We start from the raw sequence: 70849 nt of genomic DNA, 5'->3' as shown, positions 1-70849 counted from the left end.
TCAGTCCAGTCCATTGTCTCACCATCTGTACGGTTTTATTGTTCATCTCAGAAAGAAATTTGCGAGGAATATGTACATTTGAGAATAGGTGCTGAACTTTGACCAGGGCTATCTGTCTGACTGATTCAAGTTTCATGATGAGTGGCAGGGGCGATGAATCAATTAAATCTAATCTGGTTGAGTAATCAGAGATACACACACACACACACAGCCCTGTATTCACTCTGCGGTGTTTTGGACATAGAGCATTGTTGCCAGACAGGTTCAGGTCCTGGTTCAGTCCTGGTTCAGTGTCCTGGTGGATCCTGGTGAGAAGCATCTTTCAAAAACACCAATCTATCCGTTCAGATTTAATATGATCAAATGACCGTATACGCACATTTGTTCATATTTCTTGACCAGATTATACACACATAGCTGTGATATATATAGAAGGGAGTTGCCTAGGTCCTTTACTCTTCTCCCGGTACATGTTACCGCTGGGTGATATCATCAGAGAACATAATGTAGGTTTCCACAGCTATGCAGATGATACACAACTGTACATATCTGCTGAACCAAATGATACAGCTATTAACTCCATCACAGACTGCTTATTGGCAATAAATAAATGGATGAGTATTAACTTCCTGAAACTAAACGAGAACAAAACTGAAATTCTAATTATCGGCCCCAAAACAAAAAGAGAACTGTTAATAAAGAACCTGGGAGGACTAACCCCTTGGATTAAATCTGAGGTCACAAGTCTCTGGGTTATGATAGACTCCGAATTTTACCTCAACTGCCATATAAACAAATTGACCAAAACATTGTTCTTTAAATTTTACATACATTTAGTAATTTTATCCAAAGGGTACAACTCTATCAGCTGAGTAACAATGTTCATCAAAGTGTTGAAATTTGAGTGCTGCAGTGTTGAGTGCATATTAGTATAGTAGGAAGAGTGCATGATAGTAGTCAAGTCAAGAGTTTTATTTGTCACGGCATACAAGCATACAGTGAAATGCGGGTGGTCATGCCCGCAGCGATTATGCAATAATACAAGTAATAGGAATAAGACATAACAGGTATAATGTACATACGTTTACAAAAAGCATGGTAAAAGACATGCTAAGGTCCTGCAATAGTGCAATACAGTGTTAGCTACGGATGAGGCACTGGGTCTTATGTACACTACTATACAATACTATACTATACAATCTACAGTTATACTTTATACAACCACTTTTTATACTCCAAAAAAGGGCCATAAGGATAGTTATATATCATCTGGCTGAGCGTCTCGCTCTGCCTACGGAGATATATCATTATCTCCAGCACCTAGTGTGCCCGTGGAAACAAAGCAAATGCACCCACTTGCACATGACCACGCCACTCCCATGCGTGCCTCTATATTAGGCAGGAAGTGGTCATGCCTCACCCTTCCTCATTCTTTTCCAAACGCGGAAGCAGCTCACATGCACTTTCAAACAGGAACTTTATTATGAAATGTAGGGAGAAATTACCCAATGTTGGGTTTCACCAGAAGTACGCCAGCCCCCGGATCCTTCTCGGCACGTCCAGACAGCACGGCGGTCCTATCCTGTGTTTTTCCCTCGTCGCTTGACAGCGGACCGATGGACTTCGCACGACGGTTGGCAGTCGAGCTACGTCGCGCTCAGGTAGGACCTGCGCTGGCAGGCGTTGGTACTGGCATGTTTAATACTGCTTGTTGTAGGGCGGTCAGGTGGCGTAGCAGAGATTGCGTTCGTCACCAACGCCGGAGACGCTGGATTCGCCTGTTCGAATCCAGCTCCCGGCGTTGTCACCAGCTTGGCTGGCCGTTCATACTAATACAATTGGCAGTATTAGAGGGTGGGAGAAGCTGGCGGGGTGGGTCCGGGTCGTTGTAAACAGCGACTCCTACAGTTCGGTCGGGGCGCCTGCTCAGCGCGGATAGGATCTAAGGGGGGTAGTGTGATCCTTCCACACGTTACACCCTCTCAGTGAGAGTCCACGCTGCCAGGTGAAAAGAAGCAGTTGATTGGCTAGACGTGTGTCGGAGGAAGCACGTGATAGCCTCCACTCTCCCAGACCGACTGTGGGGGGTAAGTGCGCAGCGACCAGGAAGGGGATTGGGAATTGGCATAACGACTAACATTGGGATGGGAGAAAATCGGAGGAAAAAGGAGGGAAAAAAAATAAATAAAAAATGCTTGTTGTCTTGTGAGACGACCGGGCGATGTATTGGCGCGGGGGGGCGAGATATTTGGATAAACGTGGTCATCATGACTAACTGTTGGATGTTTCTCCAAGTATCCTAGCGTGCAGCTAATGCTAATGCTACAATGTTGCGGCGCCGTTTCCCATGTACCCCGCCGAGGCTGTCTTTACTCTTCCCTCCTCTTAACCATTCATGCTGACGGTCAATCGGTGTCTAATGTTGGGGGTTTAGCGGAGGCTTGTTTACCCTTTACATGGGTGGATGGGCTGACGACAGGGCTCAGGGCAGGTGTGCATTTTGTGAATCTATTCATTGAAAATGGGGGACCCTGATGTAGACAGGACTAACGTTTTCTCTTGTCTGCATCCCCTTAACAATTGTGTGTATTGGGCTAGCCCATTCTGCAATATGTTAATAGAGTTTTCGTTCGGGGCGGTTAGGTGGTCGAGCGGAGATTGCGTTCGTCACCAGCCCCGGAGCTGTGAGCTTGGTTCGCCTGTTCGAATCCAGCTCACAGCTCCGGGGTTGTCACCAGCTTGGCTGGCCGTCTGCACTGATACAATTGGCTGTATCAGAGGGTGGGAGAAGCTGGCGGGGTGGGTCCGGGTCGTTGTAAACAGCGACTCCTACAGTTCGGTCGGGGCGCCTGCTAAGCGCGGATTGGACGTGAGGGGGATAGTGTGGTCCTCCCACACGCTACGCCCTCTCAATGAGAATCCGCGCTGCCAGGTGAAAAGAAGCGGTGATTGGCTGGACGTGTGTCGGAGGAAGCACGTGGTAGCCTCCACTCTCCCAAATGATCTGACTGTGGGGGGTAAAGCGCAGCGACCAGGAAGGGACTGGGAATTGGCATACGACTAACATTGGGATGGGAGAAAATCGGAGGAAAATGGAGGGGGAAAAAGAAAAAAAAAAGAAAAAAAAAATAGAGTTTTCGTTCATTCATTCATTTATCCCTTCACGGGTGCACACCGCAGTGGAGGTTGTTGCATGACTACTAGTGGAGCAGTGCTTCACTAGTAATAGACTTTGGTCAGCAGCCGCCACTGGTGTTCCGTGCTTAGTGGTGCAGGTGGCATCAGTCCTTTGCCCTGACATGGTGGAACGGTATCCCGCCCGGCCGACGCCAAGAGGCGAGTCGGCCCGGCAGGTGGCTGGTAAGGCTGAGCCCAAACGTTCGAACGTTCGTTCGTTAAGCTGACATTCGGACTTTAATTAATGGGTTCGAACGTTCGGTGAAAAAAAATAAAGCAGGCGCAACGACGGTGAGGCGATGTGAAGCGGCGCGTCCCCCGAGTCGCTCGGCTCAACCAGTATGGTCTCTGCCGGGCTGTTGCTGGATACTCAACCAGAGCTCTAGTCTCAACCAATGCAATAGAACAATTTTGATTGAATGACAGGCGATTCTGCCAATTACGTCACACCGCTTGCACCCGCCTCTGCTGTTACCACCAATCGGCAAGCGGTTATTATTTTTTTACTTCCGGCAATGCCGCCATTGATCTGCTTGCGAGAAGCATTAACGTAGCGTTAGCTCCCCGCCGAGGAAGTAAAAGTCGTAACAAGGTTTCCATAGGTGAACCTGCGGAAGGATCATTAATGAATACCAGCCTTTTTCGGCCACGGAGCGCGAGCTTCATGGCGGGAGGTGGTTGCGTTGGAAACAACTCTGGCCGAGGCGGCAGGCGTGTTGGGAGCCCGGCGGGACCCCCGCGCCGGTGTCTCTCTGTCTCTCTGCCGTCCCCCGTTCCGAGGTAGACGGTGGAAGGAGCCGAGGCGCGCGCCTCTCTCCTTCCCGTCGACCAAGAGTGAATACCTGTTATTGAACGTGTAACACTAACTATATAACGTTAATGCCACAAAACGAATGCCTTTGTTTATCTAGCCCCTTACGTGACTGCGGTGTGCAAGGGCTATTGTTTATCATAAGTAGGAACTTTGATGCAGTACTCAGTAGCTTGTTTATTTTCTTCTGAGTGCTTTGTTTAATTACATGTTTACATGAACAGCCACTACTGTAAACAACATGTTTTTTCACCAATAGATTATGCAATGCCGCCCTCCGTAGGATCTATAATACAAAAAAAAATAAAAAATAATATAAAAAAATAATAATGTAAAATGTAATAAAAGATTTCTTTTATTAAAAAATTTACAAAAAACGAACGTTCGAACGTTCGTTCGATAAACCCTGGCAAATGTTCGAACCCTAAAAACAGGGTTCGGGCTCAGCCTTAGTGGCTGGTGGGCTGATGAAGCTTATACCGCCGCGGTACAGAATTTAGCAGCAACTAACAACATTGCTCAATTGGCTGCTTTTCTGTAAAAAATGGTGTCGGGTGGTGGGGCCTTAGGGCCAGCTGACGTCAAAACCATCGCGCAAGGTTTTGAGGTTATTCAGCTTTTGACCTAGCCGCAAGCTATAACCGCAGGGAGGGCTAGGATGCTGTCAACGGTTGTTCACAGGCATCTTGGTTGGAGCAATCTCCCCTTGAGGAGGGGAGGGGTCTCCTCCTCAGGGCTCCCCTCTCCGCGGGTGGACCTTGGTCTGTCCACGGAGGCGCGGGCGGTATTTGACCTGGGCTCCACGCCGCCCCACACCGCGCAGCCAGAGGTGAGAGCACGGCCTCGCCAGCGGCTGCGGCGAGGCCCCCGGCCAGCGGCCATGTTTCCCCCGCCTGAGGTACCCTGGACACAAAGAAAACAGGTGATCACAAGGCCGACAGCCTCGGCGGCCCGAGGGATTGGCTATATTAGATGGGCACGCCCTAAAAAACCGTTGCCATCTAGCTGTGTCTAGCACGCTCTCCGGTTACTCCCCCCCGCTACGCTACGGGACTCAGGGCTCTGATTTGTCCCCCAAGCGGCTCCACATTTCGCTTCTCATGGAGACAGGGGCTGACACCCAGTTGCTAGCTAGGCCTGGGTCTGTCTATGAGAATGCTGTGGTGTCAAGCGGCTCCCACACCACAAGTCCTGCGTCTGTGTTTGGTGAGCCTGGTGTTGTATCTGTCGACGGAGCAGGGTTCCCTGTATCTAAAAATGTTTGTCAGAGGGGGAACTCTAGGCCCAGGAGGTCGCAGCATGGGTTCCCCCCAGCCCCGCCCTCGCGAGGCCGGGTATTACGTTAGTGCCTCCCCCGTCTGGACTTCCGATCCCGCGGTGGTCAGCAGGCACACGTCATTTGGGTGGTAGTAATATCACTACAGGGCTATGGTGTGTAGAGACCCACCCTATCTGGCAGTGTGAGGACCACACACTATGCATGTCCAGCTGCAGAGCAGGCTGTCCTCAGCAAGCTAAGCCGGGAAGATGCTCAGCAGGGGAGCCTATGTCACCAGGGGTGATGGCCGCTCCCCCGTATCTACGGGGGGTGTCAGACCCATACTGGACCTGTCCCATGGAAGGTTCAGAATGTTGACCGTCACCCACCTGTTAAGCGCTGTCAGGTGGGGGACTGGTTCACCTCCATAGACCTGAAGGATGAATTTCACATCCCGATCTTCCCTCCTAGGACATACGTACGCTTCCTTTTTCAGGGCTTAGCGTACGAGTACCAGAGGCTGCCATTTGGCTACTCTCTGGCTCCTCGCATTTTCACCAAGTGCGTGGAGACCACGCTGGGGCCTCTGCGTTGTCAGGGGATACGAATTTTATTCGACCCTGGACGACGTTCTGGTCCTCGGCCGGTCAGAGAAGATCGCCAGGTCTCATACCAGGCAGGTGGTGGAATTCCTCACCAGCCTGGGTTTTGCTGTAGACTGGAACAAGAGTGCTCCTCTTCCCAGTCAACGGGTGGAGTACTTGGGCTTATTTCTAAGCTCAAAGTCTATGTGGGCATCCCTCTCAGAGCGGCAGCGAGAGGATATTCTCGGCGCGCTCGGGAGGTTCCGTCCTAGGACGGTTACGGCGTTGACCGTGATACGCCTGCGTGGTATTATGGCATCTGCTCAAGTTGTGGTCCCTCTTGGCCTCCTCTTCATGAGGAGGATACAGAGGTGGGTTTTTCAGTGTGAAAATAGACCCTGTGAGAGGCAAGTGGAAGCAGCTGAAGGTTCCCATGTCAATACTGGGGGACCTCGCCCTCTGGGGGGGGCCTGGGGCCCTCACCAGCGGGGTCCCCATGGGCAGCAGGCTGTCACACGTCACGGTCTTCACCGACGCCTCCCTCGCGGGATGGGGGGGACGTGTCGGACCGATGCAGTAGGGGGCAGCTGGCAAGGACCATGCTGCCCGGTCTGCACTACATATCAATGTGTTGGGATTGAAGGCAGTGCTTCTAGTCCTCGGACAGCTCGGCCATCATGTGATGTGAGAGCATGTTCTGATCAGGACGGACAGCACGACGTCGGCGTCGTATGTCAACGGACAGGGAGGAGTACACTCCCCCCGTCTCCACCGGGCGGCGGCCGATACACGTTCCCCCCCATACACCTGATAGCTCAGCTGTTGGGGCGGGTACGTCAGGAGCGCAGGACTTTGATCCTGGTCACGCCGGACCGGGGCACAGCTGTGTGGTTCCCGGCCCTGATTCAGCTCTTGGTGGCCCTGCCGTGGCCTGTTCCGTGGTCACCTCTCTCAGGCACGCGGAACTCTGTTCTGCCTCCTGTTCTGGGGCGGCCTCTAGTCTTGGCTGCTGAAAGGGTGAATCTGGTGGGGATGCGTCTTAACTCTTCTGTGGTTAACGCCATCCGGAACGCGCGCGCTCCGTCCACTACCGCGGCTTACGCTGGGAAGTGGCGTATGGTTGAGAGTGGTGTGAGGTTGGGGGCCTGGACCCGGTGTCATGCCCCCTGGACTCGGTTCTGTCCTTCTCTAGTCTATCCTGGATGGGCAGTCGGCCTCGACAGTGAAGGTATATGCCGCAGCTATATCTTCTTGTTATGTGGGTTTTTGAGGGCAGAACACTTGGTGCACGGCGTCTCAAGCCTGTGGAACGTTCTTTGTCTCCGAGTCGGGACCTCCAACTGTTCTGGAAAGGCTGTTGGAGGTGAGCAGGCGCCATTGGATCGTCTGTCTTACGACTGCGTTCCTTTTTTGGGCCATCACCTCCGCTAAATGTGTGGGTGAGCCATGTGCTCTCTCGGTGCGGTCGGAGTACCTGTCTATTCAGGCCGATAGCAGGCGACTCTGTGGCCTGATCCGGCCTTCGTGCCAAAAAATATCCGGAGCTCTTGTCGCTCCTGGGATATTGTGCTTCAGGCGTTTCGCCCTCCTCCTCACACTAGTGGGTTGGAGGTGAGCCTTCACCTGTCATGTCTTGTCCGTGCACTGAAGGTTTACCTGTCCAAGCAGCGCCTGTCACATTGGTTGCGCGAGGGCATTGCCTTTTGCTACACGTTGGCTGTACAGGTTCCCCCCGGGGGCGTCAGGGCGCACTCCACTCGTGGTGTGGCGGCCTCTGCTGCCCTGTTGGGCGGGGCCTCATGGAGGACGTCTGTGCTGCGGCCTTCTGGTCCTCCCCGGGTCCTTTCATTAGGTTTTGCCTCATGGACATGACTGGGGGTTCTGTCTCCCAGGCAGTCCTGAGGTCCGGGACCTCTCCTGCATCCCGCCATCAGGTGGGCTAGCGGGAGTGTGTGGGTGTGGACCACAAGACATGGTCCCGCTTGCGCTGTGCGTTCGGGGGTGGCTGGTTCCTTATTTTTTTCGCACTTTGGTTGTAGTTGACTGCCTCCCCCCCTTCGTTAGGACGGGCGGGTGGACGGGACTCCCCTCCTCCCTGGCTGGGGCTTACGGGCCCTCAGGGGGTGCATTTGACGTGGCCACGCGTCCGCTCTGCCCTTTATCTCAGTAGGCAGAGCGAGACACGAAGCCAGATGATATATAACGTAAGGTTATCCTATAACCCTAGTTATATGATACTGGCTGAGCGTCTCGCTCTTTAGCGCCCTGAGGTCCCTTGGATGTTTTCCGCGTATGGAATTCGAACTTGGAAGGGTGAGGCGTGACCACTTCCTGCCTAATATAGAGGCACGCATGGGAGTGGCGTGGTCACGTGCAAGTGGGTGCATTTGTTTTGTTTCCCCGGGCACACTAGGTGCTGGAGATAATGATATATCTCCGTAGGCAGAGCGAGATGCTCAGCCAGTATTCATATAACTAGGGTTATAGGATAACCTTACGTTCACATTGCAGGTTATCGTGATCACACTGTTATGGTTTGTAATGCGACCCCAATTGCACGACACAGACAGGTAATCAGAGTTAGCCAAAACAAGGGCATGATTTATTATATACAAAAAAGCGGCACTCAGCCTTTGAGGGGGAAAAAACACCAAAGGCCATGAACACAAAAAACGCGGCACTGTGCCTTTAAGGGGCGCACAGGCAGGAATCCTCTAGCACACAGGCAAAGAGGTACACGGGAAATCTTCCAGAAACACGGGCAAAAATACACAGGACTCTTCATTGAACACGGGCATCCTCCCGACCAGAATGCTGCCGACGGGCAGCGCAGCAACCAGGGGGTCCGAGGGGAGTGGGGTGAGAACACGGGCATCCTCCCGTGGAGTAATAGAGAGCGATGGCGAGCCTCACCCCAGGAACGGGTCCATGTAGAGGGAGTTGGGAAGTAGCCGGCAGGACATCTGGAGTGGGAACACTGGGATCCTCCCGTGGAGTAATAGAGAGCGAAGACGGTGTCCCACTCCAGGAAACGGCGACAGGTGGTGATGTACAGGGGTGGCACGACGTCTCACGCCGGAGACGCGGCAGTAGATGGTAGTAACAAGTCCTCTCAGGTGCGTGAAGCAGAAAAACGGCACGCCCCCTCGTTGGGCTGCATGCAGAATTCCTCCAGCCCTCACACACACAAACATATTCTTAAAGTCAAAAACATTAAAGTTAACTGATCTAAATCATTTTAAAACGGCACAATTAATGTATAGAGCAAAAGGTCATGTACTTCCAGGAAACATTCAAGAACTGTTCTTTGATAGGGAGGGGGTTAAAAGTTCTTAGTGTACGCACTACCATGAGAAGACACTGCATCTCAATATGTGGAGTGAAACTGTGGAACAGTCTGAATGTGGTGCTAAAGCAATGTCCAAACATGAGACAATTCAAACTGATTAATAAGGAAATGATGTTCACGAGGTACAGGGATGAGGGATATACAGGGATATATTTGTTTTGTAAGGTTTTAAATTAGTACACTCATTTGAGTAGTGGAAAAGGGGTAGGATTAAATAAGTGTATACTGGGGCGCCCAAGTGGCGAACCATGTAACGCGCTGCGTCGCGGCACGGCCGACCCGGGTTTGATTCCCGGACCCGGCATCATTTGCCGAATGTCTTCCCCCCCACTCTGTCTCCCGCTCTTCCTCTCTCTCTCTCTCTCTCTCTCTACTGGACTTCCCAGTAGCAAAAAGCGATAAACGCTAAAAAATAAATCTTTAAAAAAATAATAAGTGTATACTTCTTCCTACTCCTTTTCGAACATGTAAATTGAGTTATGTTTTGCTTTTGTTTAGTTATTTATTTTGTTTGAGTTAAGTTTTGATTTTGTTTAGTTATTTATTTTGTTTGTATTCATTTACATGTTCGAAATCAAATACTATATATCCTTATGCTATCTTGCTATATCCATCTATTTACTATACAAGAACCACTCCCGTTCTTTTTTTTTTACCTTTCCATTGTGTAAAGTGACCGTTGAGTGTGAGCGTGTGCAGCATGTGTGTGTGTGTGTGTTCGTGCTAAAGTGACTGTTAGTGTGTGAGCGTATACAGTATGTGTCTTGTGTGTGTGCTCATGTGTGCTTGTGTGTGGAGAGTTCAGTGTTCAAGACTCTGATGGCCTGGGGGAAGAAGCTGAGCCGAAGTCTCTCTGTCCTAGTTGCTGGTGTTCGCAGGCGCTTGCCTGACTGCAGCAGCTTGAACAGGCTGTTGTTGGGGTGGTGAGGGTCTTTCATTATTCTGCAGGCTCTGGATTTGCACCTCTTGTTATATAAGACCTGCAGGGGTGGTAGTGCAATACCCGTAGTACGCTCAGCTGAGCGCACCACTCTCTGTATGGCCTTCTTGTCCTGTGCCGTGCTGTTTCCATACCAGGCAGTGATGTTTCCAGTCAAGATGCTCTCTACAACTCCGGAGTAGAAGGACTGGAGTATCTTCCCAGATACTCTGAACTTCCTTAACTGTCTCAGGTGGTAGAGGCGCTGCTTCGCCTTTTTTACGACTGAGTCTATGTGTGTTGTCCATGTCAGGTCCTCTGAGATGTGGACCCCCAGGTACTTAAAGCTGCTCACCCTGTCCACGGTAGCCCCGTTTATCCTCAGTGGTGTGTGTGTCCCCTGCTGTGTTCTCCTAAAATCCACGATCAGCTCCTTGATTTTACCAATGTCCAGGAGCAGGCTGTTGTCCTGACACCAGCATTCCAGTGCATCAACCTCCTCCCGGTAGGCCTTCTCGTCGTTGTCAGAGATCAGCCCCACCACCACTGTGTCGTCCGCAAACTTCACTATGGAGTTGGAGCTGAACCTGGCCACACAGTCATGTGAGTATAGTGAATACAGCAGGGGGCTCAGAACACAGCCCTGGGGGGACCCAATGCTCAGGGTGATAGTGTTGGAGGTCTGACCCCCCACCCTGACCGCCTGGGGCCTTTCACTCAGAAAGTCCAGTATCCAGGCGCTCAGAGCGGAGCTCAGACCCAGCTCAATCAGCTTGTCCACCAGTCTGGTGGGGACTATGGTGTTGAACGCTGAGCTGTAGTCAATGAACAACAGTCTCACATAGCCCCCCTTCTGGCTGTCTAGGTGAGAGAGGGTGTTGTGTAGTACCTGAGAGACCGCATTGTCAGTGGACCTGAAGAAGGGGCAAGAGATGGACCTTCCAGGATCGGGCTACCGGTATGCAACGTCAACTGGACTACATACTAGTAAGACGAAGGTGGAGGAACTCCATCCTGAATGCTGAACCTTACAGCACGTTCAACTCTGTGGGCTCTGATCATCGAGTGGTCTCCATGAGGGTGCGACTGAGCCTCAGGGTCCCCAAACCAAGCCTGAAGACCCGGTATGACTGGAAGGCGTTCTCAGTCAACCCTGGCCTTCAAACTAGGTACGCAGTGGAAGTGAGGAATCGCTTTCAGCTGCTAGGTGAGGAGGAGGAGCCTAATACCAAATACAGGCGGTTCGTTGCTGCGAATGAAGAGGCGGCCAGGATGTGTGTTCCAGTGGTGGAGAGGAATGGGGTCTCCCGGAGGTCCAAACACCCAGAAGTCATGGTGGCGCGTGAGGGCGTGGAGGAGGCACGACGAGGCTACGGGCATGAGCAGATTGCAGAGAATCGCAAGGTACTGAAAAAGGCGAAACAGCTTTTGTTCGATACCTACGACAAGATAAGGGGGGAGGAGTTGATGGAGAAGGTGCAGAGAGTGGAGGCAGCGCATGGTGAACAGCAGTACGGGGAGGCATGGAGGGTCATCAATGAGATGAGTGGGAGGAAAAGGTCGAAGCAGGGACAGGTAGAAGGCAACAGCCCAGAGGAGAGGGTGACCTCCTGGTTCACTCACTTTCTAAATCTACTGGGAACACACTTGACAGTGGATGAAGATGAGGAGACGATACCTGCCGTCCTCACGAATCTCACCATTGACGATGGTCCCTTCACAGCCAGGGAGTTTACCAAAGTGAAATCCACACTGAAGCAGGGAAAAAGTTCTGGGCCGGACGGCATTCCCCCAGAGGTCTATAAGAACTGTGACCTTGACAACATCATCCTGGAGTTCTGCAACCATGCCCTGATGAAAAACAACCAGCCTGATATGTGGTCTCTCTCTAACATCATCCCAGTGCCTAAGTCCGGAGATCTCTTGAAGCCAGACAACTACCGTGGCATAAGTCTGACATGTGTCATTGCAAAGATGTACAATCGCATGATACTAAACCGGATAAGGAATGCCATCGACCCCCACCTCAGGGAGAACCAAAATTGTTTCCGAGAGAAGAGGACCACTGTGGCCCAGATCTTGGCCTTGAGAAGAATCATCGAGGAGGTGAAGAAGAACAACCTGACAGCGGTACTGTGCTTTATGGACTTCAAAAAGGCTTTTGACTCGATACACAGAGCCGTGATGATGAGGATACTCAAGGCCTACGGAGTCCCTCCCAATCTACTCCGGGCCATAGGGACCATGCACACGGGTACAAGGGCCAAGGTGGTAACCCCAGACGGCAACAGTGAAGAATTTGACATCCTGGCTGGAGTGATGCAAGGGGACACCCTTGCCCCCTTCCTTTTTGTCATAGTCCTCGACTATGCGCTCAGGAAGGCCATCAATGGACGGGAGCAGGAACTTGGTCTCACAATAACCCCAAGGAGATTGAGACGACACCCCGCCATAGTCCTAACAGACCTTGACTACGCGGACGACATCAGCCTGCTCTCTGACCAGGTGGAGCAGGCACAGGAACTCCTGTGCAGAGTGGAGACGGAGTGCGCCAAGGTTGGCTTTAGGCTAAATGCCAAGAAAACCGAGGTCATAATGTATAACATCCTCCCGGATCATCCACCTCTAAGGACAACAGGAGGCTCTGCTCTAAAGGAAGTCGTGATTTCAAATACCTGGGCTCGTGGGTCAACTCGTCCGAGCAAGACCTTAAAGTGAGGAAGGCGCTTGCGTGGAGGGCTCTGAACGGCATGACCAGTGTGTGGAAATCCAACCTCCCGTCAAATCAAGCTCAACTTCTTTCATGCAACAGTTGAGTCTGTCCTTTTGTATGGCAGTGAATGCTGGACCTTGAAGCCCACCCTGCAGAAGTCCTTGGATGGGTGCTACACCAGAATGATGCGTGTGGTGCTCAACATCAACAGGGATGAGCATGTCACTAATGCAAACTTGTATGGGGGGTGCTAAAGGTGAGCGAGAAAGTGGCAGTCAGGAGAATGAGGCTGGCAGGTCACTGCCAGAGACATCATGAGATGCCAACCAGCAAACTTGTGCTGTGGGAACCAACACACGGGCATCGATCACGAGGACGTCCCACGTTAACCTACGTGGACGTACTCAGGAGAGATGCGGGAACAGAAAGCACCGGCGAGCGAGCCAGAGGCATGGAGGATCGGGACGACTGGAAGCACCGGCGAGCTAGCCAGAGGCATGGAGGATCGGGATGACTGGAAGCACCGGCGAGCGAGCCAGAGGCATGGAGGATCGGGACGACTGGAAGCACCGGCGAGCGAGCCAGAGGCATGGAGGATCGGGATGACTGGAAGCACCGGCGAGCTAGCCAGAGGCATGGAGGATCGGGATGACTGGAAGCACCGGCGAGCGAGCCAGATGCATGGAGGATCGGGATGACTGGAAGCACCGGCGAGCGAGCCAGAGGCATGGAGGATCGGGATGACTGGAAGCACCGGCGAGCGAGCCAGATGCATGGAGGATCGGGATGACTGGAAGCACCGGCGAGCGAGCCAGATGCATGGAGGATCGGGATGACTGGAAGCACCGGCGAGCTAGCCAGAGGCATGGAGGATCGGGATGACTGGAAGCACCGGCGAGCGAGCCAGATGCATGGAGGATCGGGATGACTGGAAGCACCGGCGAGCTAGCCAGAGGCATGGAGGATCGGGATGACTGGAAGCACCGGCGGAGGGCCAGAGGCATGGAGGATCGGGATGACTGGAAGCACCGGCGGAGGACCAGAGGCATGGAGGATCAGGACGACTGGAAGCACCGGCGGAGGGCCAGAGGCATGGAGGATCAGGACGACTGGAAGCACCGGGGGAGGGCCAGAGGCATGGAGGATCAGGGCGACTGGAAGCACCGGGGGAGGGCCAGAGGCATGGAGGATCAGGGCGACCGGAAGCACCGGCGGAGGGCCAGAGGCATGGAGGATCGGGATGACTGGAAGCACCGGCGGAGGGCCCGTCCGAGGACGACCTAGATAGATAGAGATACAGGTGCAGCTCAAAATTTTAATATCGTGGAAAAGTTATTTTATTTCAGTAATTCAATTCAAAAAGCGAAACTCTCATAAGTTATAGATTCATTACACACAAAGTGAAATATTTCAAGCCTTTATTTGTTTTAAATTTAGATGATTATGGCTGAAAGCCCAAAATTCTGTATCTCAGAAAGTTTTAATATTACATAAAAAAAAAGATGTATATAGAAATGTCGGCCTTCTGAAAAGTATGTTCATGTACTTGGTTGGGGCTCCTTTTGCACAAATGACTGCATCAATACAGTGAAATATATTGACTTTTCCACGATATTCAAATTTATTGAGCTGCACCTGTATTTAAGTGTGACAATGTTCTTGTTTTATTGTTATTTGATGACAGAGACCTGGTGGATCTTGATGGATCTTGGTGAATCTTGGTGGATCTCGATGTAGACCTGGTGGATCTTGGTGGATCTTGATGGATCTCGATGGATCTCGATGTAGACCTGGTGGATCTTGATGGATCTCGATGGATCTCGATGTAGACCTGGTGGATCTTGATGGATCTCGATGGATCTCGATGTAGACCTGGTGGATCTCGATGTAGACCTGGTGGATCTCGATGTAGACCTGGTGGATCTTGATGGATCTCGATGTAGACCTGGTGGATCTTGATGGATCACAAGGGCCTCAACACTCAGCTAATGAAACAATTAAAATAATACTGTTTGTGACCCGGAGACTATTATGTCACAATCTATTGTTTGATAACTGACTACAAACTGTTTGATAACTGTCCTGAAATCTCATAGAACGTAACCAAATCAGACACTTCCTGACCTCCATGTTTATTTGTTTTTATCTCCAACCAAAAAGTGCATTAACCCTTTCACTGCCACACTACCAAAGGGTTAACCCTTTCACTGCCACACTACAGAGTTAAGTGAACGTGCGGTGGGAAGCTTCCACCATGAAGAGCCCTGCGAGGAGGGAAGAGACGAGAGAGAAGTCACAGGCTGTCGGACCAAACCGCTGCTTTCTCACCTCACAATGGAGACGAGCCGGATAATATTCTGCAGCTATTGAAGAGCTGACACCTGAAGATGTGCTTTTCACCCAGCAGCCCTGGGGCCGTCAGCCCCGCCCTGCTGACACACACACACACACACACACACACACACAGCAAGTCACTGAAGAGAGGCGGGGAAACTCCAGCCATGTGTGGCCTTTGTCATAACCCCCCCCATACACACACACACACACTTTACACACACACACACACACACACACACACACACACACACACACACACAAGCACCACCACCCATTTCTGAAAACATAATCGCATCCTTTTCTCTTGAAGGAAACTCCCCCTTTCACAAAATACTGTAAGGATTGTCTTTCCGTTCTCACAATGATAAGATTTCAGCTTTTTAATAGGAGTCCCATGGTGACACACACACACACACACACACGCGCTACACACACACACACGCTACACACACACACACACACACACACGCACACACACACAGACACACACACACGCTACACACACACGCACACACACACACGCACACACACACACACACAGACACGCACACACACACACACACACACGCTACACACACACAGACACACACACACACACACAGGTTTGGTTGTTTTTCTAAACAGTATTGTGGTATTCTATATATGGGGATTTATTTAATTTAACCAGAAATGTATCATTGAGATTAAAGATCTATTTTACAAGAGCGTCCTGGAGATGAGTGAGGGGGGGGGGGGGCAGCATGACGTCATGAACTATTAGTGTGTAGTGTTCTCTCAGTGTGTAGTGTTCTCTCAGTGTGTAGTGTTCTCTCAGTGTGTAGTGTTCTCTCAGTGTGTAGTGTTCTCTCAGTGTGTAGTGTTCTCTCAGTGTGTTCTCTCAGTGTGTTCTCTCAGTGTGTAGTGTTCTCTCAGTGTGTAGTGTTCTCTCAGTGTGTTCTCTCAGTGTGTAGTGTTCTCTCAGTGTGTAGTGTTCTCTCAGTGTGTAGTGTTCTCTCAGTGTGTAGTGTTCTCTCAGTGTGTAGTGTTCTCCGTGTGTTGTGTTCTCTCAGTGTGTTCTCTCAGTGTGTAGTGTTCTCTCAGTGTGTAGTGTTCTCTCAGTGTGTTCTCTCAGTGTGTAGTGTTCTCTCAGTGTGTAGTGTTCTCTCAGTGTGTTCTCTCAGTGTGTTCTCTCAGTGTGTAGTGTTCTCTCAGTGTGTAGTGTTCTCTCAGTGTGTTCTCTCAGTGTGTAGTGTTCTCTCAGTGTGTATTGTTCTCTCAGTGTGTAGTGTTCTCTCAGTGTGTAGTGTTCTCCGTGTGTTGTGTTCTCTCAGTGTGTTCTCTCAGTGTTGTGTGTTGTGTGTGTAGTGTTCTCTCAGTGTGTTGTGTTCTCTCAGCAGGATAGACAAGAGTGCAACACAGTGCTGCACTGCCACCTGGTGGTTTGCCGGTGTACTGCAACACTCACACATACAGCCAACGTGGAAGTACATTTCAGCCTCAACTAGTGGTGTAACTGAGAGGATTCGAACCTGGGACCACATGACCCACAGGATGGGCTGGAGGGTCAGATCCGTTAGAATGAGTCGGTCGCAGTCAACCAGCACCTGCTAACGGGTCTGACTGCACCCTTTACTTTTGATGTTAACCCTTTCACTGCCACGCGACAGAATTGATTGAAGGTTCAAGTTTCAAGTTTCTTTAATAGTTGTCATACAGAAGTACAGAATACTTTTATACAAAATGCTTCTTACTGTTGCGCTCCAGAGACTGTGCAAGACAAGATAAGTATGAAATAAAATAACATAGTAAAATTAGAAGTAAAAAAAATGAGGTCACAGTGTTCAGTTTAGACATATGTACAATGTTCGATGCAGAATAGACGTAGTTACCATACAATATACAATACTGTGCAGTGTACTAATATACAATACTATATAGTGCAAGGCAGAAATGGAGAAATGGGACGAGGTGCAATTTAGGTACAATTCACAGTAGGTGTACGAGTTGTAGTGCAAATCCTTTATCAATAAATATAAAGTGTAAGTGTGTTTGTGTGATCTAAAGTGTGGAGAGTGGGTGCTGCAGTGTGTTGTTTGTTTGAGTGAGTGTGTGCGTGTGGGTGTGTGTGCTGTGTGCATTTGATGGTTGTTGCATAGTGATTATTGTTCGTTTAGCAGCCTGATGGCCTGGGGATAGAAGCTTCTTCTGAGTCTTTCTGTGATCGCCTTAAGACTCCGGTATCGCTTGCCTGACCGCAGCAGTTCAAAGAGGCAGTTGTTCGGGTGGCTCGAGTCCTTAATAATTCTCTTAGCCTTCCCCTTGCACCGCTTGTTGTAAATGTTCTGGAGGGTGGGAAGCCCCCCTCCAATTGTGCGTTCGGCTGAACGTGTCACTCTTTGTAGTCTGCTACGGTCTTGTGCAGTGCTATTCCCAAACCAGGAGGTGATGTTGCCGGTCAGGATGCTCTCTATTGTACATGAGTAGAAGTTCCTAAGGGTCTGACTGACTTGGAACTTCCTTAGGCGCCTGAGGAAGTAGAGGCGTTGTCGTGCCTTCTTCACAACACTGTCAATGTGTGTGGTCCATGTCAAGTCCTCGGATATGTGGGCTCCGAGGTACTTGAAACTGTTCACTCTCTCAACCGGTGCCCCGTCGATGCTGAGGGGGCTGTAGTCCTTGACCCCCGACCTCCTGAAGTCCACAATCATCTCTTTTGTTTTGCTGACGTTCAGGGAGAGGCAGTTCTCCTGACACCACTGTGACAGGTTCTCTACCTCTTCCAGGTAGGCCCTTTCGTCGTTGGCAGAGATCAGGCCCACCACTACTGTGTCATCAGCAAATTTGATGATGGTGTTGTTGTTCCGCTGTGCTACGCAGTCATGTAGGTTAGCCCTTTATTAGTGGAGCTAATGATGCTAATGATGGAGCATCGCCGTCGGTTGTGTGATAGTAAAGGGCTAACCTTCTGTATTGTCACAGTGAAAGGGTTAACCGGCTGTCGTGTGGCAGTGAAAGGGTTAACATGTTCACCCACAGGGTAAGGAAACCTACTCAGGTGGGTGGAAGGGTTAGGGCTGGGATTCCCTTTATAATCAGGTGGGTGGAAAGGTTCAGGGCTGGGATTCCCTTTATAATCAGGTGGGTGGAAGGGTTAAGGCTGGGATTCCCTTTATAATCAGGTGGGTGGAAGGGTTAAGGCTGGGATTCCCTTTATAATCAGGTGGGTGGAAGGGTTAGGGCTGGGATTCCCTTTATAATCAGGTGGGTGGAAGGGTTAAGGCTGGGATTCCCTTTATAATCAGGTGGGTGGAAGGTTCAGGGCTGGGATTCCCTTTATAATCAGGTGGGTGGAAGGGTTAGGGCTGGGATTCCCTTTATTACAAGGTATATAATTACTAGTGTACTGCCTTTAATTCGATTTGGAATAAATGTAGGTGGAGGATTTGATCATTTAGTTTTACAGTAGTTTGAGATTACAATATCAACACATCGGGAATAAATCATGCTTGGTAGTGTGAAATGTACTGAACTATATTAAATATTACATTAAATAATACTAAATTAAATATTCATTACAGTTCATAACAATTTTTTTTTATTGATCTTTTTCCCCCTACTTTTTCCTCCGATTTTCTCCCATCCCAATGTTAGTCGTTATGCCAATTCCCAATCCCCTTCCTGGTCGCTGCGCACTTAGCCTCCACTCTCCCAGACCGACTGTGGGGGGTATCACGTGCTTCCTCCGACACACGTCCAGCCACTTCTTTTCACCTGGCAGCGCAGACTTTCACTGAGAGGGCGTAGCGTGTGGAAGGATCACACTATCCCACTTAGATCCTATCCGCGCTTAGCAGGCGCCCCGACCGAACTGTAGGAGTCGCTGTTTACAACGACCCGGACCCACCCCACCAGCTTCACCCACCCTCTAATACTGCCAATGGACCTATCTCAAACCCTGCCCTCTTTTCTTGATCCTCCAATCACAGCTGTCGCTTACCTCGAACTTCCTCGGTAAGCGACAGCTGTGATTGGAGGATCAAGAAAAGGGGCAGGGTTTGAGATAGGTATTAGTGTGAACGGCCAGCCAAGCTGGTGACAACCCCGGAGCTGTGAGCTGGATTCGAACAGGCAGTTCATAACAATTCTATAAACAACCACTATATGGCTTTTGACCAAATGGCAATTGACTATCGAGAGCATTCAAATAAAGTAACCTAGGCCTAATCTAAGTTTACCGAGTGGCACGCATCTACTTCCTTTCCTTCATATTGTTCAAGAGACGATACTTTTCACATTTCAAGTTTATTGTCTCCGAGGTTCTTCTCTGGACTCAGGAGTTGCTACTTCTCCATCTCCAAAATGTGCGCACATTTGTCAAGTTTGCTTTAAACTGTGCACATTCACTCGTCTATTTTTTTTTATAAATCACCACCTTTGTGTGCAAACTGGCGTACGCCTCTTTCATGCCCCGTTTTGTGCGGCAGCAACGGTTTTATGTAGGATAGGAGACAGGAGGTTTTAAATAAGACCAGAGGTAGATGTAGGGATAGGAGACAGGACCAATTGAAAATGGGGGACCCTGATGTAAACAAGACGAAAGGGTCTCTGGTCTGCCTCACCTTAACAATTGTATGTATTGAGCTGTACTGTACCCATTCTGCAATCTGTTAATAAACTTTTCAATCAATCAATTCAATCAACCAACCTCAGACTCACTCGTCATCAGCTGGTGTTTTCCAGTCGGTGTAGATTCAGTTAGTTTCTCATGGGTGTTTGAGGTGGATAGAAAGCATTGAGGTCACAACATGTTCTCTGATCATATCCGTTATCACCAACCTGTCCTCCACTCATCAGGACTGGGAGACACCCGCAGACAATTTTATAAAGGTCTGCTTGAGGATTGTTGCCCCATGATGAAGACGAAAAAAGTTTAAACGATTTGAATTGTTGTAAACAAACAGCCATGAAAATAAAGGCTTCTTAACTTACTCTTAGAGGATGAGATGGTCTGTCTGAACCAAATACTTCTGAGGCCAGTCACCTGTTAAGCTGTAGCCCTATTTTCAGACATTGGAAATGGAAGATTGCTCCACTTCTACAAGGTCAATTTGCATGTTCTTGGTATCTAGGAACATCTATGGACCTGGGGGAATGTATTCCCAGTGTCAGCAATATTGTGTCCGTTAGTATGTTGAGTAAATTGTGATAAACAAAAGGAGAATATAAATAATGATTATTTTGCATCTTTGCCAGTGAATAACACCATGTTACAATTGTGAGACCTCCGAGCTCGCTCACTGAGCTCATTCATCAGCTTCTTGAGATCAAGTGTACAGAATATTACAAAATATAAACAAATGATTAAAGGGAAGATGATTAAACAGGATTTGTAGATACAGTAATAATTATAATCCATTCGAATTATACATACAAAATTGAATTCTGAACTATAAATGACCTTATGGCGAAATCATACATCTATGGATAGGGGAAAAGCTCATCTTTCCAATGGCTGTTTCTTAAAAACATCTGTAAACAAACAAGTGCTGAAAATATACACTATGACTGCTGTTTTGATAGGGTTATGGTCTTTACTCTTGGCTACATTAGAAAAAGAAACAACATTTCTTTTATGATAAAATAGCATTGAGGGACCCCACAGCTTAACTTAGTGATGCTGGGAAAAACTATAATGCCCACAATTCATTGCAGTGAAGGATTATACTGAAAACAAATTGCAAAAAACAAATATAATGAAATGTACATTAAATCTGTATCTGTAGAAAGAAAGCCAGATTAAAGTAGCTGTGAACAATGTTTAATATAAAGTACTCATATCAGTGAATACTCAATATTAGTTTGAGGACTACAGATATATCAGAGGACCTTCTTAGAAACTGTGAAACAGATACAGGCTTGTGTTCTTATGTTTTCTGAACAATAATGGCACAAAAGGACAAGAGACTAGTTAAAATAAAAAAAGAATGTTTAATTTATCAAACCACTGCTGTATAACAAAGTAAAAACCACAAAGAAAACACAATAGAGACTAACGGTGACACACTCCGTGTCAAATCAGTTTCTCCTTCTAAAAAGGACATTGAGGGACAAATGACCGTCTATTAAGAGACTAGTCCTGTTGGTGCAGTTTGGTCCGTGTCGATGCAGGCGCTCCACATGGATGAGGGAAAACTAGGAGGGATTCTTAAAAAATTAGACCAAGAACGCAGCCAATCTGGAAAGAAAGAATAAGGTGACGTCAGTGGAGGTTATTGTCTCAGTATTGGACAGAGTTCCTCTTTCTGGGTCCCATGCTGAACTTCATGAGCTCAATGACCCGACTAGTAGAGCTGCCGCGGTATCGGTATTACCGCGGTATCGCTGTTACATCATGCCCACCGCAGCGTTTGGCTGAATACCGGCATCACCGCTGTTTTTTATTATATTATTATTATTATTACGCTCTCGTTGGGCTTGCGGCTCTGCAGATATACCCTACTTCTCTGTCGAGATTCCAAGCGACCCTATTGGGTACCAGAAAAGTCACATGAAACACTGCAGACCACTGATTGGTCAGAAGAGATACGCGTCACATGCTTGGAGCATCTTGCAGTGCGTTTACTTTCTGAATCTCAGCCTTCACAACACGGCTAATAGTACGTTAGCTCCCACCGGAGACCGGAGTGGATTACCGACGCCGTCGCTCCTCAGGGAACGAGGCATAATGATTTTACTGCAACGAAATGTTATAATAAAAGCCCTTCGTTCTATACACTTGTCTGATTGAAAACTTTATTAACAGACCGCAGAATGGGTACAACTCGGCACGCTCTGAGCAAGGAAAGGAACTTAGATATTAATTGAGTAACGCTTGCCTTGCTATGTGGTCCGGTAAATACGAACGTGTAACTATACTAACGTTAATGCCACAAATCGAATGCCTTTGTAATCATAAGTAGTAACGTTATAATAATAAGAAGACCGGCGGGCGCGACACCGAGGGGAGACTTCGAATCCGTGTTTCACTTTTAATAACGAATGCGTGCATGCCGAATCCCAAACAATATTCATGCTGCAAAGTCATCCTCTAAAGATAGACATTTAGACTAGAGGCAGGCTATATGCTATATAAAGAGTAGACTACAAAAAAAATGCATTCAAACTTTTTTTTTGTGTGTGTGCGGTAATACCGCGGCGGTAGGAAATATTTTGCAAATGTGTGCGGTAAGGAAAACATCAATACCGCGGCAGCTCTACAGACTAGATCAATTAAACTGGTAATTTACCACCATTGGTTATCCCAAAGCACAAGAACAGACATGTACCACCATTGGTTATCCCAAAGCACAAGAACAGACATGTACCACCATTGGTTATCCCAAAGCAAGTGAAGTCAATGCAAATAGTGAGGAATGGGTGGGAAAAATACAAAGAAACGCAACTTACCACAAAGCTAATCATCAAAAACCCTGCCGATTCCAACCCGATAATAAATGAGCTTCTGACAAGAGGCTAACTCTAACCCGGATAATAAATGCTCTTCTTAAATCAAGAGGCTAACCCTAACAATAAATGCTCTTCTTAAATCAAGAGGCTAACCCTGATAATAAATGCTCTTCTTAAATCAAGAGGCTAACCCTAACAATAAATGCTCTTCTTAAATCAAGAGGCTAACCCTAACAATAAATGCTCTTCTTAAATCAAGAGGCTAACCCTGATAATAAATGCTCTTCTTAAATCAAGAGGCTAACCCTAACCCCGATAGTAAATGCTCTTCTTAAATCAAGAGGCTAACTAACCCTGATAATACATTTTCTTAAATCAAGAGGCTAACTAACCCTGATAATAAATGTTCTTAAATCAAGAGGCTAACTAACCCTGATAATAAATGCTCTTCTTAAATCAAGAGGCTAACCCTGATAATAAATGCTCTTCTTAAATCAAGAGGCTAACCCTGATAATAAATGCGCTTCTTAAATCAAGAGGCTAACCCTAACAATAAATGCTCTTCTTAAATCAAGGCTAACCCTGATAATAAATGCTCTTCTTAAATCAAGAGGCCAACCCTAACAGTAAATGCTCTTCTTAAATCAAGAGGCTAACCCTAACAATAAATGCTCTTCTTAAATCAAGAGGCTAACCCTAACAATAAATGCTCTTCTTAAATCAAGAGGCTAACCCTGATAATAAATGCTCTTCTTAAATCAAGAGGCTAACCCTAACAGTAAATGCTCTTCTTAAATCAAGAGGCTAACACTAACAATAAATGCTCTTCTTAAATCAAGAGGCTAATCCTGATAATAAATGCTCTTCTTAAATCAAGAGGCTAACCCTGATAATAAATGCTCTTCTTAAATCAAGAGGCTAACCCTAACCCTGATGATAAATGCTCTTCTTAAATCAAGAGGCTAACTAACCCTGATGATAAATGCTCTTCTTAAATCAAGAGGCTAACTAACCCTGATGATAAATGCTCTTCTTAAATCAAGAGGCTAACTAACCCTGATGATAAATGCTCTTCTTAAATCAAGAGGCTAACTAACCCTGATGATAAATGCTCTTCTTAAATCAAGAGGCTAACTAACCCTGATGATAAATGCTCTTCTTAAATCAAGAGGCCAACCCTAACAGTAAATGCTCTTCTTAAATCAAGAGGCTAACCCTAACAATAAATGCTCTTCTTAAATCAAGAGGCTAACCCTGATAATAAATGCTCTTCTTAAATCAAGAGGCTAACCCTAACAGTAAATGCTCTTCTTAAATCAAGAGGCTAACCCTAACGATAAATGCTCTTCTTAAATCAAGAGGCTAACTAACCCTGATGATAAATGCTCTTCTTAAATCAAGAGGCTAACTAACCCTGATGATAAATGCTCTTCTTAAATCAAGAGGCTAACCCTGATAGTAAATGCTCTTCTTAAATCAAGAGGCTAACCCTAACCCTGATGATAAATGCTCTTCTTACCAGAGTCTACCAGGTCTAACATGGCCTTCCTCTTCACTCCTGGGTCTCCATGCTCTCGTCCTCCGCGTCGCCCCCCTCCTCCAGGGGCTCGTCCTCCTCCTCCTTCCTCTCGGGGGGCTTCTCGTAGGCCTTCTCCGAGGGGGTGACGATCACACCGTCCCAGGTGGACATCTCCGATGCCAGGTCTAGAAGAGGAAGGTGATTTCAAAACACAGGCTCAGGAAAACATGCGTTCCACGCGCTCCCAACTCGTAGGCGCGTCTCGGGTTGTGGTTCTGAAATAGGTCTCCAAAGGCGCATTGCACGCAAATGATGAACCATTATCAATTTGACATGATGCATAACTCGTGATGATGATGTAGGAATGAGCATTGATTTTCAAATAGTCATTAACCTCTTAACTGGCGCCCCCAAAAGTGGCAATTTTTTTTTACTTGAACTTGAGGACTGCATACTTTTTTTTGCAAACAAATACTATACTTTATACTTATAGCACATGCATGAGCCTGGTCTCTTTTAGCATTAGCAACCTAATGTATTCAGCTCAGAGAGAACCTGAGAGCAACCTATTTGCAACTATTTTGCCGTATTTATGCGTTTATGTTAAGAAAAGACTGTTGTATATTATAGTAGTCTATCCTGAAGGAAGACAGGATAAGTAACATTAATAAAAAGTCAACTAAAGCTAACACCGTTTCCATGTCCCAAAGATGTCTTTATCCCTGATGATGCAGTGTAACCGTTCTGTTCTGGAGACCGGCGCAGCACTCGCCCTCCAAGGCAGTCAGTTGACGTACTGTGAGCTACTCTAGTCACGTTGCATGCTTTCTTTTTTATTTATCAAGAAATAAAACATGTAGCTCATTATTATAAATGTGGTCAGCCTTTGTCCTATTCCACCTTTCATGCGTCAACCGATAGCTAGACGGAGCAATGTTCCCCCAGGCTGTGTACCTGTCAGGGAAGGGTTAATGGTGTGACAGACAGGCTGTGGGCCTGTCAGGGTTAATGGTGTGACAGACAGTCTGTGGGCCTGTCAGGGAAGGGTTAATGGTGTGACAGACAGGCTGTGGGCCTGTCGGGGAAGGGTTAATGGTGTGACAGACAGGCTGTGGGCCTGTCGGGGAAGGGTTAATGGTGTGACAGACAGGCTGTGGGCCTGTCGGGGAAGGGTTAATGGTGTGACAGACAGGCTGTGGGCCTGTCAGGGTTAATGGTGTGACAGACAGGCTGTGGGCCTGTCAGGGTTAATGGTGTGACAGACAGGCTGTGGGCCTGTCAGGGTTAATGGTGTGACAGACAGGCTGTGGGCCTGTCAGGGTTAATGGTGTGACAGACAGGCTGTGGGCCTGTCAGGGTTAATGGTGTGACAGACAGGCTGTGGGCCTGTCAGGGTTAATGGTGTGACAGACAGGCTGTGGGCCTGTCAGGGTTAATGGTGTGACAGACAGGCTGTGGGCCTGTCAGGGTTAATGGTGTGACAGACAGGCTGTGGGCCTGTCAGGGTTAATGGTGTGACAGACAGGCTGTGGGCCTGTCAGGGTTAATGGTGTGACAGACAGGCTGTGGGCCTGTCAGGGTTAATGGTGTGACAGACAGGCTGTGGGCCTGTCAGGGTTAATGGTGTGACAGACAGGCTGTGGGCCTGTCGGGGTTAATGGTGTGACAGACAGGCTGTGGGCCGGTCAGGGTTAATGGTGTGACAGACAGGCTGTGGGCCTGTCAGGGTTAATGGTGTGACAGACAGGCTGTGGGCCTGTCAGGGTTAATGGTGTGACAGACAGGCTGTGGGCCTGTCAGGGTTAATGGTGTGACAGACAGGCTGTGGGCCGGTCAGGGTTAATGGTGTGACAGACAGGCTGTGGGCCTGTCGGGGTTAATGGTGTGACAGACTGGACTCACAGCTGGCGTCCCCCTCCAGGCCCAGGATCTTCCGGAAGCCTCCGTGAGACAGCACCCGCACCAGCGTCTGGGCCGTGAAGCACACCATGTCCTGGACACAACGTTAAATACCGTTATTTAAAACCTTATAATGGACGGGGGGGGGGGGGGGGGTGATACATGACAAATACAGGCCGGCTTCCAATACAAGGTCGCATTTTGTTTTTATTTTTCGTGCCATGATATAGAATGAGATCAACTCTCGCCAATGCAAATTAAGTGCTCCCTCTCTCTACCGTTCCCGCTACACTCAAGACTACATTAACGTTTCCCTACTCTCACTTCGTTGGCCTTAGCTAACGTTGTCATAGCTAGATCTGTGGTGTCGGCTGGATGACGTTGGCTTTGTTTTGCAAACGTTAGTTAACGCCAACTGGCGTTGGCAGGCGGGGCTGGCGTTGTCCAGTCGACATTACAGATCATGATGGCTATGATAGCGTTAGCTAAAACTACTGCATGTTATCAACACGCATCAAGGTACCACACGCTAAATTGTCCGTGCGGACCCTGCAACCTATAGACAGTTCAGTGTGAATTACGTTAATCCACCACAGTTTCACAATTACTGTGTTGCACTCAACATTTAAATAATATGTTGTACTACGGATATGTGCCCATGTTTTGCAATAAAAGTCTGAAAATTAAGGGATTATGTCCATGTGTCATTTTTTTTAATTAAGGCCCGCCTCTTATATAAGCCTCTCTCTAATAAAGGCCTGGTGCTCTTTGCAGCCGAGGTAAATACAAGACCCGTCCAATATTAGAGGAAATACGGTATATAAACTAAGGATGTGAAATGTGTTCATGAACATGGTAAATCACCGCCATGCAGTACAAGGCAACTTGAGACTTTCACCAGAGAAGAATTTCACAATACTAAACAATGTGGTCTGTCCAAGTAGGGTTGCTGCAGGGATGTAATCCGTCAATCTTCTATCCGTTCATATGTGACAGATTAATGTGCGAAATGCTAAATAAGGCTGCAGCTACAAACATTCTGGTCTGGTCCTCTGAGCTCCTCTGCAGTCGAGCATACCCAAAGTAATTTGCGATACTTTATACTTATAGCACATCCCTTTGAATGCTAATGTAAGAGAAACAGAGGTTTGAACACACTGAAATAAAATATTTGCTCCTTACTTTTGTTGCCAGATGGCTGTTTTTGGGTTCCAGCTGAGAGGTAGGAGCTGGAAAACATAACGGTTCCATAGCCTGAAGTCCTACAGGTCCAAAGTTTATAAAAATCCCACGGAAAATGAGTGTTTTAGGTTTTTGTCATGAGTGTACCGCAATAATTCAGCGTGATTATCCAAAATGGCCGTCTGCTTCCATTCATTCAGACACGCGAGTCAAAACAAATGATCTAGTTGGTCTTCTCCTGCCCCCTTCTCATTGCAATCAGTGCCCGTCTGGGGTCGCATTCGGAGAAGACGCTGCTTGGCTACAGCGGTAGTCAATCATTTTCTCCATCAGCGGTGACCGGTCAGTTCAGGACCGCTTACAACCGGACGTGGTCACTCGTCCGAGCGGCTCGTCGAATGACACTCGTGGATGTTTCGTCTTGTAACTCGAGATCCGAAGCACGCAAATAGGTCGAGTGTGGTGACGATCGAAAGGCGGCAAATTCAACTTTCATACAATGTATTGATATGACGGGAGAAACACAGCCCGGAGCCGACAGCAAAATGGCCGTGACGGCCCGTATGACAATATTCGACGAGCGCCGAAATATCCGACTAGTCATTTGACAAGCCATTCGGACAAATGACCACGTCCTGTTTGCCCCCGTCCTGAGCGGAACAATGATCCCAGACAGTGAAGATTATTGACCACCTTTGTAGCCAAGGAGTGTCTGCTCCGAAAGCCATCCCAGACGAGCGCCGAGAGTGGGGGCAGGTGAGACAAGAAGACAAAGAAGTCCAAGCTCCGGACCTGGGGCGACAGGGCCTTTGCTGCTGCTGCCCCCTCCCTCTGGAATGCCCTCCCCAGCCATATCCGTGATGCAAACACCCTGACATCTTTTAAATCAGCCCTCAAAACTGTGTTATTTTATTTTTGTCATGCCAGTTTGTCTCTCCTGCCCATGTAAAGCGGGAAAAGCGCTATATAAAATAGATGTATTATTATTATTATTATTGTTTTGACGAGAGCCTCTGAATGGATTGGAGTGGACGGCCATTTTGGATAATCATGCTGAATTTTTCTCAGTTACAAAAACCTTTGTAAAACATTCATTTTCGGTGGGATTGTTATCAGCTTCAGACCTGTACTGGATAAGACTTCAGGCTATGGAACAGTCATGTTTTCCAGCTCCTACCTCTCAGTTGGAACCCAAAAACAGACATCTGGCAACAAGTAGATTAGAACTTATCGTATAACTACTTCTAGCCAGAGATAGAAGTAATAGAAATCATGTCTAGGGTAAGACCCACCTGCTGCTCCAGAGTCATGACTGTGTGGACGCGGAAGTTGCCGCTCTCACAGGGGTCGGTGATGCCCACAGAGCCGGGCAGGAACAGCCCCGCGGCCAGCATCTGGAGGCAGCGCCTGGGGAACAACATGGCCGTCAGTCCAGTAGGGCCGTCTTAAACACTCAACATGGCTGTCAGTCCAGTAGGGCCGTCTTAAACACTCAACATGGCTGTCAGTCCAGTAGGGCCGTCTTAAACACTCAACATGGCTGTCAGTCCAGTAGGGCCGTCTTAAACACTCAACATGGCTGTCAGTCCAGTAGGGCCGTCTTAAACACTCAACATGGCTCAGGGCTGTACGCTAAGCTTTTTCACTAGGGGCACACTTGCCCCTAAATGAGAAATTTAGGGGCAAACAATATTTTTTAGGGGCACATTTTTAAATAACTATTTTACCATTATAGTAGGGCTGGGCGATATGGCCTCTAAATGATATCGCAATATTTTGACATTTCCTCTAAAGCACTTAAAAATGCTTGATTTAACCCTTTGATGCATACAGTCACGCCAATATGATGATTATAATAAGTCCCTGCAACATATGTTTGCATTATTAAACCATGAAGATGCTTTAAAAAATAATTTAATGAAAATGTACTAAGAGTAGTCTACTGACACACTAATAAAAATAATTATTTACATCCAAGACAATTTATATAAAAACTCTTGGGTGCCTTTTACACAGTACTGTGTTTTCTATCCACTTTAGCCAAACACACACACACATATATATATACAGTAACACACACACTACTGTGAGAAAATAATAATCACACAGACTTAATGATTTTAGAATATTTCAGATAATGAAATTAAATGTTTATATCATCAACTATCCAGTTAGTATTTATACTGTGTGTAACATTTGGCTACTTTAAATTATTGAATGTAGAGAGAGAGAGAGAGGGAGAGAGAGAGAGAGAGGGAGAGAGGGAGGGAGGGAGAGAGAGGGAGAGAGAGAGAGGGAGAGAGAGGGAGAGAGAGAGAGAGAGAGAGAGAGAGAGAGAGGGAGAGGGAGAGAGAGAGAGAGAGAGAGAGACCCTTCGCGTTTTGATAGTCTAAGCTGCCGTAGGTGATGACGTCACTCTCGAATGTAAACAGGAAGAGATGGAGACACACGGAGATGGAAATTCAATGATATACAGAAATGAATAACCAATAAATATGAAGTTATGTTTAAACTTCTGTTGTCAAGCGTTGTATATATATATATAATATAACCCACCCCCTTTCCTCACAAATGGAACTAGTCTTGTGGAGTCCGCTTTGACCGTTTTCCAGGGTTAGCAGAGATCGCTAGTTAGCTTAGCATAATCCTAATGGTAACCTTGGTTAGAAGCTACCGTTAGCTCATTGCTCGTGTCAATTAAATTGCATGTTATTAAAGGTCCGCGCTGGTCTGTCTAATGAAATTACAACCGCAACATTATATTGCACTGTACAGCCCTGGTTGTAGGCTAATGTTTTACTACAATTTGTATGGATTAATTTAGGAGTGAAATGCGAATGAAGGGTTGAAATTACCACTCGCAAGCTTGCCCCCAGATATTATTTTAAACTCGCACGGACCAAATTAGGGGGCAATTTGCGATCATATCATCGCAGTGTACAGGCCTGTGGCTGTCAGTCCAGTAGGGCCGTCTTAAACACTCAACATGGCTGTCAGTCCAGTAGGGCCGTCTTAAACACTCAACATGGCTGTCAGTCCAGTAGGGCCGTCTTAAACACTCAACATGGCTGTCAGTCCAGTAGGGCCGTCTTAAATACTCAACATGGCTGTCAGTCCAGTAGGGCCGTCTTAAACACTCAACATGGCTGTCAGTCCAGTAGGGCCGTCTTAAACACTCAACATGGCTGTCAGTCCAGTAGGGCCGTCTTAAACACTTCGAAGCTTTGTTCGATGGGCATGGGATTCGAATATGAAAATAAAATTCGATGTAAAAAAATATATATAATAAAAAATATATAATAATAATCTGCTGTTTGTTATTTAAGATGAGGTCGGACTCGGCACTGACAGATGTGTTCATTGTGCTGCTTTTATAAAGCCTCAAATGAGGGCGGTCAGGTGGCGTAGCGGAGATTGCGTTCGTCACCAACCCCGGAGACGCTAGGATTCGCCTGTTCGAATCCAGCTCACAGCTCCGGGGTTGTCACCAGCTTGGCTGGCCGTTCACCCTAATACAATTGGCTGTATTAAGAGGGTGGGAGAAGCTGGCGGGGTGGGTCCGGGTCGTTGTAAACAGCGACTCCTACAGTTTGGTCGGGGCGCCTGCTAAGCGCGGATAGGACCAGAGTGGGATAGTGTGATCCTTCCACACGCTACGCCCTCTCAGGGAGGATCCGCGCTGCCAGGTGAAAAGAATCAGGTGATTGGCTGGACGTGTGTCGGAGGCTGGACGTGGTAGCCTCCACTCTCCCAGACCGACTGTGGGGGGTAAGTGCGCAGCGACCAGGAAGGGATTGGGAATTGGCATAACGACTAACATTGGGATGGGAGAAAATCGGAGGAAAATGGAGGGGGGAAAGATAAAAAAAAAAAAAAAAAAAAAAAGACTCAAATGACTGCTTACAATATTTCATGAAAGCAAAGTGTTTCGTTTGTCTAAGATTTTAAAATGTTTAAACTTTACAGCACTGACAAAGTTGAACAAAGTGCTGTACACAGGGTATCTGCAGGTTTAGCCCAGTCAGATTTAATGCTTTTTAAGACTTTTTAATGCCACTCAGAATTAAATTTAATACCAATTTCACAATAACAAAAATCATGCAACAACACCAATTAGTTTAAGTTTAGGGACACATTGGTCCAAAGATGTTTATTAAAACATAACTTGGAAACTTAAAAATCTTGAACTTAAAGGAGTAATTGGATTGGATGAATTTCAACAAAGGGGTGACCAAACATAAATAGCAAATATAGCTATACAAAATATACCAGGGGCCAAGCAGCAAGTGCAACAGCCACTGTCAGAACACATAACTATTACCACCCTCCCCAGGGTATCAAAAAAGTCAACCAACAAACAAGATTCTTGTACCGGATCTCCTCACTGGTAAACAAGAATACCCTGAAGACTCTGGCAGGAGCACTCATTCAAGGGTACTACGACTATGCTTGCACCTCATGGTACCAAAGCACCTCAAAGGCACTAAAAACAAGATTACAAACATCACAAAACAAACTGGTCAGACTACTGCTTAACCTCACTCCTAAAACCCACTTTACCCCTGCCCACATTCAAAACCGCTCTTAAAGAGCACCTACGGGAGGCTGCAATTAGAAACTGGGCACTGTAAATGTCCAACCCCCCCCCCCCCCCTCTCCTAATGTACAGTCTCCTCCCCATCATATGTATATATTTTCTGTTAGGATCTCTGGGTAACAGTACTGTATATTTGCATATCGTATATGTCACAATTGTAACACTACAGTACTATATAGTATACCTGTATGTCATGTATGTCCCTATGCCATAAATGTCATGATGTCATGTATGTTGAGTATGTCATAAATGTCATGTCACTATAATTGAAAATGGGGGACCCTGATGTAAACAAGACACGTCTTTCTCTGGTCTGCATCCCCTTAACAATTGTGTGTATTGAGCTGTACTGTATTATTGTACCCATTCTGCAATCTGTTAAATAAAGTTTTCATTCATTCATCCAGTTGTTTTGTTTTTGTGGTTTTGGTTGAATGAATGAATACTTTGTTTAACAGATTGCAGAATGGGTACAATACAGTACGGCTCAATACACACAATTGTTAAGGGGATGCAGACCAGAGAAAGACGTTTGTCTTGTTTACATCAGGGTCCCCCATTTTCAATTCATAGTGACATTTATGACACTCAACATACATGACATTTATGGCATAGGGACATACAGGTATATAGTACTGTACAGTTACATTTGTGACATATACGATATGCAAATATACAGTACTGTTACCCATAGATCCTAACATACATGGGAGGATACTGTACATTAGGAGGGGTGGGTGGGAGGAAGAAATACATAGTGGGTGAAGCTCTCATCGAACATAAACACAAACGTGTCCTTGTTTACATCCGTGAATAGATTATTTTCAAGTTAAGACCTCAGCTTCAAGCTTTGGCGTGGAGCCGAATGTTATCCGGACTTCTGTTGGTGCAGATGTTATAGTCCTACCTGAGATGGCGCAGCTGGTGTGGAGGCAGGCGGGGCCGAAAATAAATGCGAAATAGTTTGCAGGCGGTTTTTGCAGAGCGCTCAGCATGTGCGACGCGACTGCTCTTTTTTTTTTTTGCAGCGGGGCTTGTAATGGTATTTGACTGGGACCAACCATCGCGCAAACAGTGGATTGTCGAGCCAGTTCTCGTTAAATTGGCACTTTCCCATATTAACGAGTGCAAATGCTAAACTAAACTAAACGTAACGTTAGCGTTATCGCTTCGCCTTGCTAACGTTAGCTAGACTCAGTTGCTGAAATGGTTCCCCGGCCAACACATTACACAAGGAGTTGTGTTGGTTCCGCCCCATTCCGGTCTGCGTGATTCTACAACACGGTCAATGAAAAGTCAAACCTTATCTCCCGTTAACCGTTTTCCCCCAGATTTCATAATAAAACATGACATGGCATTTTATCTTTCCTTTCTATGACATTTTTAAGACCTCTGAAAATGGATTTAAGACATTTTAAGACAAACTAAGGCCTTAATTATTGATAAACAAATTTAAGACCTTTTAAGACTTTAAGGATCCGCGGACACCCTGTGTACAAAGCCCACAACATAAAAAATATTAAAAAGGGAAAATATATATATATAAAAAAAGCTTCGAATTAAAATCGAATCTCGGTCCGAAACTTCAAATTCCAAAAAAATAATCAAAGGTCAGCCCTACAGTCCAGTGGGCGAGGACTTGAATGTGTGAAAGCAGAGCCCAGCAGAGGGCAGCAGAGCCCAGCAGAGGGCAGCAGAGCCCAGCAGAGGGCAGCAGAGCCCAGCAGAGCGTGGTGACACTCACCTGTACGCCACATTGAGAGACAGCGGCTGCCTGGAAGGGTTGTTCATCACAGCTGAGTGGCCCTGAGAGAGAGAGACACCATGATCACAACTCTGTCATCATCACATATCAACACGCTGGGAGAGAGAGACACCATGATCACAACTGTCATCACATATCAACACGCTGGTGATCACAACTCACTCCCTCCCTCCCTTGATAACTACTACTTCTAGTCACAAGTCAGCTTATCCATGTTACTGATGCATAGGAACTGTGGGAAAGTGAAGCTGGTTGTGGCTGAAAAAAACGTTACTCATTCACTGGATAAAAAAAGGCTCAAATGAGAGTGTGTGTGTTGCGGTCGGGTTAGGGTTAGTGAGTGTGTGTGTTGTGGTCGGGTTAGGGTTAGTGAGTGTGTGTGTTGCGGTCATTACCAGGAGGTCCAGGATCCAGGGGGTGAGGGGTTCAAACCCAGGGAAGCGCACTCTCAGGTCCTTAAGCAGCCGGATCAGTACTTTAACACTGAAGGTCAGGAAAGAGGCAAGCCATTAAGAAAGAACCTTCTTCACGCACATGTTCACATCATGAAATATATATATATACACACACAGCAAGTGGACCATGGTACAATCGCGCAAATCAAACCAGAAGATTTTTATATATGATCACAGTTTGAATGTTTAAGAACATATTTACTATAAAATCGAACAATTATAGTCAATGTTCCCTCTAATAATTTTTTTCGGTCTGAGCAAACACTGAACCCTCCTGAGCAGACATCAGCAGCTACTGAGCAACATATGTCACCTGCCGGTTAACCGGTTAGTTGATAAGCGGCGGTTTGTAAAAAATCTGAGAATCTTAATTTCCCTCAATGTCCAACATAAAAATATATAAATTTAGCTGATACACAGAAATAATACAAAAAGACATGTTATATTCCTTAATAAAATATTTATTTGACCATTGATTGACGATACAGAGCAAAGTCCTTACTTTGGTTGGGTTGGCGGTGTGAGTCATGTCACTAACTTTACTCTTTTTAGGAGGCTGACTAGTCATTATTTTATTAAGTAAATTATCATGCGACTTCAAGGGTGACCATATTGTAGTGCTGTCACGATACTGGAATTTCTAACTTTGATACGATACCTTGAAAAGTATCGATATTCTATACCATGGGGAAAAAGGTTAAATCTTAAAATTCTCTCCGGTACTACAAGATAAGATAAATATAACACTTTTAAAACCCTTTGTTTATCTTTAGATCACACATTTAAAAATAACTGTTCATCTCACTTCAATCATTTTTATTGCAGAACATGGTATTTTCTCAAGCAGACAGATGTAAACACTGTGTTGCATGTACCTGACAAACTGAACCGTTTGTCATATTCCGACGTAACTGAATGCACGTGTGTGGACTACTGTACTGAAATGAACAGTATGAAATGAAATGTACAGGTATTGAAATGAACAATGCAACTTCCTTATACAAAAAAAAAAAAAATAAAAAAAAAAATGAATAATTAAATATCGATATTTCAGGAAATGAGTATTGAAACAGTTTTAAATATTCAGAATCGATGTGGGAACCATTTTTCTCGATCTTTTTGACAACACTACCATATTGTGATTTTTTTTAAGGGAGGACACTGCCTTCAAGTTTCAAGTTTCTTTAATAGTTGTCATACAGAAGTACAGAATACTTTTATACAAAATGCTTCTTACTGTTACGCTCCAGAGACTGTGCAAGACAAGATAAGTATGAAATAAAACAACATAGTATAGCATGTAAATTAGAAGTAAAGAAAATGAGCTCACAGTGTTCAGTATAGACATATGTACAATGTTCGATGCAGAATAGACGTAACTGAGTTACCATATAATATACAATACTGTGTATGTGTAGTGTACTAATATACAATACTATATAGTGCAAGGCAGAAATAGGATGAGGTGCAATTTAGGTACAATTTTCAGTAGGTGTACAAGTTGTAGTGCAAATCCTTTATCAATAAATATAAAGTGTGTTTGTGTGATCTAAAGTGTGGAGAGTGGGTGCTGCAGTGTGTTGTTTGTTTAAGTGAGTGTGTGCGTGTGGGTGTGTGTGCTGTGTGCATTTGATGGTTGTTGCATAGTGTTTATTGTTCGTTTAGCAGCCTGATGGCCTGGGGATAGAAGCTTCTTCTGAGTCTTTCTGTGCTCGCCTTAAGACTCCGGTATCGCTTGCCTGACGGCAGCAGTTCAAAGAGGCAGTTGTTCGGGTGGCGCGAGTCCTTAATAATTCTCTTAGCCTTCCCCTTGCACCGCTTGTTGTAAATGTTCTGGAGGGTGGGAAGCCCCCCTCCAATTGTGCGTTCGGCTGAACGTGTCACTCTTTGTAGTCTGCTACGGTCTTGTGCAGTGCTATTCCCAAACCAGGAGGTGATGTTGCCAGTCAGGATGCTCTCTATTGTACATGAGTAGAAGTTCCTGAGGATCTTCTGACTGACTTGGAACTTCCTTAGGCGCCTGAGGAAGTAGAGGCGTTGTCGTGCCTTCTTCACAACACTGTCAATGTGTGTGGTCCATGTCAAATCCTCGGATATGTGGGCTCCGAGGTACTTGAAACTGTTCACTCTCTCAACCGGTGCCCCATCGATGCTGAGGGGGGCTGTAGTCCTTGACCCCCGACCTCAAGATACTTAATGATACTCGAAGTTTACTCAAAGATGCCTGATCATTTTAATATATTTAAAGTAGGCCTATGCCTCTGTATGGATATGAAATTATTGTTTATATTATTTTATATAACAAAATAATATCTCTATAACCAAAGTTACTCAATATGCTGTATTATGCCTAAAGTAATCTGACAAATATCAAGAAAATAACAACCTATGACAAAATATATATTTTCAAGTCTTACTGGACAAAATAAATAACAAGAAAAATATGAAGTATGGCGGCTGGGTGGCGCAGCGGAGATTGCGCTCGTCACCAATGCAAGAGACTCCGGTCTCGAATCCGGGCATCAGCATTGCCTCCGGCTTGGGCCAGTCGTCATACTATCTCAATTGGCAGAGTTAGCGGGTGGAAGTCGAAGGGTGGTAATCTGGACGTTGTGAAGTTGTTTTTTATGTTTAATGAATGAAGGGTTTCCTCTAACTTGTTCCTAAAGACATCCAAGTTTGTGTCTGGGGGGCGATATATTACTCAGACGGTGAAGTTTTTTCCATTTATATCAATGAAGAGAGAATCAGAGCCGTCATCAAAGTCAACAATGTCACAAACATTTGCTTGAAGACTGGTATTCACGTAAAGACACTCCTCCACCTATTTTCCCAATTCTGTTTTTGTGGAAGAAATTATAGCCATCAAGATTGAGAATATCAGTGAATGACCTGTCATTTAGCCAAGTTTCACTGCAACCAATTACATCAAATAATTATATCAAATTTACAGCCGGAAATAGAAAGTAATGATACAAGGTCAGTATGGTGTCTACAGAGGCTTCGAATATTGAGGTGCAATAGTGAAAGGGTGTTTTCAGTATTGAAACAATCGAGATGCTCTGGGTCATATTGCTTGCAGGAGCGATGGACATGATCTCCATCCTCATCACTCAAGCCAAAGAAACCAATAAGGGGAATTCTTATGACCTATGGTATTTAAAAATGTAACAGTACAAGAACCAGGCGTTCTATATATGTAACAAGAATATACTACCCTGTCGCGCACTCATGCTCTCCCTCCCGCATCCAGTCGCCCTTTCGCGGTGCGCAAGTGTTTGTATAATGTTTCTCTTTTCCACCCATATGAAAAAGTCAAGATTCCACGCAAGAGACATTTTAGTCATTTCAGAGAAAAGGACGTTGAGAAAGTCAAGTCTGCACGCAAGAGACATTTTAGTCATTTCAGAGAAAAGGACGTTGAGAAAGTCAAGTCTGCAGCACGCAAGAGACATTTTAGTCATTTCAGAGACAAGAAGGACGTTGATCCTACCATTGTCACGGTTGTATGGTGTCATTGGAACTTGTCAAGCTCTTCCACATTTCTGATGACCCAAAACGTTTGCGTTGTCTGGCGTGCCGTTTAATTTGATGAAGATCTTGCAGTTTGAGGTCCACGTTGATTGAATCTTCTTTTGGTAGACAGGCCTTTCTTGCGATGTCGGCATTCTTTTTTGTGAGGTGTTCATGTAGATACCTTGTTTTAGCAGCAGGGCTATTTTAGCTTTTCGGTTGATGAAACAGATTATTAAACGTACACCTATGCTGTGTAACGTCTACACACGCGGAGCTACTGTTGTTGCGGATAAGCTCCAGGGGATTTTCAAAATAAGGGTATCTCACTATGAACCGATCTTTTTACGTTGCATCGATCCTATTGGATCATTGATAATGATCGATGTATCGTCCCACCCCTAATATATAGTGTATATATAGTGTATATGTGTATATATAGTGTAGTTTCTCACGTGGACTGGGAGGCGTTCTCCTCGAACCAGCGAGCGTGACGGATGGCTGCCAGCGCACTCTGCAGCACCTTGATGTCCACTGAGAGAAGAGGGTGAGAGGGTTAGGAACCAGCGTGCGTGACTAGGGGTGGAACCATTCGACTACGATTCTTCAGGCAACGATTCAATGCATCATGAAATCTCTTAATTTGACCACAATTCGGTTAGATACATTTTCTATCAGTTAATTGAATACACAAATGTGGCTGGGGGAACTGATGCACGAATGGACTATAGGTCAATAAAATCAATACACAAAAAAAAAAAAAATTCCCCCCCGATTATAATCACTTCTAACATATTCAAATCGATGCATCAAATCGAACACATTAGAATCGATGCATTTCGATTAATCAATGCATCGTTACACCCCTATGCGTGACGGATGGCTTGGTGTGTGTGTGTAGTACAGTGCAGCTCAGGGTTGTGTGTGTGTACGTACAGTGTAACTCAGGGTCCAGCTTCCTCAGGTTGGGGGGCACGGTGGTGATGTGTGTGTGTGCGTGTGTGTGTGTGTGTGTGTGTGTGTACCCACAGTGTAGCTCAGGGTCCAGCTTCCTCAGGTTGGGGGGCACGGTGGTGATGTGTGTGTGTGTGTGTGTGTGTGTGTGTACCCACAGTGTAGCTCAGGGTCCAGCTTCCTCAGGTTGGGGGGCACGGTGGTGATGTGTGTGTGTGTGTGCCCACAGTGTAGCTCAGGGTCCAGCTTCCTCAGGTTGGGGGGCACGGTGGTGATGTGTGTGTGTGTGTGTGTACCCACAGTGTAGCTCAGGGTCCAGCTTCCTCAGGTTGGGGGGCACGGTGGTGATGTGTGTGTGTGTGTGTGTGTACCCACAGTGTAGCTCAGGGTCCAGCTTCCTCAGGTTGGGGGGCACGGTGGTGATGTGTGTGTGTGTGTGTGTGTGTGTGTGTGTGTGTGTGTGTGTGCCCACAGTGTAGCTCAGGGTCCAGCTTCCTCAGGTTGGGGGGCACGGTGGTGATGTGTGTGTGTGTGTGTGTGTACCCACAGTGTAGCTCAGGGTCCAGCTTCCTCAGGTTGGGGGGCACGGTGGTGATGTGTGTGTGTGTGTGTGTGTGTGTGTACCCACAGTGTAGCTCAGGGTCCAGCTTCCTCAGGTTGGGGGGCACGGTGGTGATGTGTGTGTGTGTGTGTGTGTGTGTACCCACAGTGTAGCTCAGGGTCCAGCTTCCTCAGGTTGGGGGGCACGGTGGTGATGTGTGTGTGTGTGTGTGTACCCACAGTGTAGCTCAGGGTCCAGCTTCCTCAGGTTGGGGGGCACGGTGGTGATGTGTGTGTGTGTGTGTGTGTGTGTACCCACAGTGTAGCTCAGGGTCCAGCTTCCTCAGGTTGGGGGGCACGGTGGTGATGAGGATCTTCACTGTGGAATCAGCTGAGCTGACCTCAAAGCCCGTCTCATTGGTCAACATGGAGAGCACTGTGGAGGAGAGGACTGTACATGATCCAGTCTACTGTACATGATCCATATAGTCTACTGTAAGCACCTTGAAGACCAGTCTATAGCCAACACTGTGGCAGGTTACCAGGGTCAGTTACATTCAGGCTCTCACCGAGGGGTGGACGGTATAAACGGTATGGATTTAGACTATACCTTGTGACTGGTAGAGCAACAGCGTGGAGGGAGGCGTGATTTTTTTTTCATAGCCGCAGTTTGCGAAGACGCTCTCCGATTGGCTATCCCGCATACAGCGAAGACCCTCTGATTGGTTTAACTCCGAAGGGCTCTGGGATAGAAATGTCCGCCTTGTACATATATATTCTCTGCTTCGCAGTTGTTATGCTTTGGCCCTCTGTCGAAGTGGGTTATGCTTAGAGTTTGTAATCAGGGCTGGTGGTCCATCGCCCTGCTCTAAAGATAAACTCTAAGCATAATCCACTTCGAAAGAGGGCCAAAGGATCTTTGATGGACATTAGCTATAGTATATAGCTCAACAGCTGTAACAGAATACTTTTATTTATTTATTATTATTTATGTTTCAACAATGACAAAAAAAAGCCAGCGGTGGACCGACATAGCAAACGCTGTGACTGTTGTCGATCAAAGGGGCTTTAAAGACATGGTCAAAACACGATCCAAGCTATGCGTTACCTGCCTGCAGACACTTGAGAAAAGGTTTTGCATTTTTCTATTGCAGTTTTGCACAATACATTTTCTTAAAATACCTCTGTACTATGTGAAATATGCAGGGATTAAAGCAAAAAACAAATTCTCCTGACTTTTTTTCAGGCCAAGTCATATTCTTATTTTAACCTGCACTGTATTTTTTTTAGTAGCGTTAGAGTTTTAAGGGAGCCTACTTGTAGAGCCTACTGTCCTGACTGTGACTATAGACCCTACTGTTGTGGTTGTTGTGCCAGGCAGGGAGGCTGTGTGCTGGAGAGCGTGGTTGTTGTGCCAGGCAGGGAGGCTGTGTGCTGGAGAGCGTGGTTGTTGTGCCAGGCAGGGAGGCTGTGTGCTGGAGAGCGTGGTTGTTGTGCCAGGCAGGGAGGCTGTGTGCTGGAGAGCGTGGTTGTTGTGCCAGGCAGGGAGGCTGTGTGCTGGAGAGCGTGAATGCAAGTCTTGTGGCTAGCTTCTGATTGATGGCGAGCTAGCACCCACAGCCATAAAAAAAAATGTGAACCCTCAGTGTTTCCCCACAGGATTTAGTGAGACTGTGGTGGTGGGTGAACCTCGGCCCCTCTAGGGGGGTCTGGGGGCACTTTGCACTTTGAGAGCAAAATTAAGAGGCTAGATCTATGATGAACTTTGTGCTCAAAACACAAAATCGACTAGACACTAGAGCATACATTTGAGCCATCAAAGAAATGAAGCAAAAGTAGTTACCTGTGTTGAACTAGTATATTTTTTAGAAAATAAAAAAAAATAGACTGGATTACTATTACGACTACTACCACTGCCTGGCTACCAGTGCACGTGAGCGGCGCGGGGAGCGGAGCGGGCGGTTTTGACGTGAGCGAGGAGTGGGTTTTAAAATGGGTCGGCGCGACGTCCGGAGCGAGAGTTCTCCTCCGCTCCAATCCGCTCACACAGTGGTTTAACACTGATGTAATATACATGTAGTACAATGCCAAAGCAACAGATGGCGATGTACAAACATGAAGGCCATTTTCAACCAATGAGAAGGGTGAACCTGTGATATCCTGTTCAGGCTTTGTCACTCACATCCTGTTAGAAAAAGTTTTGACACCATTGTTGTTGTAGTTAGCTTACATGCTAACGTTAATGGCAGCGACCATAGCATTGTGGCTAGGCTAGCTATCATTGCTTAATAGAGCTAGTGAATGGATAAACAACGTTATTTAACATTGCAGAATGGGTACAATTACAATGCGGCTCAATACAAACAATTGTTAAGGGGCCCAGGGGGTGTAGACTGTTGTAGTTTGAGCTAATTTACACCATGCTCCAAAAAAAAATCTGCCGAGCAATGTGGCGCGGGGAGCGCTCGATTCAAGGTGAGCGAGCGGAGAGCCTGCGCCGATCCGCTCACGTGGCCTGCTGGCTACTGATGCATCCCTATTGGCAAACTTTATATTAAAAAAACTAGGGATGTCCGATATTATCGGCCGACCGATATTATCGGCCGATATCGGCAGTAAAATGTGATATCGGAAAATATCGGTATCGGTAAAAAAAAAAAAAAAAAACAATAACAATTTTTTTTTTTTTTTTTTTTAACATTTATTTAACCTTTATTTACCCAGGCAAGCAAGTAAGAACCAATTCTTATTTTATTTATTGTCAAAAGTATGCATGTTGGTTTAAAATGTTCATTTTTACTTTTTTAATTATCATATTTTGCACAGATAATGCTTACATTTAGAAAGCCTTTTGAATGCATCCAGTGAAATTATTAGTTACCTGAAATTATTCCATTTTTTGGGGGGGAAACCCTGCATATATCGGTATCGGTTTATATCGGTATCGGTATCGGAAATTGGAGTTGGACAATATCGGAATATCGGTATCGGTAAAAAAGCCAATATCGAGCATCCCTAAAAAAAACGCTTTAATGCCTGAATATGTCCTAGTAATACAATAGTACAGTAATAGCTGCCAGTGTTTTACCCCTTCAGAAGCATTTATATAGACATTTTAAGATATACCGTGATATATACCGTTACCGTCTACGCTTCAAATTATACAGTGATATACATTTTAGACCCTACCGTCCAGCCCTACCCTCACCTTCAGCAGCGTCCTGGGTGCGCAGGGTCTCCACTACTTTGTTGCCCAGAGCAGCGACGGCCTCGACTGAAAGAGATGAAATACGTGCAACATTAACTCACACGGGAAGAAAGACTATTCTAAATAAGTGGCTACTTTTGTTCTGCTGCTACTTTAGCTCCGTTAACTCTTTGACATCGGACACCATCTGTGAATCCCAACTCACGTGTGGGCAGGATCTTGAGGATGACAACCAGGTCAGCGACGTTGTGTCCCGTCGTCATGGTGCCCTTCTTGTATGAACCCACCTGACGCACTTCTTCGATTTGCTGGGAGGAGAGATTAGGAACAGCACAGAAAACGTCATCATGATAGTAACATCAGCATGGAAGTGAATTATGAATTACTGAGAGGCTCAAGTAAAGTTTATATTGGGAATGTGGCCGATGCTCCACCTATACCAGCAGAGAGTCTACCAGCAGAGAGTCTACCAGCAGAGAGTCTACCAGCAGAGAGTCTACCAGCAGAGAGTCTACCAGCAGAGAGTCTACCAGCAGCAGAGAGTCTACCAGCAGCAGAGAGTCTACCAGCAGCAGAGAGTCTACCAGCAGAGAGTCTACCAGCAGAGAGTCTACCAGCAGAGAGTCTACCAGCAGAGAGTCTACCAGCAGAGAGTCTACCAGCAGAGAGTCTACCAGCAGAGAGTCTACCAGCAGAGAGTCTACCAGCAGAGAGTCTACCAGCAGAGAGTCTACCAGCAGAGAGTCTACCAGCAGAGAGTCTACCAGCAGAGAGTCTACCAGCAGAGAGTCTACCAGCAGAGAGTCTACCAGCAGAGAGTCTACCAGCAGAGTGTACCAGCAGAGTCTACCAGCAGAGTCTACCAGCAGTCTACCAGCAGAGTCTACCAGCAGAGTCTACCAGCAGAGAGTCTACCAGCAGAGAGGCTACCAGCAGAGAGGCTACCAGCAGAGAGGCTACCAGCAGAGAGGCTACCAGCAGAGAGGCTACCAGCAGAGAGGCTACCAGCAGAGAGGCTACCAGCAGAGAGGCTACCAGCAGAGAGGCTACCAGCAGAGAGGCTACCAGCAGAGAGGCTACGAGCAGAGAGGCTACCAGCAGAGAGTCTACCAGCAGAGAGGCTACCAGCAGAGAGTCTACATTTAGACATGGAAAAAAGGATCTTGTAAATGATAACACAATGACAACAACATGTCCTTTCAGCCCTACTCACCACTTCAAAGTTGCCCGGAGCAACAATAAGGTTGTCGATAACGTTGTTGATCTTTGTGACCAGGGACAGGATGGAGGACTAAAGAGAGGGATGGGCCAGAGAGCACAGAGAGAGGGGCCAGATAGCACAGAGGGAGGAGTAATAAACAAATGTTTTTCATTTAGAAAACAGTATTCCCATGGCTGGCGTTGATATGCTGCACGCTAACGGAGCTAACCAACAACCGGACACTCAAGCAAATAACGAGGGTACATTTTGACTTCCGGACGGGGGTTCCAAAATAAAAGAGCGACGTCTATAGCACTATAGCTCTTTTATTTTGGAACCCCCCGACCGGAAGTTAGCCTAGTTATCTGCTTTAGTGTCCGGTTGCTGGTTAGCTCTGTTAGTGTGCAGCATATCAACACCAGCCATGGGAATACGGTTTTCTAAATTGGGGAGGCTTTTAATCGTCAAGGTAAGAGGATTTTAAGTCATGGTATCCATAAACTTCAATCGGTTCGGATCCTTTGAATGAAATGAGAATGTAAACAAACACGGCGTCACGTTAGAAAGTAGCACTGAAATCACTGCGCCCAGAGAGGAGTGGTTCGGCAAAAAATAGTTCCGAGCATATTTGCTTATAAAACGTAAATGTCGAATTCGATTATTTTTTATTTCTCCAGGTGGTAAATACACAGGTCACAACATGTTTACAGGAACGTTTTGGAGTTGTATTTGGAGTGTATTTCGTGACTGTAGGGAACTTCAGGGTACAGGTCTGCCCCACTTCCAGTGATGAAGCTAAGCTAACGGAGCAGGCGTTCCCTAAGCCGTTAGTAAGACCTGGGTCACCTGCTCAGCGGGCATTAGTTAGGCCTAAAAAAATAGTTTGTTTCCGGTTGCCGACCGACCCTGCCGATTTAGGTGCGACCCAATATATTTTATGAGTTTTGGAAAAAAAAGGTATATATAAAAAAAATTATAATAATGGCCACGAAATCTGGAGACGCTGGGCTCGCCTGTTCGAGCCCAGCGCTCCACATTTGCTTTCAGTTTAGCTGGTCGTCCGTACTAATACACATTGGCCGTATTAGGGGGTGGGAAACTGATGGGTGGGGATTGGGCGTTGTGGACAGCGACTCCTACAGGTCGGTTGGTGCGCCTGCGCAGTAGAATCAGGAAGTGTCGGGGGTAGCGTGAGCCTCCCACGCGTTACTCGTCGCCACTGAGAGATCGAGCTGCGCAGGTGAAAAGATGCGACTGCTGTTACCTCAAGTACCGGAGGGGACTTGTGCTATGTATGACTTAGTCCACATTGCAGCCGGCTTGTGGGAGGCAAGAAACAGCGTTCGTGACAGGGGAGGGTTGAATTGGATGATACGAAATTGGGATGGGAGAAAATATAGAAAAATGGGAGAAAAAGTGGATCAAAAAAAATAATAATAATAATAAAAGTAATTTTTTCTTTTTTGAATAAAGCTTCATAGAAATCTTAGTCAAACCTTTAGTATTATGGATATTAAACATGCTGGCATGCATCCATGTTGTTGTGAACATTTTAATTAAATAAAGAAATTCCCTATCCATAGTCGCCGTGGGAAAGAATAAAATAAAAAAATGTAATAAAATAAATTCCCCACCTACCCACGGAGTCGGTACCGACCCTTTTTTGACATTATGATCATATATTCATATTTTTATGAGTGATGCAATAAATGTGTAGCTCACCTGTTCAGCGGGCGAGGGGCTGAGGTCCTGGTTCCTCTTCAGGAGACACTCACTGAAAGCCGTCTCGTCAGCCGCTGGCTTCACTCTGGGAAACGCCATCTCACACTGCGACAAGCAGCAGCCTCGTTTAGCGTTTCACACTTTATCTACAGCACTAGTATCCATTCTCCAAAAGAGATAGCCAGGCTAATTCTCGCATGACATGATATAACAACTGAAAAGGTCCTTTTGTCATTTAGCTGTATTGTCATGTCAGTCCCTCTCTTCAGACATGGAAACAGTTCTCCCACTAAGGCAGATTAGCACAAGGCACAAATGTAAACTCACCACATAGAAGTCAAACGGGATGTGAGGGACGAACGGGCGATACCTAAAATGGGAACAAAAATGAACAATCAACCTTTTTGTACCGACAGTATAGCCACTAGGGTTGGGTATGCACAGCTCCTACTTTTTCAGTCCCGATACCAATACCTGGTCTTTGGGTATTGGCCAATACCGAGTACCGATCGTTCAATTAATAAACTGTATGCCTCACTGTGTGGAAGAGACTGGGATAATTATTTTGTGCAAGGCAACATCAGGCTCGACTTAAAACATTACTTTCCTAACTTAGTGAAACTAAATGTAACAAATTAACACGATATAAATGTACTGAATTGGTATTTCTTATTTTATTTTTATACCTGATCCAGCAATTTTATTCATATCAGGGCTGATATCCTATATCAATATGGGATCAGTGCATCCCTAGTTGGTAGGGGTGTAACGGTACGCGGATACGTACTGTACCGCCTCAATGGGGTCCTCCGGTACAGTACACGCTGTGCACCGAAAGATTGCAACGGTATGGAACCTTTTTTTGCGGAACTTAAATCCCCCCGGCCCCAATATAACGTGCACAACTAACCGGATGTTGTTTGTTCATACCACGCAGCGCGCAGCTACACTGAACGAGAGCTGTAATTCAGCATAGCATATTAGCCTTAGTATGGCGGGTGCAATACTAACTGACAAGCCAGAGCCATGTCATTGTTCAACTTTATTGCGAACTTTATCACGCATTTGAAACGGCATCGCCCGAATGTGAATATCACTGGTACACGGAAGAAACAGATCCTAGTGTAAGATGCTGCTTGTTGCATTCAAGCAGCATCTCGCTATTAATGCAGACCGGGCCAAAGCAATAACAAACGCCATAGGTGTTTTTATAGCAGCAGATCTGCGACCACACTCCGTTGTCGAGAACACTGGGTTTAAGCACATGTTAAAAGTAATATAGCCCCGCTACCTAGTTCCCTCGTCCGTATTTCAGCCAGCAAGTCATACCACCAGCTCTGTATAAACTAGACTTTCATGACTGAAAGGGGTAATGTATAAACAAGCACACGCTACAGTTGTCCACGACTTATCCTCCAAGGCATCTGCTATATAATAATCTTCAGATTTACTTAAGTGTTATTAGTAGGTTACAGCAGTAAGCATTAGTTTGCTCAGTCAATTATGGCCAATTGTTTTATATTGTTTAATAAATAGATAAATGAAGCAATTTTTTTTGTACCCCCCCCCCCCCCGTACCGAAAATAATACCGAACTGTGACTTCAAAACCGAGGTACGTACCGAACCGTGGATCTTGTGTACCGTTACACCCCTACTAGTTGGGTACCGTTCACATCTGAACCGATACCAGTACTGGTACCTGGGAATTGATACCGGTACTTGAAAATGTTATTTCAGTAGTCCAAACATCTCAATTTCAACATTGATATTTATTTAGAACATTTAGAACATGCCAAATTAAATGCTCCTCAAAAGGTAGCTATTCCCTGGGGACAGTTTCTGCTGGAATAGGGGCTTTATTATCTGGTAATATATGGCTATGTTTCTGCATGGAATAGGCTTTATTATCTGGTAATATATGGCTATGTTTCTGCATGGAATAGGCTTTATTATCTGGTAATGTATGGCTACGTTTCTGCTGGAATAGGCTTCATTATCTGGTAATATATGGCTACGTTTCTGCATGGAATAGGCTTCATTATCTGGTAATGTATGGCTACGTTTCTGCTGGAATAGGCTTTATAATCTGGTAATATATGGCTACGTTTCTGCATGGAATAGGCTTTATTATCTGGTAATGTATGGCAAGCCCTTCAATCATCATCACCAGGAAATACGGAGATGTTGTTCTCAGCATGCAAAAACTAGACCAATATCGACCAACGGAGAAGGTTTGGTAGCAGAAACCCAGCGGTGAAGGTAATAATAACACAAAGAACAGGCAGAACAACTCACCCTTGCACCAGTCCTCCTCTGGAGCCGAACCGGCCCCCACGGCCCCTGCCCCGCTCTCCTCTGGAACACAGAACAGTCATGTTGATGTGGGACTTCTCAAAGCTTCCCACACAATGTTACAAAAAGTCAGGATGAGCCACATTAAAGGAACACTGTCTGCAACGTGATGGGAGATGTGCCGACAGTCTTCTCCGGAGTCAGACGTGAAGAGAGATACCGGTCTCTCCTCTCAGAGCATTCAGTGGAAAGCTAGCACAGCACAAATTAATGGACGCGGATTAGGGACCACTAGCCTAGCTTTAACTCTGGGAACCGCTAGGCTAGTCGGTCCGTATCCGCTTCCATTTATTTGTGCTAAGCTAGGCTAGCTTTCTATTGAACACAGAGAGGAGACTGTGCAGCTAACTCGTGTTAAAGGGGAACCATCTTATAAATGGCCTTTTTGAGTGTTTAGCATTGTTTCCTAGCTATGTGAACTTATATTAATATGATCTATGTCTCAAAATTCTCATATTGGCGCATTCTTCCAATTCTCCTCTCACAATATTCACCCTCACTGAACTGAGTCATTTGAAAATGTGCCCTATATGTGATGTCAGAGAGACTCAGCTGCATGTTAATGTTCAGGTGAACCAGAACGCGCAGTGGTTTAGGAGCCCAGGCTCAAAACAGCTCGAGATCTTGAGGTAGAAAAATGCTGTTTTTGAGGACTTGATTAGAAATACAAAACAATGAATAAAAAAAATATATATATTACAGAGGTGTTCCATACTCACAGGAATTGTGTAAAAGTGCCCAAATAGTGAAAGAAATAGTAAAATAGTTCCCCTTTAAAGCCACACGCCGACATGATGGGTCTCACCGTGTCCAGAGAGAGACTAGAAGATAGAGACCAGTCTCCTCTCTGTGTTCATTAGATCTGGCTGCGAGCTAGCCTAGCTTAGCACAATGAATGGAAGCGGACATGACCGGTTAGCCTAGCTTAGCACAATGAATGGAAGCGGACATGACCGGTTAGCCTAGCTTAGCACAATGAATGGAAGCGGACATGACCGGTTAGCCTAGCTTAGCACAATGAATGGAATCGGACATGACCGGTTAGCCTAGCTTAGCACAAATTAATGAATGGAAGCGGACATGACCAGTGTTAGTTGCCTAGGCAGCTCTCTACTGACCACAAAGAGGAGACTGGTCTCTATCTTCTCTAACTCTCTGGAGAACATTATTATTATTATTATTATTATACGGTCAGGATCCAAAATGGAGTCCTGCCGTCGAAGCCACGCCGCAGCTCGTTAGCTCGGAGGCTAACCCGAACCCTAGCGTTACATGTCCAGCACGACGACAGGTTCGGTATTATTGTACACAACATTCACTCACTGTAACGTCCTCTACATAATAACACAACATGTAAAGACAGAAGCACCTCATTGCGTACGACGTGTTGATGCGGAGCCGCTGAGCTGCAGAGAAACGACGAGGCGCAGGTTCAGTGCTGAGGGACGAGGCCGGATGTGCTTCTTCTGCGCTCTAATGGCGGGACGTGCAGCGGTGCATACTGCCCCCTGCTGTAGCGGAGCGGGTACTGCACCAGGGTTTTACATACTTCAGGTGAATGAATGAATGAATGAAAACTTTATTTAACAGATTGCAGAATGGGTACAATACAGTACGGCTCAATACATACAATTGTTAAGGGGATGCAGACCTGAGAAAGACGTTTGTCTTGTTTCCATCAGGGTCCCCCATTTTCAATTCATATAGACATTTATGACATAGGGACATATAGGTATTTAGTACTGATACATTTGTGACATAAACGGTATTCAAATATACAGTACTGTTACCCCTAGATCCTGACAGAGTATATACATATGATGGGGAGGGGACTGTACATTAGGAGGGGGTGGGTGGGTGGGAGAGAAATATACATACGGTGGGGAGGGAATATATACATGCGGTGGGGAGGAGACTGTCTATTAGGAGGTGGTGGGGGTTTTGGGCATTTACGGTGGCCAGTTTCGAATTGCAGCCTCCCGTAGGTGTTCTTTAAGAGCGGTTTTGAATGTGGGCAGGGATTCACATTCCTTTACAGCTTTGGGTAGGGCGTTCCACATTGTTGTGGCATAATTGCGAAACGTGTTTAGTCCCTTGTTTGAGCCGAATCTGGGTTTAACATGATTTGTTGAGCTTCCTCTGGTGTAGTGGTTGTGGTATTCATTGACCTTTGGGAAGTATTTTGACATGTACATGGGCACCCCGGTCGTATAGTGTATCTTGTAGACCAGGCCCATTGCAAGTTGCTGTACTCTGTCGTCTACTCTAAGCCATCCTAGGTTGTCAAAGTGGGCAGGGGTGAGGTGGGTTCTGGGGTTCAGGTCAAGTAGTAGTCTGACCAGTTTGTTTTGTGATGTTTGTAATTTTGTTTTAAGCGCCTTTGAGGTGCTTTGGTACCATGAGGTGCATGCATAGTCATAGTACCCTTGAATGAGTGCTCCTGCCAGAGTCTTCAGGGTATTCTTGTTTACCAGAGAGGAGATCCGGTACAAGAATCTAGTTAGTTGGTTGACTTTTTTTATTACATTGGATGCCATTTTGTCACAGGAAAGATTTGCCTCTAGGATGGAACCCAGGTAGGTAATTTCATCTTTCCTTGTGACAATATTGTCACCCACTGCAACTGAGAAGCCGTCGGTCTTGCTGAGTTTGTTATTTGAACCGAAGAGAATGGACTCTGTTTTGCCCATGTGTAATGATAGTTTGTTATCAGCAAACTAAATCTATCCATTTATTGATTGATTGATTGATTGAAAACTTTATTAACAGATTGCAGAATGGGTACAATACAGTACGGCTCAAATCTAACCATCTAACAATCTGATCCTGTATCATTAACCCTTTCACTGCCACACGACACTACAGCCGGTTAACCCTTTCACTGTGTGACAATAAAGAAGGCATAGCCCTTTACTATCACACAACCGACGGTGAATGATGCTCCATCATTAGCATCATTAGCTCCGGTTCTCTGTTGCATGGTCTATGAACATAGAATCCAAGAAATGGTAGCAGTTCTTGATTAATTTAAGTTACTGGAGATTTTACATTTAACAACAGCAAAACATCAGTTTACAAACTCTCAAACACATCTTACAGTATAATCCAAGCCCCCAGATCCAGTTATATGCTTAATACTTAATGCTTAAAAACTAAAACATGTGCAGTTAAACAGTCTCAGGTGTCGTGGACGTCTATATTTTAGGAGCACCTGTGAGACATCAAGTTGAAATAAAGATTCTTGAGAAGTGACAAGTTGTCTTTGTCAGTATTATTTCAAGAGATTTTGATTGGCAATGTTCACCTATAATCATATAGCAGTGACAATGATTATGAAATAATTACATACGGAGACAGCCAGAACAAGTTACTCTTCCATTCCATTTTTCTCAACTTGGTTACCATGGTTACTTGGTTTCCCATTAATGACCTAGACTGTGGCGGCCCGCCACAGTTGTATAATGAATAAAGTTTGCCAATAGGGATGTATAGGGATAGGGATGTATCAGTAGTATTGGCAGTGGTAGTAGTGGTAATAATAATCCACTATATTCTTTTATTTTCAAAAAAATAAACCAGTTCAACACAGGTAACCACTTTTGCTTCATGCTCTAGTCCAGTGGTTCCCAAACCTCTCCTCGAGGCACCCCAGCCGGTCCATGTATTTGTTAAGGGGAGACACTGCAGGTGAATAGGGTAAAAAAATTAACTAATAGATATCACAATGAAACTTCCCCAGTTGATTACTTATATTAAGACAAGACTTTTTTGTATTACAAGTTTTCTGAAATTGTATGTTTAAATATGCAAATTAGGCATTATCTACTTAAATATGCACTAATTTGCATATAATTCCAGGACAGAAATCTGAACATTGGATAAAGCCATTTTCAAAATTATAGTTTCATTTTGTTGACATATTAGAGCCAAAGGTTATTACAGAGGGGATTTTGGATATCTCTTTTTATCACTCCATAAATCAGAAAATACTCCATTCAGTCCATTTTTATGGTAAAATTCCATATTTCGCCATGTTTTTAGGAATAAAATGTGATATAAATCAGGGTATGAATGCGATATCAACAAACCCTTCTGTAAATACCTTCAGAACATAGATATGAATAGAACTGGATGGTTTGGTGTATGTGAGTGCTACTGAAGTGGAGATTTCTGGCTCAGAGTATGAGGAAAAACTCTTAAAACTCATTTTTGGGAAAACGCCTTCAAAGTTCTGTATTGTAAAATGCCATACTTTTTTTTTTAAACAGATATTTACAAACACAATACCTAATCAAACCATTAGTAATAGACAACCTAAACACATGCCTGATAACTGAATAATAATAATAATGATGTTATTGAACTGAACAGAAATACACACAGGCTACAAACAGTGTAGTACAGTGTAGTACCCCCTAATAGGCAGAAACTATTTGAATAGATATCACTATGAAACTTTCCCAATTTGTTATGTACATATAAACTAAGAAAAAATATATTGCAAGTTTTCTGAAATGTATGTTTATATATGCAAATGAGGCACTTCCCCATTAAATATGTGCACATTTATGGATGCAATAAGGCAAAATGATGTAAAATAAACAACTAAATGTGTGTTATTGACGTTTTATTGTCACTAGTTTCATAGAAGACATGTTTAGGAAGCAAAATATAACAAAATCTCAAAATCAACAAAAAAAGTATATTTGACTATTCACCTGCAGTGTCTCGCCTTAAATTCCACCACCAGCACACCTTGATTCAACTAATAAAGGGCTTGTTAAGTTGAATCAGGTGTGCTGGTGGTGGAATTAAACAAATACATTGAACGGCTGGGGTGCTTCGAGGAGAGGATTGGGAAGCACTAGTCGATTTTGTGTTTTGAGCACAAAGTTCATCATAGATCTAGCCTCCTTATTTTGCTCTCAAAGTGCACCAGATTGATGCATTTAACTTTCAAATGTAAAAAAAAAGGGTCGGAGGTTCACCCCCCATAGTCTATTGAAGATCCTGTGGAAAACACTGTACTAAGTTACAAATGTGTGAAGAGTCCCACCCTAAATATGATTGGTTGTCTGAAAAGGCGCGATAGTGACGACACCAGCGCCTTTTCAGAAAAGTTCAGAAGTTTTCAACTTAAGCACAAGAAAGTGTTTTTCCTCTAGGCGGCTGCATACACTCACTCCTCATTGGGAACAATTGAAAAAAAGACGCCTGCGCCCAGAAAGAGGACGTGTGCCCTTATACTTCATGCAGTCAGAAAATACATAAGCTGTCATACTTATGTCTTTCATTCTTTAACATACATTCTAAGGACCTGAATTGTATGTAAAGATTTGAACCCTTTCACTATTACGTTCATATGGTGTGAGAGGAATGGTTCTTGAATGGTTGAGTAGTTATCTCCACAATAGGCAACAATATGTGCAGTTGGCAGATGTCAAATCTGAGCTCATGAAAATTGAATGTGGGGTACCGCAAGGTTCTTGGGTTTTGGGGCCCAAACTCGTTCTTTTATATATTAATGATATTTGTGATGTTTCAAAACTATTACAGTTTGTCTTGTTTGCTGATGATACCAATTTTTTTTGCTCTGGAAATAATTTAAAGGAACTAGCTGAATAGATTGTGTATGAAATGACAAAGCTAAAGAAATGGTTTGATGTAAATAAGCTATCACTGAATCTGAAAAAAACTAAATTTATGATTTTTGGCAATCGAAAACTAGATGAAAATATAGTACTGACTTGATATAGTTGATATAGAGAGAGTTAATGAATTTCGTTTTCTTGGTGTGATTATGGATGATAAATTAACATGGAAATCGCACATAGCACACGTTAAAAAAAATATGTCCAAGAGTATTTTTGTTATGAATAAAGTAAAGGATGTGTTAAGAGTATGAGGCAATGAGAACACTCTACTGCTCACTCATCTCACCTTATATCAGTTATTGTGTTGAAGTATGGGGGAATACTTATGGGACCAATATAAAACCATTATATATACTACATTTTTATAATGCATAATGCAGGACCTGTTGCAGAGGTCTTTATTCGGCATGCAACGACACTCAATGTTTTAGTGGTACACACAGCAGTTAGTTTAGCACACACACCGGAACACACACGCATGCATTGTCTCTTTAGGATCGCAGATGCGATTTGTCTCTGCGATTAACCCATCCCGTCGTCCTTCCCCCCCAAGGGCAGCCGGGAGCAGACAGGCGTCAATGTGAGCCGCGCCAGGGGACCAATCCAAGTGCTCCTGTCCGTCTTCGTCAAGGACGCCACAGCGTTAGCGATCTGTTGTTGTGCATGTTTTTCCATTGGGTTTATCTTATCGGGGGGGAAACCCTTGCGAGGGCTGTAAGAATCACACAAAGTGAATTATCGAGAACACAAATACATTATTTATTAAATCTAGAATAATTAAACTTGAAGACATGGTTTAAGTTTCAAACAATGTTAATTATGTTTAGGGCAAGAAATAATACACTGCCAGAAAAACTACAAAATCTTTTTCATTTAGAAAGTGAGTTTAGTAGGAGAAAATACAATTTTAAACATCAGTTTGCACGTACCACACTTAAACAGATGTGTCCTTCAGTTATTGGTGTAAAGTTGTGGAATTCTCTCCATGTAATAGTGTTTATCAATTAAAAAAAAATTATAAAAAAAAAATATTTAGTCAGTATGAAAATCAAATGTGATCTGAATAGTGAGATCTTTTCTTTTTTTTCTTTCTTTTATTCTTTATTATTATTTAATTTTGTCTTGTTTAACAGTGGATTGTGTGTTTCTTGTATAATGGTATAAATTATTATTTTGTGTAAATTAGGTTGTACGCCGACCATTAAGTAAATACTTGTTTAGTTTAGGAATAAGGGGCAGGTAACTAAGATTTATTCTTCTTCCTGCTCCTTTTGTCCATGGAATGATATTTATGATTGTGTAATGAAGAAACTCTGATTGTATTGATTCCATGTGGCAAATAAAAACTCTGAACTGAACTACCACACCACAGAAGGTTAGTTTAGTTTACTCAGTTTATTTGATCAGGGACAGTGCCAATCAATCAACAGTTTATAAATTTATAAATGAATACAAATTAAAACTGTAAATATGCCAACATTAGCAGGGTTGCTAGTTTTCAGTTGTAGTCCCTGTAGGCCAGATGTTTAAGCCAGAAAACACTACAGTGAACCGTCTGTAGTGTGGTAGTGAACCGTCTGTAGTGTGGTAGTGAACCGTCTGTAGTGTGGTAGTGAACCGTCTGTAGTGTGGTAGTGAACCGTCTGTAGTGTGGTAGTGAACCGTCTGTAGTGTGGTAGTGAACCGTCTGTAGTGTGGTAGTGAAAGGGTTAACCTTCTGTAGTGTTTGTGAAAGGGTTAACCCTTTGTCATGTGGCAGTGAAAGGGTTAACCTTCTGTATTGTCGCAGTGAAAGGGTTAACCTTTGTATTGTCGCAGTGAAAGGGTTAACCATTTGGTAGTGAAAGGGTTCAAGTAAACGAGCTGCACAGGATTCAAAGCAGCCACTGACGTCACATGACCCACGATCCACATCTGCCCCAGCGGTCAAGTCTCATCCACAATCCACGCTTTTCTTTTTCTTTACAAATGGTCCCATATTTTATTGGCAAAGGATTTCTGAAAAAAATATATACAGTTAAAGAATTCCATCAGTGACGACAAATATACAATGTGATAATATTAATACTCTGGACTAAAAGGTGGTAAGGTAGTGATGATTTGTTAAAGGTGCTATAAATAACATTATTATGTAATATTTTTTTTAAATAATACATCCACAGAGCTTTTAGAAAGGTGTGGAATAAAAGTATTGCTTTTCAAAAAGCCCCCAAAAGATTATTGATGAATTAATTTATCATTTAAAAAAAAAATTGGCGGGTCCAAAACGAATGTTGTCGTTTACATGCATGTATCCCCTCCTCACTTCCCCATGTGGAGTGCACCTGATAAATGACACGCCGGTGTGTGATAGTGCGACATCTAGTGGCTGAATGTTATCTGTAGCAGCTTTTTTTTTTTTTAAACTTTGGCCATTTCCCTGGCACTTTTATACGTTTATCGCATTTATACTTGGTCAAGTTCGACCGACAGAAGCAGGCTGAAAGGGTTCAGATGGGGGGGAAGACACTCTGGGAAAGGCACGGCTGCAGTCCGGGATTCGAACTCGCTCAGCCCCAGATCCGTGACGAGCACGGTTGTCCACGGCGCTGAAATAGCACTCGCGGTACGTGGTGAGCTACTGGAGCTCCCCTTCTGTAGCAGCTTTAAAGAAACGATTCAGTCGATGAACTCAATCAATCAATCAATTATCTTTAATAACTCGTTGCTCAGCTGGAGCTGAAATCCTTCCAGGTGTTCCTTCAGCTTCTCCCGCACGTCTTCTCTCATGACCACAACCCTCTGCTGACCTCTCTGCCCGTCATCAGCGGACATTAAAACCCTCTGCTGACCGCTCTGCCCGTCATCAGCGGCCATTAAAACCCTCTGCTGACCGCTCTGCCCGTCATCAGCGGCCATTAAAACCCTCTGCTGACCGCTCTGCCCGTCATCAGCGGCCATTAAAACCCTCTGCTGACCGCTCTGCCCGTCATCAGCGGCCATTAAAACCCTCTGCTGACCGCTCTGCCCGTCATCAGCGGCCATTAAAACCCTCTGCTGACCGCTCTGCCCGTCATCAGCGGACATTAAAACCCTCTGCTGACCGCTCTGCCCGTCATCAGCGGACATTAAAACCCTCAGTCCTCTGGACACCTTCTCTAAACCCGACCCATCGCTGTTCACAGCCACCGGTCTAAAATCTCTTTGAAAATCCATCTCCGACACCAGGATGGTCTGTGTGTCTTCAGCCACTTCCATCCCGATGACACTCCTGTCGTCCACCGGTATCAAGAGCAGTTGTCCTTCTGCACCTTCCTGAACCCAGAACACCTGCTGTAGGGGATCGTCGTCCTGCTGTAGGGGCTGGTCCTGCTGTAGGGGCTGGTCCTGGGTGCTCTGGGAGGCCAGGCTGGGCTGCAGGTGCTGCACCTGGGTGCTCTGGGAGGCCAGGCTGGGCTGCAGGTGCTGCACCTGGGTGCTCTGGGAGGCCAGGCTGGGCTGCAGGTGCTGCACCTGGGTGCTCTGGGAGGCCAGGCTGGGCTGCAGGTGCTGCACCTGAAGCTGAAGTTCCACCCGAGTCTGGCTCGGCAGCAGAGGAGCAGGTGAGCCACCGTGAGGATCCAGTGACGCTGCTCTCCCAGGCAGCCTCTCCAGCACACACACCCGCACGTCCTCCGCGGCACCTTTGCCCACTTCGTACGAGTAATGGTATTTTCCATGACTTCCCGGGGATGCCGGTCCTTCACTTGAATTGGGTGTCGCTGCCTTCTTTTGACTTTGAAATCTCTTTGGCGGTTTTAGCCGCTTGCCGTACTCTCCACCACTCTCGTTAAGGCGAGACCTCAAAGGGTCGCCCCGCATCACTGCCTGCCCGTCTCTCCTAGTCTTAGGAACTCTGCTGGACGCTCTGCCCCCGTCGTCCTCTCCACCTCTGCCGCAGTAAAAGCAGTACCCGCCCTCTTCCTCTGACCCAACCCTAGAGTCTATTGATGGAGCCCATTTCCCCCAGTCCATTGGTTCCTGGGGCCTGTCCTCAAATAGCCCCATGTCCTCCATCTCTCCATCCATCTCGCTGTCCTCCTGGCTGGCCAGAGATGAACCCATCTGTCCGTTATCCCTCCCCGCAGGCTGAGCCACCCTGGTGCCATCTCGTGAGAGAAGCGGCGTGTGTTTGAAACGTTTCTCTCGCAGGAGGGCGTTCCGCAGTCGGCTCTCCCGTCGCCGGGCCGCACTCAGCTGCCGCAGGGCCTTTTCCAGACAGTCGATGGCCCGGTCGCAACGTCTCCTCCACACCAGGGGGCAGAGCTGAGCATAGCTGTGCTCTTTAGACAAGTAGAACCCTGGAGGAGGGGGAAGTCTCCTCATGTAACGTGACGGGGAGTGGGGGAGGGGCGAGGGCGGAGACTGAGGAGGAGTTGGGACCGAGTCAGGACATTCCTGTTGGGGGGGGTCTTCAGAGGGCCCCCCCACAGGCTCAGAGGGTCGTTGTTGGGGGGGGTCTTCAGAGGGCCCCCCCACAGGCTCAGAGGGTCCTTGTTGGGGGGGGGGTTCAGAGGGTCCTTGTGAAGAGGCATCAGTCTCCTCAGCTTGGTTGGGCTTTTCCTCATTCATTGGTACAGAGCTATGAGTTTCTTCTTCTACTTCCTTATTTTCCCGTGTTCCATCTTGGTTAACCGACTCCACTTTCGTAGGCCGGGGATTTTTCCTAAAATTAAAAAACATGTTGAAAATCACTTACTGTCCTGAAACACTTAATAATAAATAATATAGTAGGGCCTCATGCATCCAAACCACAAACTAGTAAACTTTGGACTATTTCAGTGGATTTTGATCAAACAAAAGTGCAATGACCTGAACTGCATCAACATGGAGGACACAATTTGACCACATGGGGAAAAAACGAAAAAAACATTTAATTGATTTCTGCAACATGAGGCACAAACTGTTAAGCAAACATACAGAAAATGATATTTTTGCAAGATACTGCTCTGTATTCTGTTCATTCTGTCTTACAGACTTGATGAGACACCAGGAGAAAGCAGAGAGGGGGTAATGAGTCCAAACCAAACCAACTATCACGGGTCTAGGACTCCAGGGGGATCCTGCTCAGAGAGCAGACGTAGAGATCCACCAACATTCAGTCCAGGATCTGTGATCACCACTCATTACCTGCAGGCCTCATTCCAAGGGGACGAGACGATGCTGACCTGAGGCCATTTCATAATATGATTTAGATCACCTAAACACACTTTATATTTATTGGTAAAGGATTTGCACTACAACTCGTACACCTTACTGAAAATTGTACCTAAATTGTACCTCATCCCATTTCTGCTTTGCACTATATAGTATTGTATATTAGTACACTGCATAGTATATTGTATATTGTATGGTAACTCAGTTACTTCTATTCTGCATCGAACATTGTACATATGTATATACTGAACACTGTGACCTCTATTTTTACTTCTATTTTACATGCTATATTTTATTTCATACTTATCTTGTCTAACACAGTCTCTGGAGCGTAACAGAAAGAAGCATTTTGTATAAAAGTATTCTGTACTTCTGTATGACAACTATTAAAGAAACTTGAAACTTGAAAATTGAACTATGTGTTGTTGACCTGAGGCCATTTCATAATGTGTTGTTGTTGTTGACCTGAGGCCATTTCATAATGTGTTGTTGTTGTTGACCTGAGGCCATTTCATAATGTGTTGTTGTTGACCTGAGGCCATTTCATAATGTGTTGTTGTTGACCTGAGGCCATTTCATAATGTGTTGTTGTTGACCTGAGGCCATTTCATAATGTGTTGTTGTTGTTGACCTGAGGCCATTTAACAATGTGTTGTTGTTGTTGACCTGAGGCCATTTCATAATGTGTTGTTGTTGTTGACCTGAGGCCATTTCATAATGTGTTGTTGTTGACCTGAGGCCATTTCATAATGTGTTGTTGTTGACCTGAGGCCATTTCATAATGTGTTGTTGTTGTTGACCTGAGGCCATTTCATAATGTGTTGTTGTTGTTGACCTGAGGCCATTTCATAATGTGTTGTTGTTGTTGACCTGAGGCCATTTCATAATGTGTTGTTGTTGACCTGAGGCCATTTCATAATGTGTTGTTGTTGTTGACCTGAGGCCATTTCATAATGTGTTGTTGTTGTTGACCTGAGGCCATTTCATAATGTGTTGTTGTTGTTGACGTGAGGCCATTTCATAATGTGTTGTTGTTGTTGACCTGAGGCCATTTCATAATGTGTTGTTGTTGTTGACCTGAGGCCATTTCATAATGTGTTGTTGTTGACCTGAGGCCATTTCATAATGTGTTGTTGTTGACCTGAGGCCATTTCATAATGTGTTGTTGTTGTTGACCTGAGGCCATTTCATAATGTGTTGTTGTTGTTGACCTGAGGCCATTTCATAATGTGTTGTTGTTGTTGACCTGAGGCCATTTCATAATGTGTTGTTGTTGACCTGAGGCCATTTCATAATGTGTTGTTGTTGACCTGAGGCCATTTCATAATGTGTTGTTGTTGTTGACCTGAGGCCATTTCATAATGTGTTGTTGTTGTTGACCTGAGGCCATTTCATAATGTGTTGTTGTTGACCTGAGGCCATTTCATAATATGTTGTTGTTGACCTGGGCCCTATTCCCCGTACCTGGTTCAACTAAGTTGATCAAAAGTCCCATTATCCAGATTCAATTAACCCGATGTTTGAATCCGGGATTTTCCTGTTCCTCGAAGGTGGATTCAGTCTCGTTCATTTGAACCAGACTTGAGACTCAGGATAATTGCGCGCGCCCGCCTCAGCTGAAAAGACAGCAAGTGTCGATAGCAGAAATCCTGATTTTCTAACGGCATTGATTGATTGATTGATTTAAAACTTTATTAACAGATTGCAGAATGGGTACAATGCAGTACGGCTCAATAGCCTCGCCGACAAGTTAAATGCATAATCTATAGGCTAATTTTAAGTCCCTCATTACCCCAATCAATCAGATTATATTTCTTTAAACGTGCCTGCTGGCAGTATAGGCTTATGGAATGAATAATCAAATGAGATCTTGCTAGCGAAAATAATTAGTTCAACTCTTTCAGAATAACGATAAAAACAAGCACAAATAGTATATCTAATTGATACGAATTATATTATGAGGATATCTGTATGTGCTTGGGTATTATGTACTATATAAATACATGGTTTCTAAAGAGAGGCTTGGAGGGAGGCTTGCAATTACACTATTAATCAGGTTTTAATCTGTTTCGGACCTAATCCATACATGCATTGAATTGATTACCCTTTGGTAAATTATACCAGTGACACCTCATGTTCATCACCAGATAACAGTGCTTGAAAAGATAAATGCATTTTCTCAAATTCATTCATCAAAAACGTCAAAGGCTCATTCAATTTATCAAGTCACGTCATCAAATCCATCAAACAGCGCATCTCCTCATATATTTTAATCCCAGTTACAATATCACAATAACGTGTGACACTGTCACAGTGATAGTGATACAATTAAATACTCCACAGATTCAGATTCCTCATAATTCATATCCACAATCCGCGCATAGTCCATTTATGCCTTGCACTATATAGCATTGTATATTAGTACACTGCACAGTATTGTATATTGTATGGTAACTACGTCTACGAACATTGTACATATGTCTAAACTGAACACTGTGACCTCTTTTTTTACTTCTAATTTTTACTATGTTTTTATTTCATACTTATCTTGTCATGCACAGTCTCTGGAGCGCAACAGTAAGAAGCATTTTGTACAAAAGTATTCTGTACTTCTGTATGACAACTATTAAAGAAACTTGAAACTTGAAACTAGACGCTTCAGCTTGAATGAAACGCATCCGGGTGCTCCGTTAAGCAAATACACAGCGAAGAATATTAAACTAATCAGAGCCAAACACCCGATAGGTTTCATTAATTAAAAATATCCCAGCGGGATTCACATTTGCAATGATCCGTTTAGTCCGTTATTAAAATAACTGTGTCGCGACTCGCGAGCGCCGTATCCGTATAAATATGACGTGCATTATATAGGACAAAGTAAATTCATAGGCTGAATATGATTTATTATCAGCGTTACTGCAGACAGGGGTGTAGCTCCAGATACTGGGCCCCATGAAAGAATGTATTTTTAGGCCCCCAGTGAATGCGAGCGCTCGTTAGCGCGCGAGCGAAAACATTTTTGGCAATTTTTTTATTGATGAAAACGCATAATATGGTTTTTACCTATACATTCGGATCAGCAGTTCAGCACCTGCACTGTTGGTGGGTGAGCCTAGTAAAGGATGTCGCATTGCGTTCATCTTCAATGAATGGACCAATGCAACAACACAGTTGTTGTTGACCTGAGGCCATTTCATAATGTGTTGTTGACCTGAGGCCATTTCATAATGTGTTGTTGTTGACCTGAGGCCTTTATTATTTAGTAAATTCTTTCCAACAAATATGACCCCAATTGGCCTAAAGGGGGCGCTATAATTAAACTTTTTTACTTTGTAAGGTCAGAATTCCACACTGAGTCCGATTTACACAAAAGTTGATACAGACATCCATCTCTTTTTTTTTTAATAATCTTTTCCCCCCTTCTTTTTCCGTTTTTCTCCCATCCCAATGTTAGTCGTTATGCCAATTCTCAATCCCCTTCCTGGTCGTTGCGCACTTACCCCCCCCCCTACCGTCGGTCTGGGAGGGCGGAGACTATCACATGCTTCCTCCGACACATGTGTAGCCAGCCCACCGCTTCTTTTCACCTGGCAGCGCGGACTCTCACTGGGAGAGTGTAACGTGTGGAAGGTCACACTACCTCTCTTACGACCAGGACCCACTCGCTAACACTGCCAATTGTGTCAGTATGGACGGACGGCCAACCCGGAAGCACCACAGCTGGATTCGATCCTACTGTCTCTGTGGTGGTAGACAGACGCTTAGTCCGCTGCGCTACCCGGCCGCCCTCAGACATCCATCTCTATGCCCTCTACAAATTTGCCTCAAGGACCCATAAAGTCCGCCATCTTGGATTTTATGTAAAACAGATTTTTGACATCTCCTCCTAAACCGTAAGTCCGATTACTACCTAATTTGCTGTGGATCCTTATTGCCACGGTGGCACAGTGGTTAGCACTGCTGCCTCACAGCAAGAAGGTCCTGGTTCAGTGGTCAGCACTGATGCCTCACAGCAAGAAGGTCCTGGTTCAGTGGTCAGCACTGCTGCCTCACAGCAAGAAGGTCCTGGTTCAGTGGTTAGCACTGCTGCCTCACAGCAAGAAGGTCCTGGTTCAGTGGTCAGCACTGCTGCCTCACAGCAAGAAGGTCCTGGTTCAGTGGTTAGCACTGCTGCCTCACAGCAAGAAGGTCCTGGGTTCAGTGGTTAGTACTGCTGCCTCACAGCAAGAAGGTCCTGGTTCAGTGGTTAGCACTGCTGCCTCACAGCAAGAAGGTCCTGGGTTCACAGTGGTTAGCACTGCTGCCTCACAGCAAGAAGGTCCTGGTTCAGTGGTTAGCACTGCTGCCTCACAGCAAGAAGGTCCTGGGTTCACAGTGGTTAGCACTGCTGCCTCACAGCAAGAAGGTCCTGGTTCAGTGGTTAGCACTGCTGCCTCACAGCAAGAAGGTCCTGGGTTCACAGTGGTTAGCACTGCTGCCTCACAGCAAGAAGGTCCTGGGTTCACAGTGGTTAGCACTGCTGCCTCACAGCAAGAAGGTCCTGGTTCAGTGGTTAGCACTGCTGCCTCACAGCAAGAAGGTCCTGGTTCAGTGGTTAGCACTGCTGCCTCACAGCTAGAAGGTCCTGGGTTCACAGTGGTTAGTACTGCTGCCTCACAGCTAGAAGGTCCTGGGTTCACAGTGGTTAGCACTGCTGCCTCACAGCTAGAAGGTCCTGGGTTCACAGTGGTCAGCACTGCTGCCTCACAGCAAAAAGATCCTGGTTCAGTGGTTAGCACTGCTGCCTCACAGCAAGAAGGTCCTGGGTTCACAGTGGTTAGTACTGCTGCCTCACAGCAAGAAGGTCCTGGGTTCACAGTGGTTAGCACTGCTGCGTCACAGCAAGAAGGTCCTGGGTTCACAGTGGTTAGCACTGCTGCCTCACAGCAAGAAGGTCCTGGGTTCACAGTGGTTAGCACTGCTGCCTCACAGCAAGAAGGTCCTGGGTTCACAGTGGTTAGCACTGCTGCCTCACAGCAAGAAGGTCCTGGGTTCACAGTGGTTAGCACTGCTGCCTCACAGCTAGAAGGTCCTGGTTCAGTGGTTAGCACTGCTGCCTCACAGCAAGAAGGTCCTGGGTTCAGTGGTTAGTACTGCTGCCTCACAGCTAGAAGGTCCTGGTTCAGTGGTTAGTACTGCTGCCTCACAGCTAGAAGGTCCTGGTTCAGTGGTTAGTACTGCTGCCTCACAGCAAGAAGGTCCTGGGTTCACAGTGGTTAGTACTGCTGCCTCACAGCAAGAAGGTCCTGGGTTCACAGTGGTTAGCACTGCTGCCTCACAGCAAGAAGGTCCTGGGTTCACAGTGGTTAGCACTGCTGCCTCACAGCAAGAAGGTCCTGGTTCAGTGGTTAGCACTGCTGCCTCACAGCTAGAAGGTCCTGGGTTCACAGTGGTTAGCACTGCTGCCTCACAGCTAGAAGGTCCTGGGTTCACAGTGGTTAGCACTGCTGCCTCACAGCAAGAAGGTCCTGGTTCAGTAGTTAGTACTGCTGCCTCACAGCTAGAAGGTCCTGGGTTCACAGTGGTCAGCACTGCTGCCTCACAGCAAGAAGGTCCTGGGTTCGAACCCCAGCAGGGGGCCTTTCTGTGTGGAGTTTGCATGTTCTCCCCCTGTGTTCGAGTGTTTCCTCCAGGTACTCTGGTTTCCTCCCACACCATGAAGACATGCAGGCAGGGACTACAGATGGAAACTAGCTCGTTAGCTAATTCTGGCACATTTACATTGATGTGGAAACTGAAGATGTTGATTAACCTCTTAACTCAATCAGTGCCATCCACGTAATATTACGTGTTTGCTCGCCATGCATTGGGTGCCAATCACGCAATATTATGTTTTTGGATCATTTGATCTTTTTACTTTGATCCCTGCTCTACAGACTTGCCTGGAGTGATCTGCATCACGTTGGCACATCCACATCCACTAGAACTGCAATGCCGAGGGCGGCCGGGTAGCGCAGCGGACTAAGCGTCTGTCTACCACCACAGAGACAGTGGGATTGAATCCAGCTGTGGTGCCTCCGGCTTGGCCGACTGTCCATACTGACACAATAGACCTATCGCTAAGCCACGCCCCCTTTGAAAAGTCAGACAAACAAAGCCGACCGTGAATGCCGATGGCCGTGGGGGGACCTCAAGTTCAATCGTCAGATTTACCACAGCAGGTGATAGACCCGTTTTTTTTTTTTTAAGATGACACAAATATTTCGTCTAGAAGCAGACAGAGAGGGTTACAATACGCAGTGGAAAAGTACGTTCATGAGATAAACATTTACAGAAAAGAAACCATTAGAATCGAGGCCAAATGCTACCACTCGCAACTGAAAAGTGAGAAACCCCACAGGCTCTGTATCAATGTTGCTGATGACAACACCACCATGGAGCAGTGTTGTTCGTGTATTGCAGGGTAAGTGATTTCTAACACATTATTACCTTAGACCTCCATGATTACTACTATTGCTGATATATTTTAGTTTAATTTAGTGGTCCAACACAGTATACGAGCTCTCTCACTCACCCGGTATACTGAGTGGGTGGGGCAGGGCTAAAGTCAGGCAGACATTGGATTAGCATATGTCAAAGCCACTGTGTAGGCCAGTAGCTAGACCCGACAGCTGTGTCATTTATGTAATGTTAGTGATATTCAAGTAGCAGCTAGTACGAGCAGTGTTCTCAAACAGTCAGTAGCCTATTTCTTTTCTCCCATTCTCATTGCTGTTGAAACCATAGGGCACCTGGTTACTGTTCACACATCATTGGGCTCATGTACAGTTTAGATATTTCTCGTGCCCAAAATGATGACACTGCCTCCTGTACAAGTCGGCCACAGCAGTGGCATAAACCCAGAGGGAAGAAGGTAGCAGGCCAGCCTATAACCTCTGCAGTGGTGGCAAAAGCCAAACTGAACCGCAAACGGAGACCAGTGATCCCCACCTACACTCCTAACAGGTAGTTTCAAAGCACAATAAAAACACAGATACATTTGGTAATAAAGGCAAAATGGTGCTCCTTCACAGTTTATTGAAAAATAAAATGTGCACAGTCATGCAGTTTGATGTGAAAGAATAATAGCCTAGGCACAACATCCGATACATTTCTAACACAGTTAACAGTAACATGTATCTTTCTGCCTTTAGGAAAGAGTCAGGAATCAGTGAGGAAATATATGAGACACTGAGAGGAATGAGAGGCACACCTATAAGCTACATCGTTAACCAGACCCCTATACTGGTAGCAGTAGGTGGAAAGGACTACCCCATTGGTTGTGGTTTGAGCTATCAGGTAATGGTATTCTTGAGGATGCAAGGCTGGAAGTTAGACAGCATACTCACAACATACCAGATCTGGTTGATGTTTGTCAACCTTATGTTAGGGATCCTCTCTGACACAATTTAAAATGTCTTTATCTTTGATATAGCACGTTCAACATGTATCCCGTGTGCAGCCACTTTTTTTGTCAGGCAGACATCTGTAGAGGGCATCTGCCTTTTTCCTCTGACGAAGGGTGGGATGTTTATTTCAAGTCCAATTTCTTGTAGGTCATTTTCAATTAAAAATCCTTTATCTACCATAAGCCCATCCCCTTCCTGCAGATAGCCATGTTTAAGCAGATTTTTCTTTAGCTCAATGAAGTTGCTCTGCCTAACTATTTCTTTGTCAGACATAGATCCAGTGAAAAGAGTTGAACAAAATATTACAGAACCTCGAGGATCACATGCTCAATTCACAATTCCTCTCTGTACTTTCTGGAATTTGTGCCATTATTATGTCTCTATGAGGCCACGCGGGTAGTTCCCCTAGAACTGTGAACATGTAGTCCACCCATGCGTTCAACAAAGTACCAACACTACGTTCATCAATCATAAATCTAAATGCCAAATCTTTTAAATCAAGATTTTGTCTCAGTTTCATAAGAACAAGCAAGAGCTGCACACGCAGGGGCATTGTGTTAATTTGCCAAACACTTCTGCTATATGTCAATGGGACTGAAGTTTGCTGTGCTGTTTCACTGCTAGGTATACTAAACACAGTACATAGATTGTTGAATTGATCATAAGTGAATCCAGTGGCATATTTGAAATAGGCTGGTACACGGCTGTGCTGCAAGACCTCTGGTGTTAATCTATTTGGTACTTGATTATGTCTCAGAACAGTATTTATACTCGTCAGTGATTCGATTTGTGCTTGTTGAGTTCTCAATCTTTCGTCTCGCTCCTCTTGTCCACCTTCTTCCATTGGGGGAGGCTGCTCCACAGGGCGGCGCTCCTCATCTGGAGGCTCCTCCACACCCTGACCTTCTTAGAGAAGAGAGAGGAGTAAGAGGGGAGGAGAGAGGGGTGATGGATAAGGGGAGAGGGATGAGGGGGAGAGGTGAATGAGGAGAGAGGGATGAAGGGGAGAGGTGAATGAGGGGAGAAAGAAATGAGAGGAGAGAGGGATGATGGGGAGAGGTGAATGAGGAGAGAGGGATGAGGGATAAGGGGAGAGGGATTAGGGGGAGAGGTGAATGAGGAGAGCGGGATGAGGGGGAGAGGTGAATGAGGGGAGAAAGAAATGAGAGGAGAGAGGGATAAGAGGAGACAAATTACTCCTTGATGTTTCTAATTTTTTCTCTCGCTGCAGCTCCCACTGTTGCAGCTCCCACAGACCAACCCAACAACATCCCTGCGTGTATCCTCTTCCTGTACCAAGACCATCCCCATGCCCCTCTCTCCAGACATAGCCATACCAACACCACAGCACATCCAGAGCTTTGATCTGGAGGAAGCAAGACAACTAGGGACCGTGGTGGAGAGCCGCACTCAGAGCAAGCTGCTGGCCATCATGGGCAATACCAACCACACTCTCCACCACACCCTGCTGGGGCAGAGCAGCAGTCGCAGCGGACGGCTCATCTCCCTGCACTCACGGACTGAGCGGCACAGGAGGTCCTTTGTCCCCACAGCCATCAGACTGTACAACAGCGTATTATAGTGCGGGGGACCTGACCTCTGACCCACACACCTGTTTTTACACCTGTTTTTTTTTTACACCCGTTTTTACATCTGTTTTTACACCTGTTTTTATACACTGTTTTTATACACTGTTTTTATCTAATCACACTCCTATTTAATATTGATGGGTATGATTTAATTGAATTTTATCATGTACTTATTTTTAATTCATGATGCAGACATAACGTGTAACAACTGTATGGGAACGGTCAATGTCTGTATACTATGTGAGCTGCGAGATAACCTGAATTTCCCCAAGGGGATTAATAAAGTATCTATCTATCTATCTATCTATCTATCTATCTACAACTGCAAACCACGGGACAGGCTGCATGTCCACTGTGGCACAAGGAGCGAGAGGGCAAGCTGACTGTCTCAGAATTTGGCAAGATACTAAAGAGAAAGAAAATGTCAGATGCCTTCATACAGTCCACATATTACCCCAAGCCCTTCACGGCTACTGCAACAACCTATGGCTCTGCCAATGAGTCAAAGGCCAAGCAGCTGTACCAGGAGAAATTTCCAGATAGGCATGTTCATAGCTCTGGCCTCCTCCTGCAACCAGATCTCCCCTTCCTTGGGGCAACACCAGATGCTATAATATGTGACAATGGTCAAACAGGCTTGCTTGAGGTGAAATGTCCCTTTGCAGCAAGGGACATGACTGTAGCAGAGGCAGCCACAGCCATAAAAGATTTCTATGTGCGTAAAGACGGAGAAGACATGCAGATCTCAGAGAGGCACAACTGTTATTACCAAATTCAAGGGCAACTACTACTTAGCGGACTCAACTTCTGTGACTTTGTACTTTTTACAAGAAGAGATATATATATTGAGAGAGTTCACAGAGATATTCAGTTCATCAATGACATGATTGTAAAGCTGCACACATTCCATGATGCTCACTTTAGTCCAAAAACATAAATCAGACCTCTTTCATTGTCACTCATGTCCTGTCTTGGGTTGACCTGTGTCGTCTCTGTGAGGGCAGTAACATCTCCAGCACACCTCATTCTGTGAAAAAAACACAAAAAGCTGAGTATTAGCTAAGCATAGACAGATAATAATAATAATAATAGTTCATTTATGGAGCATCTTTCATACATAAAATGTAGCTCAAAGTGGATTTTATTGACAACAAACATAACAACTTTGACAGATCAACATTTGTATTTCCCTTGTCAGGGATAAAACGAAAAGTCCAGGGCCCTCATTTATCAACAATTCTTAGAAAGTGTTCTATTTCCGTTCTTAAGCACAGAATTTAGAATGCGTGTACGCACAGAAAAATCGGGATTTATCACACGTGCGTACATGGGTCGTACGCACACTCCGTGTTGATAAATACCATTAAGTTCTACGCTCCACGCTCGTGCACAATTTTAAGTATTTGCATATAGCACCGCCTGTAATTAACCATATACGATTATACGGTAATGGAACACCCCCATGAACTGTGAAAAAATTGACTAAGCCGAGCGAAGCGTGTTATGGGAGAAATACGTGACAGGCTGACAGACATGTACACGTACGGTGATGTCGGATATGATATCTATTAACTTAAAGACCATATTAACGAATAAAGACCGTGCTGGAATATGACTGCCTTTTTCAGTTTTGTTCGATTAATACCCAGGGATTAAAGTTCTCCTCAATTTTATTCCAAATCGCGACGGATTTTCCGTAAATTTTCTACCTGTTGCATATGATTTGTAGAGGCATACAATCTATTTTGATGTCGGTATTGGGTAGCCTATATAAACAATAATACGAGAGCATATACAAGAACAATGAATCTCACTGCCATGTATGATACATGTAGCCTATACGCCATGTGTAGCCTGCCTATATGTGATCAATACAAACTTGAACTTGAATTCCATCATGTCTGTGTGCGGGTTTGCGGGAGCAATGTAAATAAGAATGTGCACTGAAAAGTTACAGTATGTAGTTGGTTGATTATTTGTATGACAGTCAGTAAACCCTTGCAAAAAGTATCAGTTTTATTTAATGAATTGAAAACATGCAGCATGCCTTTCCTCCCGGCAGCAACGACATGTATCAGGCAAATGCGCATCGCAACATTGACTGAGTGGAATCCCTTTCTATTCACATAACTGCATTTGTGATGGAGCTTTGACAGCTACAGTAACAGTCTATTGCTCGATCCATCTCCAATATCACGATGGACCGTGCCGGTGGCAAATACCCGAGGGTGGAGAGGACTTGAATGAATTCCATCATCATATTTATATGTTGTGTCTGTCCACTATGTTTGTTACTTTGTTATTCCCCCCCCCCCCCTATCTATGTAAAGCGACCTTGGGTCTCTTGAAAGGCGCTATATAAAATGAAGCTATTATTATTATTGTTATTATTATTATTATCACGTCTGTGCGGGAGCTCACAAAAAGACTGTTAGTCTCAGTGAAGTTTCAACGGAGGTAATCTATTCTAACCAACAAATTGAAGTAGAAAGCATTTCGTTGTGACCAATCTTATTTGGAAACATGATACAAAACAATTGGATTTCGCTTTTTATTTGAAACAATATTTAATCGCGTTTGGAGGTGGGTGTTCTGCGTCTGCCCCCTGTGCCAAACAAGCAGGCCAACCTCTTGTTCGCGCATGAGCACGTTATAATTACACTACTGTCACTATTTTACAATGAACTATAATGAATTACGGGTCATACAGAAGTTGAACACGCCAGTGTTGAAACTAATGCACGGAAGCTTATTTCCGCGTTGCAGACTGCAGTCTTCATATTCTACCACCGGGCGCCAGGTACGCACGGCCGGAGCTGTGCGTAAATATCAAAGTCCCACACTTTGCTTAGAAACGATCGTACGCACGGGTTACGCACATATCTGTGAGTACGCAACGTTGATAAATGAGGGCCCAGGACTTATTTACATCGTTGTCCCTGTTGTTACTGGTTTCAAGTGGCACTATGGCATCTGAAGTGCATCGAGCATTCTTAGTGCATAATCTAAAGTGCATGTAGTAGTATTCATTTTTCAGTTTTTGTTTTTATTATAAAAAAAAAACTCATAATTCATGCTCATTGGTGCATTAAAAACAATTATTTTCATCAACAAAGTGCATAGAGACATTACTCATCGTTCACCAGAGGTTCACCAGGTTCACCAGAGGTTCCTCCGGTGGTTATAACAAGTTTGTTCTTTATACTATCAATGGTGGTCACTACATTACATCTATAACTATAACTGTCCTTGTTGGTCATCATTTCCACTGTTATGCACCTGGCTGACTGTAACGTTACCTTTTTTTGGGTGAGGGTCTGTGTCTTTTCGGAGCAGACACGAGAGCCCGGATGGGATCTGGATATTCCAGAGTTGGCTTCCCATCTCTGAAGTGCTTTTGGGTGAAAAGACCGTTAGCAAAAGTTTGCTAAAAACACCAGCTAACTAGCGAGGACGAAAAGTCAGACAGCAAACGTTGATGGCTAACAAGTTGGCAGCTAACGTTAGCTAGCTGGGCTGGATA

At 45.4% G+C, this 70849-nt stretch overlaps 1 protein-coding gene across 1 annotated transcript; it reads right to left on the bottom strand.

Annotated features, from left to right (window-relative positions):
- Positions 1-21095: 21095 nt before the first annotated feature.
- ilf2 (interleukin enhancer binding factor 2) lies at positions 21096-48948 on the bottom strand. Its single transcript, XM_084325787.1, has 15 exons — positions 48851-48948; positions 47425-47484; positions 45456-45498; positions 45129-45233; positions 43419-43496; positions 42411-42513; positions 42206-42271; positions 39317-39433; positions 37959-38037; positions 33931-34018; positions 33515-33576; positions 28466-28580; positions 25995-26085; positions 24093-24277; positions 21096-21362 (listed from the first exon to the last, which is right to left on the bottom strand). Exons 1-14 carry the CDS (start codon positions 48853-48855, stop codon positions 24126-24128), a joined length of 1164 nt encoding a protein of 387 aa, XP_084181913.1. The 5' UTR covers positions 48856-48948; the 3' UTR covers positions 21096-21362; positions 24093-24125.
- Positions 48949-70849: the final 21901 nt, after the last annotated feature.

Source organism: Notolepis coatsorum, assembly GCF_963971535.1.
Source record: "Notolepis coatsorum genome assembly, chromosome: 1".
Taxonomy (NCBI): Eukaryota; Metazoa; Chordata; class Actinopteri; order Aulopiformes; family Paralepididae; genus Notolepis; species Notolepis coatsorum.
The sequence above is the reverse complement of the archived record's forward strand: the minus strand, read 5'-3'. Positions and strand labels throughout refer to the sequence as shown.

Bases quoted from the DNA above. Each gene is read 5' to 3' on its own strand.
- ilf2 (XM_084325787.1), bottom strand. The intron at 43,497-45,128 runs GTGAGCTACACA...CCCTCTCTTTAG, and splicing joins GCCCCTCGCCCGCTGAACAG to TCCTCCATCCTGTCCCTGGT. The intron at 26,086-28,465 runs GTGGGTCTTACC...CGTTGTGTCCAG, and splicing joins TCATGACTCTGGAGCAGCAG to GACATGGTGTGCTTCACGGC.